Source organism: Camellia sinensis, chromosome 7 (assembly GCF_055761805.1).
Source record: "Camellia sinensis isolate YWXY chromosome 7, ASM5576180v1, whole genome shotgun sequence".
Lineage (NCBI taxonomy): Eukaryota > Viridiplantae > Streptophyta > Magnoliopsida > Ericales > Theaceae > Camellia > Camellia sinensis.
In genome coordinates, this window is record NC_138967.1 from 179,554,174 (window position 1) to 179,626,262 (window position 72,089).

A 72,089-nucleotide genomic window follows, 5' to 3' on the forward strand; every position below is an offset into this window, starting at 1 on the left:
TCGATCGTTGAACACTCCGAATTGTGGTTCAAGGCTTTAAAACAAGGGCTCGAGTCTTGAGGCTGAGAGCGATCCTAAGCTGCACGATCTCAAGAGTGATTCCACACAGGTCTTCGTAGGACCGCGCGAAACATTTTGTTTTTGAAAGTTTTTAAAGAAGTAACAAATTGCTCGCGCTGAAGATAGTGTGGAACCAGTCTGGATCAAGCCAGGGTCCTTCTCAGTACCCATGATGACAAGCATGATTTCAATCATTAAGGGCTTAGCACGCCTCTCTTTCTCTCAATTTGATCAAATTTTTACAAATCCTGAGGAATTCCTTCCTCTTTGTTTTCACCGCAGTGTTCAAAAAGTTTTGAAAAACTTAGGTCAATGCAATGATTTTCAGGGCACAAGAGAACAGGTGGAATGTACTGCCGTTCCATTCAAATCCTCTGGCACAACTAGCTCAAAATAGTAGTAAGCATGGAAACATGATAGCCACAGCTGTTTCATTCAGATTCCCTGGTTGCAATTGGCTCCACGACAGAGACATACTCAATAGAAAGCAAAAGGGAAATTACAAGACAAAACGGTATTCGAGGCAACAGCTCCGGAATCACCCGACATTCTATACAAAGGGGACTGACTCGCTACAACACGACAGACCCATAAGCAAAAGGACTGACTCAAGACAATGAGACAGACTCAAAACAAAACAAAAGACTGACTCGACACCCAAGCCAGAATTTACAAAACTAGCATTCGCAGATGCTCCAAAAAAAAAAGTGCGTGCCAGACGCCACATCTTGAAATAAACCGAGCGCTGGTGGTCCAACCCCTGATCACATACGTGACAGACTTCGCCGAGGTAGGTGGGAGGATGACCTCATTGTCGATCAAATCTTGCACTTCATGACGAAGGCGAAAATAACCATCGGTGCTGTGGCCGGACTGTTGGTGGTACGCGCAATACAAGGTAGCATCATGTGAAAGAGGGAGATTCTTCGGGAGAGGCCGAGGCTCGAGGGGTTTAAGATGCCCCTTTTTAGCCAAAATTTGAAATGCCCTAGACAAAGGCATGTAGAGGGCATGAAAGACTCTGCGCCCTCGAGGCAGGTACTTCGAAGTCTGAGGGTTCTTGCTAGACGCACTAGCGAAAGGGTCGGCTAGCACTGCCTTGGCTTTCTGATCTTTTCCTGGTGCAGGGTTAGGAATGACAGGAATTGTCTTGGCATGACGGGGCCCGTCCCGATTTTCCGCCCGGCTTGAACTACCTTCAGTTGGGGTGGGGAAAGCATCATCCATAGCTTTAGTCATGACTGCGAATACTTGTTGCTTATTCATCCCCCCGGCTTTCAAAGCCTCGACTGCCCACAGCAGTTGTTCAATGGGATCGGTATCTGCCTTCATTTTGTTCTTGCCTCTGGCCTCATCCTGATCGAGGGTTTGGGTTGATGTTGATACGTCATTGTTATAGTTGGAGGCCACCTCGGGTTGGCTAAGTTCGATCACAATCCGTCCCAACAGTGGGGGCTCTTGTGGCACAAAATTCCCGGCATACGGTGCGGTTGGTGGTGAAGCTGACATTCCGTAAGTGAGATCCACCACGGACCTCTGGAGGTCACTTATCATTCCCATCAATTCGAATGTGGTGGGCTCACGAGCCTGATACAACTGGGCCAGACCGAGTGCGCGACAGGCAACCTGGGTGGATGCGGTACATCGACATTGGTCTCGCTTTGCAGAGTGATTCCTTGATCTAATGCGACCGTCATAACCACAATCTCCTTTGAATTCTGCATCATGATAAGTCCGCTGTACTGAACGGTGACTGACGGATCAGATATCTGTCTTGCCTCAGCAAGGAGGAACACTAGCTATTCTGTATCAACTCTCTGAACTAAAAGGAAAAACAAGCAGCGTTTCAGCCCAAATGGATCAAACACAGATGTAGCCGAACAACTATACTCTACTGCTGACCATTGTTGCCCGAAATCACTGCCCCCCAAAATACTGAATCGGATACCCACAGATATAACTGATTCCCCAAAACACTGATACTGATGCCCTCAGGCCTGATACTCAAACTTGCAAACTGATATGTATGTTCCCTGTAGAGATGCACTCTAAAAGCACATAGCAAGTAAAGAGAGCCAAAACACCCCTATGTTGGGGTAGGGTTTCCCTGTCCTATTTTTGTCAAGGGCTAGGGTTTCACTATGCACGCAGCAGTTTTCAAACAACCTAACATCAGATAAGCAACCTGTCCAAGTTTGGAATAGTCACTATGGATTTCGATATGCACTAGGTCGAATGGTCGAAAAGGGTGCCCCGGTAAAATCGGGGTTTGTGTTCCCATACTGTCAGAGCCCACAACCGGTCAGCCTTATGTCATGCTTTGACAAAGTCAAGCCTCCGGCAAACCGTTCAGGAATGGCAGATGGCAAACACGGTGTCCTAGGTGCACAAATGCACATGCAATGCAAACAAACACATAAATGAAATCAAAACAGGATATCACGAGTTCGAGTCAAGCTCTATAAACTCCCCAGCGGAGTCGCCAGAAACTGTAGACGTCCCCGAACGCCCCGGGAGGATGAGGTCCCCCCCCCCCCGATTCTGTTCATATTAGGTTCACTACAGTTCAGACTCTCGAATCGTCACGGTTCTTAATCTTGAACCAAAGAGTCCAAATCCGGCAAATCGTTTTGAGAAAACAGATTTTTAGAAAAGAAGTGCCAAACATGGACTGCTTTGCCATATACAGAGTCGCCACCTAAATATTTTTTATGGGGGATTTAGGAAACCCTGACTCGGTGCCAAAGGCCATGTGTCCATCATCACGAAAGTTGCCTCGGCTCGGGAGCTTGGATACGATTGGGGAAGGTCAGCTATGAACACCCCCTCTTGCCTGATCCGAAGATCAGCCTCTACTAACCGTGATATCCGTTTTTGAAAACGTTATGTGTTCTTATTCCGGTTATTAGCCTAGATTTACTATGTTATGCGCACAGCAAACAAGTATAAACCAAATCGCCTAAATTGGAACAAAACATTGCATATCCGTTTGTTTGGAAAACAAATTTGAAATTTGCTATTCCCAAGTAGGCTAAAATACAGATTTCAATGAGTTGTTCCAACTCAAACAATCCAGCCTTCACCCACAGGCATTCAAGCAGTAATATCATGTAAGCATATAGCCGCATGGCAAGCATACTGTCATGTTAACATTCACGCTCATGCGAGATGCTAAAGCATAAATACTTACATCGTACTCCGTGCCAAAACAAAGAACTCGTTAGCAATCAAATGCATGATCCAAGTCCATGTTTGAATGCCTAATGCAACGCGTACGGAATGTCACTAGAGTAGGCTCGGCTAGTCTATAAATGACATGTGAAAATGCACAAGTAGCATGTATTCAAGTTAGATTTGAAATACTTATCCAGTTAGTATGATGCGCCGAGCCCGGTGCATGCAATACTGATGAATGATGCACGCATGCATAGTATAAGGTATGCTAAAGTAAACGTGCCCTAGTACTAACCATCAAAAGCAGGTAAGTAAAAGGGAGAAAGAAGTGGGGGATTGGAAGACATGCACACACGCACCCACACTTATTACAAATTAGCCCTCACTCGGAGGGACCGAAAGAATAATACAATTTAACTAACTAACAAGCTAATTTAATATTACAGACCACCTAATTGATTAAGCAAATTAATTAATCTAGTTTAAGCAGTAAACAGCCTCGGGAAGAGGGTCCGACACGATGCATGCTCGATTCCGCTCGGAAGTCACTGCCACGCACAAGCTGCCTCTGCTTTGACTGTTCTACTTCTCTAAAGACTGCACAAGTCCCAGGGTTGCTTCTCTGAATGCTGTAGAACACCACCAGCTGAGGGGATTGGTCACCGGCCATGGAGAATGGCCACCGGTCACTAATTGAGATATCGGCCACTGATGGATGGCCGGTCGGCACTGAAGATGGCTGGTCGGCAAAATCTTCCTGCAGAATCTGTTTTTGACAGTAGTAGAGGGCAAAACATAGCATGGCAATGCATTTCAAGCAATGTATGCACCAATCATACTCCTTATCATGTTTATGACTCAAAGGAGTATAGGTCTCGATTCTCGAACCACCAATCGCGCATTTCAATGCATGATGGCCCAAAGGATCAAGTGTGCATTTTGATTTCAAATGCAATGCAAACTAAATAAGCAAACAAAGGGGCTTTCAACCTCTATCATGGCTTAATCAAGAGGTGAAAGATGCATGCAAATGCAATGCAACCTAAATATGTTAACTAGGCATGCAACATGAGCATATAGGAAGCATGCAAGGCATATAACAAGCATGCAAGTTAAATGAGCATACAAGGTACAATGCCGACACACAAACATACAAAACATATGGCATGTTAAGCAACCAAAACAAGGAGGAGAATGCATGCCAAATGCAACACCATTTCAACATGCAACAACATGTCATAAGCTAAGCATGCAACAACATGTGAAGGGGTGGACTTAAACTAAATTAGGCAGGCCTTAAACAAGCCTAAAACAGTGGCCAACATGCTCAATAATGGAGGCTGAAACACATACCAATAGACATGCATGCAAGGTCCAAGACTTAAGCATGTAAAGACAACTTGTAAGCACAAAACATGGACTAATGACATGCAACATAAGCTCTGAAAATCATGCTAAAATGGTGCCAAACCAAGCCAACAAAACAAGCATAAGCATGCAATTAGAGGTCCAAAACTCAAGCCAAGCTAAGGAGGTATTGAACTACCCTTAGCAAAACCAAACATGGCATGAATTAAATGACCAAAAACAGAGTTTTAGCATATTAAAACAAAGCCTAAACACCACTTAGATGGCATCTAAATGACTTAAATTCAAGGGCATGCACAATGACCAAACATGGAGCATAAGGCACAACCTCATAAGGCATCAAAGAGGCATCAAAGGCAAGCATGCAAGCATATCATGAGGATTGAAATGATGCTATAAATGGTGTCAAACCACTGAAATAAATCAAACAATGCATGCTTAACACTTCACACATTTAAAGCCTACAAGCTAAACAATATAAAGGGGCTATGCAATGCATGCCGTGGTCGACCAAAACAACTAAAGGCAGACCTTAAGCATGGAAAAAGAAGTACAAAAGCTTCACAAAGCAGGGCCTAAAACATGCTTGAACAAGGGTCAAAGCCTAGATGCATTTTAAGGCTAAATGATGGCATTACAAGACATGTATGCTAAGCAAGCATGGTGTGTCCAAACCAACTCAACACTATGCTATTTCATGTCAAAATAAGCATAAATATCAGTCAAGGCATGGTCAACACACACTTAAACTAGATGCTCCCTCAAGAGGCAAAAATAGCCCTTTTCAAGGACAACAAGGAGAGGGGGTGGCCCTCTCCTTCCTAGGACCTTAAGGCACCATCCTCACCTCTGAAATCCCTCAAGATTTCAGTGGTGAGGAGACCCAAACACAATGGTCCCGGAGCTCAACCAAAATAGCACCAAAAGGGGCCAAACAAGCCCTAAGAGGGGTCAAACAACCCCAAAGCTTAAAACACCTTTAACAAACTATTTAGAGCACTCAAAAACAGAACTTTTATATATTATATGCTAAGCTCAAAAATAGTTACAATATAGTCTAAAGTACTTTGCAAAAATGGGGTTAAAAGGGACAAAAGTCTTACCCTTGTAGACCCTCTTCACAAACAATGTTCCAGCAGCTCTTTTGGTTCCAAACCAGTCCAAAAGCTTCAAGGAAAGATCTCTGGTACCTCAGCCACTAAGAAAAGGTGTGATGGTGGGTGTTTATGCACAAAAATGAGACCAAAAACACACACTAAAATCAAGAGAGAGAGAGATATAGAGATAGAGGATATATGTAAACCCTAACCCTAAAGCTCAAGCTCTAAAAAAATTGTTGTCTAAGTTCTCTAACCCTTTTTTCTTTTCTCCTCTTTTTCCCCTTTTTTCTTTTGTGAGAGAGCTTTATTGATATAGATATATATCAATCTGCAGCTCCTCAGAACACCCCACGTCCAGGTATGGGCTGGGGTATGGCCTAGAATGACAGCTGCCAGCTGTCTAGAGAAATATCTGTTGAAAATCACACTTGGCCGGCCGGCCATCAAAGTGGCCGACCGTCAATCAAAATGGCCGGCCGGCCATCACATTTGGCCGATGGCAACAAAACACAGCCGGTGGCCTCAAGCCATGGCCGGTGGAATGTGGGGATGGCCCAAAAGCCATTCCCTGCCCTCCAAAGCAGAAACACAAGTGTTTGGTGCAAAACCAGACACAAAATAGTCGAGTCGAGAGATCCTGAGGCAAGGCGCGCAGCCGAGGCCTCCGGGAACTCAAGACGAACACAAACATGGATGATCACCGAGTGTTCAAACGGTGACGTCCATGTCTTGAGGACGGTCAAAAATGGGGTGTCTACAGTGTGTTTGGCTCAAGCTTGTGAAATTGGAAGGTTGGACTCAAGATTCAACTACAATTTGGGTGTTAGAAGATCCTAGCTGAGTAAATTCATGGATTTTAGTTGTAACTTTGGGAATTCAGAGTTGAATGGTGGTCAAGAACATAGCTTGAATTGAATTTGTTGAATTTAGAGCTTGTATAAACATGCATGTGCATAATTGTTGTAATTTTGTATGTTCAAGCATGAAGCATGTTGAATATGAGGAATTAAGCACCAAACTTTACATGCACGAGTAATTTTGTGTAGCTTCATGATTTTGAACACCACTTGCACCATTTGAAATAGAAATGAAGTCAAAAATTGACATGCATGCATGATTGATGAAGTTATAAAATAGGTGTGAAGCTTGAGCACATGAGTTTGGACCATACAAGAGAAATGAGAATTTATTTTAGAATTAAATTATGATTTTGAACAATTCGGTCCCATATACTCATATTCTCGTGTGGCATAATATATTTGCATGTTTTGAACCAAGATTATGGGTTTTGGACCTTTGAAGGTCGAGTTTGAAGCACAAGAACAATTCTGGATTTTCCAGAATTTGGTATGTCCGCTCGAGCAGGGAAAGTGCCGCTGGAGTGGGAAATACGAGCTCCCAGAAGTTTTGCAGACATGGGTCCTGCTCGAGCGGGGAGATTCACGCTCGAGCGGGGAGCCATGTAGTGAGACTTTCAGCTCAAGCGTCTAAATTCAAGCTCGAGTGTAACAATGAGACAACCAGTACTTTTGTAGACCTAATGGGTCCGCTCGAGCGAGGAAGTCAACGCTACCTGTTTCAGAAAATTTGTAAAAGTGTTCTGTGTTCCATTTTCCATTCTCTTTCACTTCTAAGCACTCTTAGGCATGCATTGGGCATTATAAATGAATTAAAAGAATAAGAAAGAAGCCTAAGAGGGATATATGAATTAAGAAATGGATTGAATTGTTTGTGACCCATATGTCTTATGTAATGTGTAGGGTCGAGCTCAAGGGTGAATCCACCGGCAGAACACTGTGAGTAATATCTTAATAAAGGTTTTGAAGTATGTTATTTGTCCAACTGCTTATTTCTTCATAAGTCTTATAAGCTCGTTAATTTGAATTGTGGACAAATGTTTGCTATGCCAAAGGCTAGTCTAATATGAATGAAAGAATGACTGGGCCAAAGGCCAGTCTGACATAAATGAAAGAATGGTTGGGCCAAAGGCCAGTCTGACATGAATGAAAGAATGAATGGGCCAAAGGCCAGTCTGACATGAATAAAAGAATGACTGGGCCAGCCAGTCTGACATGAATAAAAGAATGGTTGGGCCAAAGGCCAGTCTGACATGAGCGAAAGAATGAATGGGCCAAAGGCCAGTCTGCCATGAATGAAAGAATTGTGGGGCCATAGGCTAGTTTGACATGAATGAAAGAATGAATGGGCCAAAGGCTAGCCTGACATGAATAAAAGAATAAATGGGCCAAAGGCTGTTTGACATGCATGAATTGGGCCCGAGGCCGTCTGGTGTGTTTGGAACCACAGTTACTTGATATATATATATATCAGACAGAAATATGAATTGGGCCCAAGGCCGTTAGGTGCATGTCGTTCTAAATACTGTTCATGTATCTTCTTTATTTGATATTATTCACTGGGATTTCACTCACGCTTATTCATGTGTCTGTAGGTGAGCCAAGGGAGGTCCAAACCCAACCTCAGTGAAGTTTGTGTGGAACAACCAAGGTTTTGAAGAGTCAGCCCATACGTTTGACACATGAGACTTGTTTTCGCCCTTTTGCTATTTTGTTATATTTTGTCATGTTGGCGAGAACCTTGGATTACGATTGTGTATGGTTTTGATTGGCTGACCTAGACTTGAATGATCCTGTATGTACATAATTTTTTGCTAGTACATATTTTGATGTGAGTTATTAACATGTATATGTATGAATTGTTATGGCGTGCCATATAAGCACAGCTCTATGGACAAAAGTTTGAAATTGCTTCCGTTTGGCCCCCTTAACTCTGTTAAAACATATCTGGTTTGGTTCAAGGCTGTAGGTAATCTCGTGATTACTGGCCGGTTATGTCCTTAACCCATGGGGGCGGGTTCGTAACATGACAGAGTGGTATCAGAGCACGAGTTAATAACTCACACACTTGTCCAAAAGCACAATAAGCATCTAGATAAGATCTAGGATGCATTCATGTGATAAATATGAATCTGAAAACATCAAGAATGTGTTTTAATGCTTTGAGATAAATGCTTGTACGCTATATGTTTGTGAACTACTTGCATTATGAATTATGTGAATGTGTATGCTCTTTAGTATATGCATACTTGTGAATCTTTTGTATAAAGTATAATGCAAGTCTAATCAGATGGTGAGAACAAGAGGTGATGAAATAGAGGAGTCTTCTACTGCCAGAATGGATAGAATCGAAAGACTAATTCAGGAAATGGCAGAGACATTGAGGCAACAACAACAGTGGCAACAACCACACCCTCCGCCTCCTCCTCCAATGCCACCTGTGCAAGATAATCAGAATGATGACTGAATAATAGCTCTCACCAAAGAGTTTAAGAAAATGAAACTGCCACAGTTCCATGGTGGATTAGATCCGTTGAAAGCCGAAGCATGGGTCCTCGACATCGAAAAGCTATTTGAAGTGTTCCCTTGTTCGGAGACACAGAAAGCACTTTTAGCCACCTTTATACTAGAAGATGAGGCAAGAAGATGGTAGATGTTAATGCGTGAAAATCATAAGGATGTTGATTGGACAAAATTTCTGGAAATTTTCTATGATAAGTATTTCCCTCAATGTGTCCGTGACAGAAAAGTATCGGAATTCATGGAACTAAAGCATGACAACATGACAGTGGCTGAGTATGAGGCCAAATTCACTGAATTGGCCGGGTTCGCACCACATGTGATTGATATTGACTATAAGAAAGTGAGGCATTTTGAAGGTGGGCTTCGAAGCGACATTTTAGAAAGGGTGAATGCCTTGAAGCTGGAAACCTATATTGGGGTGCTAGACCGGGCCATAATATCAGAAGCTAACATAGCTAGACAGGCTAAATCAACAACAGATTGGAAAGGTAATAAGAGACAAGGCTTCTTTTCGAAGAAGAAATTTTTGAAGAAGCAGAAAACGGGCTCCTCGAGTACTTCTAATTCTTCCCGAGATACTTCCCCAATGTGTAATATTTGCAGTAAAAGGCATCGTAGAGTTTGTTACCGTGTGTCAGGTTGTTTTAAATGTGGCAAACAGGGGCATATGACTAGAGATTGAAATCAAAACAGTGGAAGGCTAGCTGCTAGCTCAACTGCATCAATCTGAAAACCAGGAAATACTATGAGATCTACTACCACTGGGGATGCCATGAGGCAAGGGAGAGCTTTTGCGCTTGTTCCGGGTGATACATGGAATGCTAGCGCAGTTGTCTCAGGTATTATTTCTATATGTAATCAGGATGCTTTTGTGTTAATTGACTCCGGATCAACACACTCTTTTGTGACATGTGCATTTGCATCTAGACTGAGTAGACCTCTAGAATTATTGCCATATCTGCTATGTGTATCTGCTTTATCTGGGGAATCTGTATTGTGCGAATCTATATACCGATTTTTTGACATGCGTATTGAGGATGCCATCCTATATGTAGATTTGTTGCCCTTGAACTTTAGACATTTCGATGTAATTTTGGGCATGGATTGGTTAACCAAATATTGTGCCACTATTGATTGTGTGACAAAACGGGTTGTGTTTAAACCATCAGAACATAAAGAAATTGTGTTTGTGGGTAATGGGGTAGTGCCTCCACCTTACTTAATATCTGCAACGAAAGCATGCAAATTAATCAGGAAAGGGTGCCAGGGTTATTTGTGTTATGTGTTGTCTGAACAATCTGTGAATGTTGAATTGAATAGTATTCCCATTGTTAGAGAATTTCCAGATGTGTTTCCAAATGATTACCAGGGGAATTGGTGGACAGGGAGATAGAGTTTACGACTGAAATTATGCCAGGCACCCAGCCTATTTCTAAAACTCCTTACAGAATGGCTACTGCTGAAATGAAAGAATTGAAAGAACAGTTGCAAGACCTGCTTGGCAAAGACTTCATTCGACCTAGCACTTCGCCATGGGGTGCACCAGTGTTGTTTGTGAAAAAGAAAGATGGAACCCTGTGTTTATGTATCGATTATTGAGAATTGAACAAGGTAACAATAAAGAATAAATATCCCCTACCTCGTATTGATGATCTGTTTGACTAGTTGCAGGGATCACAAGTATTTTCCAAAATTGATTTGATATACGGGTATCATCAGTTGAAAGTGAAAGCAGAGGATGTTGAGAAAATCGCGTTTCGAACAAGGTATGACCATTATGAATTTCTTGTTATGCCATTTGGGGTAACTAATGCTCCGGCAGCCTTTATGGACTTAATGAATCAGATTTTTAGAACCTACCTTGATGAATTTATTGTGGTTTTTATTGATGACATTTTGATATACTCCAAGAATAAACTTGAACATGAACAACATTTGAGGACTGTGTTACAGATACTTAGAGAAAAGAAATTATTTGCTAAACTAAAGAAATGTGAATTTTGGTTGGATGAAGTCATATTTTTAGGACATGTGATTAACAAAGAGGGGATTTTAGTGGACCCACAGAAGATAGAGGCAATTGTAAATTGCCCTACACCGACAAATGTGGCAGAGGTCTGCAGTTTCATGGGCTTAGCTAGGTACTACAGGAGATTTGTGAAAGATTTTTCAAAAATAGCTGTACCTCTTACCCAACTGACACGCAAGGGGCAACCGTTTGAATAGGATGACGAAAGGGAGCCTTTCCTGAACTGAAAACGAGATTGACCACTGCACCAGTTTTGACACTACCATCAGGTATGGAAATTTTTTTGATTTTTAGTGACGCATCTTATAAAGGTTTGGGTTGTGTATTAATGCAGAACGAAAAGGTTATTGCTTATGCCTCTCGACAGTTGAGGCCACATAAGAAAAACTACCCAACACATGATTTAGAATTGGCCGCGGTTGTGCTTGCTCTAAAAATCTAGCGGCATTATTTGTATGGGGCAAGATGTGAAGTCTACACAGATCACAAAAGTCTGAAATACTTCTTTACGCAGAAGGAGTTGAACATGCAACAAAGGAGGTGGCTTGAATTGATAAAGGATTATGATATTGAGATTCAGTATCACCCCGGGAAAGCTAATACAGTTGCTGATGCCCTAAGCAGAAAGTCGATGGGGAGTATGGCTTGTTTGCTTACCGAACAGAAAGAGGTCTTGCAAAATTTTGAGAAGTCTGAAATTGAAGTGGTATTGTGTGAACAGGGCGGATTGATAACCGCTATTTCAGCCGAACCTACAATCATTGATGAGATTAAACAGAAACAAAAAGAGGATGAATTCCTCAAGAAAGTGATTGATGAATTTGAGACAAGTCCGAAAACAGAGTTTAGTGTTGAAAATAAAGTGTTAAGGTTTCGAAACCGAATGTGTGTGCCAGATATTCCGGAGCTAAAGAAAAGAATTCTGGATGAAGCTCACAAGTCAGTATTCGCTATGCATCCGGGTAATAACAAAATGTATCGGGATTTGAAACAAAGTTATTGGCGGCCCAAAATGAAGAAAGAAATTGCAGAATATGTGTCCAAGTGCCTTCAATGTCAGCAAGTTAAAGCTGAACATCAGAAACTAGGCGGTTTACTTCAACCTTTTCCTATTCCTAAATGGAAGTGGGAGCATGTGACTATGGATTTTGTTGTTGGTCTACCTCGGACTCCTCGAGGCATGGACTCTACTTGGGTTATAGTTGATAGACTAACGTCTGCACATTTTCTGCTTGTTAGAACTACATTTGATGCTTATAGACTGGCTACCATATATGTTGATGATATTGTCCGTTTACACGGAGTTCCAGTATCTATTGTCTCGGATAGAGATCCGAAATTTGTGTCTAGATTGTGGAAAAGTTTGCAAAGGGCTATGGGGACAGAATTGAGGTTTAGTACCGCATTCCACCCACAGACAGACGGACAATCAGAACGGACAATACATACTTTGGAGGATATGCTAAAGATGTATGCCTTGGATTTTCAGGAGAGTTGGGAAGACTACTTGCCACTAGCAGAGTTTGCATACAATAACAGCTTCCACTCCAGCATCGGTATGGCGCCATACGAGGCTTTGTATGGTAGAAGGTGCAGATCACCAATTTGTTGGACAGAAGTTGGGGATAGAGCTTTACTTGGGCCTGAAATTGTGCATGACACTTCCGAGAAAATTAAAACTATTCAGCAACGGCTCAAAACAGCTCAGGACCGACAAAAGAGTTATGCAGATGTTCGAAAAAGTCCTCTTGAGTATGAGGTTGGTGACCATGTGTTTATCCGGGTGACCCCGATGGAAGGCCAAGTCAGGTTCAGAAAGAAGGGTAAGTTGTCGCCTCGTTACATTGGGCTGTTTCAAATGGTCCAATTGCTTATAGAGTTGCTTTGCCACCGGGATTCGAACAAATTCATAATGTGTTTCATGTATCAATGTTGACGGGTTATCTTTGAGACCCGTTCCATGTAATTGATTATCACCGAGTAGCTCTTGATGAAAATATGGAGTATGCCGAATGGCCGGAACGAATCATTGACCGGCAAGTGAAACAATTGAGAAGCAAGTCCATCCCGATGGTGAAAGTGGAATCGGAAGAACACTATGGGACATATGCCACATGGGAAAAAGAGGATGAAATGCGACTACGCTATCCACATTTGTTTCCCGATGAAGGTAACATAAGTTTGGAAGACCAAACTTCCCAAAGGGGGGGAAAACTGTAGTAACCGTGTTCCGTATTATGCTAATTATATAAATATACGTGGCATTGAATTTCTATCTATTCACCGTAGGAAAATCTGTTTGATATTCTGCTTTGGAATTTAAATTGAAGGCCCTATCGACCACAGAAACCGAAATTGACTACACCATTGTGGTTAGCGTAATTTTTGGAGCCTACGGTGAAATTTAATTGAAATTCAATTTGGATCAAATTAAATAGATTAAATTGATGAGTTAGTGCCCAATTAATTCGTGTTAATGAAATGTGATTAAGAGAGCCTATAAATAGGCCCCACTACACTCATCTTCACTTTTGCTTGAACTCAAAATCTGAATTACACACTAGTGAGAGTGAGGGGCCGGCTCTAGAGAGAGAGAAAGAAGGAGAATTGTGTGTTTGGTTCAAGCTTGTGAAATTGGAAGGTTGGACTCAAGATTCAACTACAATTTGGGTGTTAGAAGCTCCTAGGTAAGTAAATTCATGGATTTTAGTTATAACTTTGGGGATTCAGAGGTGAATGGTGGTCAAGAACATAGCTTGAATTGAATTTGTTGAATTTGGAGTGTAATGACCCAGAAATTTTTTTTTTTTTAAAATAGCCAATGCATAATTTAATTGAGCAAATTTTCGAATTTGAGTGCTGTGTAAATTCTGTGTGAAAACAGTTCGGTTTTGTGTTTTTTAAAAATAGTTACCAATCTCAGAAAATTATGAAATTTTTGTATGTTGTTCACATACGAGTCTATCACGTCAGGTAAACATTTTAGAATTTATTGATGAGTATTTATTTTATGAAAATTCGCGGACTGATCGGTGTTTGGTCAGGTGTATAGCAGAATTTGAAAGTGTGTTTTGGGTGTTTAGTCCTTTTTAATTATATGATTGGTAGTAACCACCTTGGGAGTTGTTATTATTTATTATATACAGTTATAATAAATATTTAAAAGTTAAATTTATGGTGTGTACCATACGGTGAAAAATTATATATTTTATAAAGAATGAAATATGTATGTATTGTGTAATGAGCAAAATATTATATTTTGTGGTGTGCAAAAATGTTATATTTTGTGGTGAGAAAAATTATATCATTTTATAATTTATATTATAAAATTCTGAGTTATTATTACAAAAATTAAATTATAGTTTTTTTGAAAAACCCATCATAAAAAAAAAACAAACCCACATGGGGTTGTTTCCTCACCTTTTTCTTTCCCATCATTTCCTTTCCTTTCACTTTCATTTTGGGGGTTTTTTGACCAGCCGTCTCTCTCTCCTTTTCTCTATCTCTTGGCTCTCTCTTCTCTCTCTCTCCTCCTCCATTGTTGCTCAAGCTTTGAGCTTAGAGTGGGAGTCCATAGAGTGAGATTTTGCAAAAGTGTTGTAAATGAAAATTGGAGAGCTCGTCGTAATCTTCGTAATGGTGTTCTTGGATTCATGATTGGGCGACGTTTGCATTTTCAGATTTGTTTTTCTTCATATTTGAGGTAGGAACTTTCTTCATATTTTTACATTAAAGCTATGTTAGGATTATTTTGAGAAAATATATCATTATAAGAGGTATTGCACATAGGTATATTTTTATATTTTTGTTTGGTAATTTTTGGAAGAAAAATTATGTTGAAATGTTAAGAATGTTGGTATTTTGAGATTGATTTTGGAAAAATCATTTTGTATTGTTAATTTTGTAAAAGAAATCCAAAAATAGAATTTAATAGTTGTATGGATTATATCTACATCATATTATGGTTAGATAATTTATTTTGAGAAACTAATGTTGAAATATTTATCTCATCCTTGAGTTTTGGAATTTATTTTTGAGAAAAATAAATTGATATTGAGGAATAATGTGTAAATTGCTAAGTAGAGATTTTTCCTACACTTCTTTATGCACTTTTGCTTGATTATATGGAGTTTAGAGTTGTATATAATTTAATTAGAATTTTTGAAAAATTTATGTTTTATTTGCTTAAAAGAGAAATTTTGAGAAAAATAAAAAGTTGATGCCCAAATTGTGAAAGTGTAAACTTGGAATATGTTTGTAAGGTTATGAAAGAGTTATATTATTAATTTGAACAAAAACGAACTTCGATTCTATTGGTTTTGAAACTTTTACTGGTTTGTGGCCAAAAGAGCATTTTTAAAGAAAACAAAGGAATTACGTTTAACTTTTGGGGCTTTCGATCAAAATAGGATGTCATAGTTAAATAATGCTTGGAGAATGAGTTTGGAAAGAAAATGATGTTTTCTTGGTCATTAACGGTATTATTTTACTTAATGTATTTGTTGGAATAAAACCGACACGGTTAGAAATGGACCTTAAGAGGTTACCGGACGTGATTGTGATATGAAAACTAGTGTAGTTGTTCGTATTTGATAAAATGTGGAATATGATTTGTTTCTAAATGTTGGGAATCATGGGAGATTCCAAGTTATAGTATTATGTTGGATCGTAAGTCCATGTTGTTATCTTTCAATTAATATGTTAGAGATAACTATTTTGGTTATCGGTGAAAATTTACCATGTTGTATTTAAATGAGGGACTTCTTGGAAGGATGAGAAATGATGGAACTTTGGAAGTTTGATATATAATATGTTGTAAATTTGTCTTGAAATGGCTAAATTGGGAATATTGATTAACATGTGGAGACTATAAGAATATGGATATGGTTATATTATCTCACACCTTTGGAAGTTTTAAATAATTATTTATCTTGAGATTTAATATATGTCTAGAGATAAATGTATTGGGCTGTCGGTGGAGGATAGCCATGATTGTTGTAGAACTGCATGATGATTAGGTAAATTGAAACTAATCAACTGAATTATGTCATTGAATATGACGGCTGGATTAACACATTAAATATGTGCTATAATTGATCATTGTATATGATAATGCGTTTAAATATATTGTATATGTATGTTTATTGGGAGAAGATAGGGGATGTACTCCATATATGATTATGCTTATAAATACATTGCATATGTATATTTGTTTGGGAGGAGAAAAGGGATGAACTCCATGTAAAGCAAGCTGGCCGGAGTGTCCTGGGTGAAAGACCCGAAATCATATATATACATGCGTGTCGAATCCCGCGGACGAAATTTCCGTAAAATGGCATATTTCAGAAAATATACATGGGCGCCGAATCCCGCGGACGAAATTTTCGTAAAATGGCATATTTCAAAAAATATATACATGGGTGCCGAATCCCGTGGACGAAATTTCCGTTAAATGGCATATTTCAGAAAATATACATGGGTGCCGAATCCCACAGACGAAATTTCCGTAAAATGGCATATTTCAGAAAATATACATGGGTGCCGATTCCCGCGGACGAAATATCCGTAAAATGGCTTATTTGAGAAAATATACATGGGTGCCGATTCCTTCGGACGAAATTTCCGTAAAATGGCAGATTTGAAGCGCTTATGTGTGTTTGCATATTTGGGAACCATTGAGTTGTAGTCTCATTTTAGTTGTTGAAAGATAATGAATTTAACTCATGAATTGAGTAGCATATATGAATTGGAAATGAATTGATGGAAAACGAATAAGATTGGTCTTAGTGGCATATGAATATGCAGGCCTTAGTTTTAAGAGATTATGTAATAAAATCATATGGTTTTGGCATGATATGACTTCACGTATATATATACGATTATCTTCGTCCCCGCATATTTTTTTTAATGTTTTAATATGAGATTGTTCGGTGGGCTTTGCTCACCCCCTGCCTGTACATGTGTACAGGGAATGCTTTTCGGATTTGAAGATCAAACCATGGATTTTACCATTTCATAAGTGTAATGTAGTGATGGATTGTACTACTTCATTTGTTGTTTGGCTGAGTGTTATCTTTTTGTAAAGAGTAGTGTCAACTCTTTTATTGTAAGCCTCAGGGCATTTCTTTTTTTTGTATGCAAATGTCATTGTTGTATAACGAGAGGTAATATGTATATTTAATTATTCATCATTTCATCCAAGGATGAAATATTATTTGTAAATGGACTTAATTAATGAATATTGGAAAGGTATCTGAGTAATAAAATACGGGGCGTGACATAGAGCTTGTATAAACATGCATGTGCATAATTGCTGTAATTTTGTATGTTCAAGCATGAAGCATGTTGAATATGAGGAATTGAGCACCAACTTTACATGCATGAGTAATTTTGTGTAGCTTCATGATTTTGAACACCACTTGCACCATTTGAAACAGAAATGAAGTCAAAAATTGACATGCATGCATGATTGATGAAGTTATGAAATAGGTGTGAAGCTTGAGCACATGAGTTTGGACCATATAAGAGAAATAAGAATTTATTTGAGAATTAAATTATGATTTTGAACAATTCGGTCCCATATACTCATATTCTCATGTGGCATAATTTATTTGCATGTTTTGAACCAAGATTATGGGTTTTTCACCTTTGGAGGTTGAGTTTGAAGCTCAAGAACAATTCTGGATTTTCCAGAATTAGGCATGTGCACTCGAGCGGGAAATACGAGCTCCCAGAAGTTTTGCAGACATGGGTTCCCACTCGAGCGGGGAGATTCACGCTCGAGCAGGGAGCCATGTAGTGAGACTTTCAGCTCGAGCGTCCGAATTCACGCTCTAGCATAAAAATGAGACAACCAGTACTTTTGCTGACCTAATGGGTCCGCTCGAGCGGGGAAGTCCATGCTCGAGCGGGGACCCCTGTTTCAAAAAATTTGTAAAAGTGTTCTATGTTCCATTTTCCGTTCTTTTTCACTTCTAAGCACTCTTAGGCATGCATTGGGCATTATGAATGAATTAAAAGAATAAGAAACGGATCGATTGTTTGTGACCCATACGTCTTATGTAATGTGTAGGGTCGAGCTCAAGGGTGAATCCACCGGCAGAGCACTGTGAGTAATATCTTAATAAAGGTTTTGAAGTATGTTATTTGTCCAACTGCTTATTTCTCCATAAGTCTTATAAGCTCGTTAATTTTAATTGTGGACAAATGTTTGCTATGCCAAATGGTTGGGCCAAAGGCTAGTCTGACATGAATGAAAGAATGACTAGGCCAAAGGCCAGTCTGACATGAATGAAAGAATGGTTAAGCCAAAGGCCAGTCTGACATGAACGAAAGAATGAATGGGCTAAAGGCCAGTCTGACATGAATAAAAGAATGGTTGGGCCAAAGGCCAGTTTGACATGAATAAAAGAATGACTGGGCCAAAGGCCAGTCTGACCTGAATAAAACAATGGTTGGGCCAAAGGCCAGTCTGACATGAATGAAAGAATAAATGGGCCAAAGGCCGTTTGACATGCATGAATTGGGCCCGAGGCCGTCTGGTGTTTTTGGAACCATAGTTACTTGATATATATATATATATATACCAGATAGAAATGTGAATTGGGCCCAAGGCCGTTTGGTGCATGTCGTTCTAAATATTGTTCGTGTATCTTCTTTATTTCATATTATTCACTGCGCTTTTGTTCACGCTCATTCATGTGTCTGTAGGTGAGCCAAGGGAGGTCCAAACCCAGCCTCAGTGAAGTTTGTGTGGAACAACCAAGGTTTTGAAGAATCTACCCATACGTCTCACACACGAGACTTGTTTTCTCCCTTTTGCTATTTTGTTATATTTTGTCATGTTGGTGAGAACCTTGGATTACGGTTGTGTATAGTTTTGATTGGTTGACCTAGACTTGAATGATCCTGTATGTACAGAATTTTGTGTTACTACATATTTTGATGTGAGTTATTAACATGTATATGCATAAATTGTTATGACGTGCCATATAAGCACAACTCTATGGATAAAAGTTTGAAATTGCTTCCGTTTGGCTCCCTTAACTCTATTAAAACATATCTGGTTTGGTTCAAGGTCATAGGTAATCTCGTGATTATTGGCCGATTATGTCCGTAACCCATGGGGGCGGGTTCGGGACATGACATGGGCACACCTTGACACAGGGCCAGGGTCTTCCCTACTTTTCCGGGATATCAAAGACCAGGTTTTTCTATTGATCACACTATAACCAAGCTTCATTCCAGGCAAAAGAGTATGTGAAGGGCAGTCAAAGCTTTGCCATAGTAACTCACTATATGTCCTGTCTCTCAAAACAAGATTTCCTGAATCCAAAAGGGTAGCACTAGTGTTACCAGTTGATGATATGTTAGTCAACATGTACAAAAATTTTCCCTTCACTATCGCGAGGTTTCCATCAGCTCTGATGCTAAGAGCCACAGAAGAATCTGTGAGTGGGAAATCTCGGTTGGCTACCTAAACAACAGTTTGTACCGAAACTCTTTTGTACCATATAGCCACATAGTAATTCATTGTAGAGCTCCCGTTCCCAGGACTAGGGAATCCCAACTCGAAGACATTTCCTGGAGATACAAGGGTGTCAGAATCTGTGATTGACTGTCCTGGTAAGATTGTATCTGTTGAGGCATCGGCAAGCCACAAACATGAATAAATTAACAGGAAAACAAAATGAGCATATGTTGTCATCTTTGTATTATTGGTGTTAGCGATTGGATTTTCATGGTCGGCTCCATAATATATAAAGTCCATAGCATAAGCTTGTTAGCTCATTCATATACAATGGTGGACACATTTCCTAATAGATTAAAATTTTTTGGACAATTTTTAAAAGGATTAAGTTTTCGTCAGTACAAGCCAACATCAGAATTAAAAAATGTGGAATAATATATTTAATGTAATTCCAGACATGTTCTGCCTTGTAAATCCTCAAACCCACCCAGGAATCACCTTAACTTTTCTTTGGAATAACATATTTTGTATTGTTGGACCGTCATCGAATAGATACATTCATCCTGACAAGCAATATTTTGCATATATTTCAAAGGTTTAATGAATCAACCACGATTTATTCATAATTGCCAATTTGGGAAGCAAAGCATACATTATATAATCAACATTGAGAGCAAAAGCAACATATATATATTCTCAAAATTTTGGGATATGAATATAGAAAACCTTAACCCTCATCAGAAATTGAGAAAACATGGGCAAATTTCTAACAAAAACATAATTAATTTTAGATCTTTTCTATTACAAAGACTTGAGAAAAGGAAAACAAAGGAAATAGGTAAATAAGTCCAATCAACTAACTCTATTGCAAACAATTTCTAATAATTAGGTGATTTCTGTTCCTCCTCCATTTAGACAAATCAGATTAGGAGTTTTTGTATTCTTTACTTTTTATTTTTTATTTTTTATTTTTTTTTTAGCATCATCAGTATTCTAATCAACCAAAAAGAGTATGATCACAGATTATACATCCAAATTCCAATTGAAATAAAAGCATTATAAAATAATTAAAAAATTCTTGGTTTTATTTGAGGGAATTTTCATTAGATACTAGAAATTTTCTTTTATTTATTGGCCAAACGCAATCTGTCTGGTTTGGAATTTTCTAAAACCGAATTTTCAATCCATATATATATATATATATTTAGTAAATTTTTTTAACATTTTAATAAATTGTTCTTATTTTTTAAATCCACTTAATCTAGATACAATTATATATATATATATATATATAATATTTATGCAAAAATCTTTAAAAAAAAATTCATTACAATACAACAAAATATGAAAATGTACACACACACACACACACAAATGTCATATTCAATGAATTTTTTAAAAGATTTTGACACAAATTTTCTATTTTGATTATAAATAAATAAAAAAATATGAATTGAAAAAAAAAAAAAAAACTCCAAACCAAACAGATTTTAATTCATTTTCTCCCTAAACCCTAAACCCATATAACTATAGAGATAGGGGATTTTTAGCATTTATACAAAAATCCTTAAAAACATTCATTAAAATACAACAAAATATGAAAATGTACCCAAAACAAAAAAATTTGCATTCAATGAATTTTTTGAAATTATTTTATACATATTTTCTATTTTGATTAAAAATAAATAAAAAATACAAATTAAAAAAAAAAATCAAACCAAACAGATTTTAGTTCATTTTCTCGCTAAACCCTAAACCCATATAAATATATAGATAGAGGAAATTCTAGTATACACACCTCCTACCATATGCACCCCTAAATTATGTCTTTTTTATTTTTATTTTTATTTTTAATTATGACCTTATTTTATTTATGAGAGATCTTTGATTATACTTCATGATTGATTAAGGCCGAATTGTGCAACATTGAGGCTATTAATTAGGATCTCTTAACTTTCCTTGCTTGTCCAATTATATATTTTATGTCTGTTTAATGTCAATCAGGTTATACATAGACAGAGCATAAAATGGGCAAAAAATACAAAATTCAGAGAGAAAAGAGCTTCCCGCACGTGCGTTGACTTTTTCAGCGTCTGCGTTGACTTTTCCGAGCGTGCGTTGACTTTCCCGCACGTGCATTGACTTTTCTTGGAAAATAGGCCCAATGTTTTAAACCTGTTTGAAAGACAGCAGAGGTATAAAAAGGCAAGAAAGGGGCTGGATTAGGGTTCTGAAATTTGATTCTAAGGAAAGGGAGGCTAGGGTTCTACAGAAGGTGATTTTCCTTCAAGCTTCAAGGACAACTTCCATAGTCTCTCCCATCTCTTCCATCTCTTCCACCTCTTCCCACTCTTCCATGAGTGGCTAGGTTATTCTTTTCTAGGGTTTTGATAAAACCCTAGCCATGTGATAGGATTTTTCAAAAGCTTTGATTGTGATTCGGTTTGAATCAATGTATGGATATTTTAGAAGTTTATAAAAATTATTCTTTTCATCTCTTCAAGTATTTTACTCTCTGTGATTATTTAATGCTTTCCATACATTAGTTTTCTTTGTGTTTGTGTTCAAAGTACAAGACGAGTCATGCTACGAGAGACGGGTCTGGTTGCTACCATTGTTTAGAGCAAACGCCTCGTGCTACTTGGGATGATTCATGCCTGTATGTTGAATGCGATAACCCTCTTGATCAATATTTCAAACTTGTAGTTGTAAAATATTGGGTGTTTCAAACCAGATTGCAATTGATAGCCAATGGTTAATCTCGTTTATATGGTTAGTGGTGAATTCTTTATCCTAGGATTTTTCCCAAAAATTAATATCTCAAACCCTAATTTTAATTGTCAATTTAATTTCTCAATTTCATTTAATTCCTTTTTAGTCATAAAATCTCTCAATCTTTTTATTGAAAATTAATTTAGGAATTTAGCGATTAAATTAGTCTAATTTCACAATTGTCTCTGTGGATCGATACATGAACTTGCCATTATTCTAAAAGAATTTGGTATAGTTTAGTGTTTAATTTTGGTGTGCGTAATGACCCATCAAATTTTGCACGTACGACAAAACTTTCAGTCGCAAATTTGAGCTTGCTTTAATTACAAGTGCGCGAAGGAGGTGCGGCAACCTAGTCGCACGTACGGCTTGATCCCTGCACATGCGGAATGTCGTTCCCCCCCCCCCCCGAAAAAAAAAATAAAAAATTCCTGCATTGCAGTACTACCCACCGCACATGCAGCAAAACTTTCAGTCCCAAATTTGAGCCTGCTTTAATTACAGGTGCGCATAGGAGGTGCAACAACCTTGCCGCACATGCGGCTTGATCCCCGCATGTGCGAAACGTCGTTCTCAAAAATATAATAAAATAAAATAAAATAAAATAAAAATAAAAATAAAAATTCCCACACGTGTGACAAAACTTTTTGAATCCCATTCGTTGCCTGCTTTATATGCAGGTGCGTTCCATGGGCGAAAGAAAAAAAATAAAAAATAAAAAAAAAACAAAAAATAATCAATAAAAAATAATAATAAACAATCAAAAAAAATCAGATCTCTTTGTTCAATTTATTTTATTGTATTTATTTTATTTTATTTTCATTTTTTTTTAAAAAATATAGAAATATTTATTTTATTTTATTTATTTTATTTTTGTTTTTTTAAAAAAAAAAATGAATATCTAACCTAGACCCACTCACTACAAGAAATTGCACTTTTGGCGACTACTTTTGGCGACGACGTCAATTTTTCATCGCCAAAAGTATATTTTAGGCAACACAGTGATCAATTTCATTGGTAAAAGTATACCTTTACCGACGCAATTTGTTGCCGTCGCTAAAAAGGCATAACATTATTTTAGCGCCAAATTTTTTCGTTGGCGCCAAAATTTCATAACTTTTACCTACGAGGCTTATGTTTTAGCAACACAATGAGCGTTGCTATTAGTGTGCTTACTTTTGGCGACGATGAGTTGGCGTGGGCAAAGAGTTAACCATTTGGCGACGATGACACTATTCGTCGGTAAAAGTTTTGCCAGTGGAATGATGTGATTTAGTGATTTGTGTTTTTTATTACAATTTTTGAAAGAGTTTTAAATATTTTAGTTACTGAATTGTAAAATTAAAATAATCATTGAATTAGATCACAAAATGAACCCATTGAACCCAAACACACTCTTAAGTTGATATGACTAATTTGAGATAATTTAAACTTTTTCAAAGAATATGGTTAGATTATCAATTTCAATATGTTTGTTTTTATTTTCAGAAACTAGTTTCAATTTTTTTTTTCCCTAAAAAAGTAAAAAAAAAAAAAAATTGGTGAAAAAAAAAACTTATTATTTTTGTATATTTTTATCTTTTAGGTCATAAATACTTTTTAAAATTATAAAAATATAAATTTGATTTTTATTGCTTTGAAATTATTTATAATTTTTTCGAAAAAAACAAATCTAAATTTTTTTTTGTTTTTTTTTTAATCTTTTAGGTCATAAATATTTTTTAAAATTTAAAAAATATAATTTTGATTTTTATTGCTCAGAAATTATTTTTAATTTTTTTAAAAAAAAACAAATTTAAAAATTGTTTTGAATATTTTATTTTATTTATTTGTTTGGGTAGAGAAGGTAAAATCAGCAGTGACATTTCCCTCTTCAAATTCCCTCCTTTTTTTTCCCTCATCAAATCTCACCCAAATCAATCTCCACGATTTCACTCTTGCACATCCTTATCTCAGAATTTGTAGTTCTCTCTCCCTCACGATTTCACTCTTGATCGTAGGGTTTGTGCCGTTTGTTGCTGCCGTGCGAGATCGGTGCTTCAGTCTCCCATTACAGGTTTGTTCCCTTTTGCTTTGTATCTCAATGCCCCTGCTTCTCTCTCTCAATTTCTTAAATGAATCTATGTTTGTCTATTTTCACTTCTTCTATTATTTAGATTTTGGGGTTCTCTGAAGGATGCTTTTTCCAAACAAATTCCATGCTTGATTTGGGGAAGATGGGGCCTTTACGGGTTGTCCAGTACAATATCATTTTGAAATGCAAAACTAAAAGGATATGAAATTTTAATGAACACCTAACCTGAATCCACATCAAACGTTTAGGTTAGAACATGGATTTGCCTCTGTATGAGAGGATGCCTGTGCCCATTCACCAGGAATTTATTCATCTTCTCAGTGGGCCTCTTACTTCAAATATTAATAAGAACCCACAATGACTATTTATGTAAGGTAATAAAATAAGAACACTTCTACTGGTGCATATGAATAAGAGAGGCTTTACAATCTGTTCCATCTTAAACCCAATACAAGTCACCAATTCTGAGCCTGTTAGTGCCCCTACTATGAGTTTTGACATTTCATCCTTGCCCCCAGGGCATAGAGGTGGCTTATTTGTCATACCTTAAGTAACCCACTTCCATGCAGAAGCTTACTGGGATTCTCTTTCATGTAGCCTTGCTCACTGAAGCACCTATTCAGGAGTTGAAATTCTGTCTCACAAAGGAAATGGTCTATTGTATCCAGTATAAGAACACTCTGGAGACAATGTAACGTTAGAAATAGAGGATGCAATAAGATATTATACCATAAAGCTTAAGGGTTTTTTTTATGATTTTATACGTGTTTGAATGTGAATATAAAAGCATAAATACAATGTAGTAATTGAAAGCACATGCTTTAGTAGTTCAAATTTGCAACCAACTTAATTTAAAATTTGAGAACACATGCTTTAGTAGTTGTATATAAAAAGGCTGTTTGGTTTCCACTTATTTGCAACTTATTTTGTTTAAATTTTGAAAACACATGCGTTAGTAGTTGTACCTAAAATGGTAGGGTGTTTGGTTCCACTTATTTTGTTTTCAGCTTATTTTCCTTTTCAGCTCAAAAAAAGTTTAAATAGCTTAGTTTTTTAAGTTGGGTTTTAGATGGTTTTTTAAGCTAAGAGAGTGTTTGGGGTGTACTACAAAAGTGCACTTTTTATTTTTGATCTTTTTATCTTGGGCGAATTATACTAACGGTCCCTATAGTTTGAGGTTTGTGTCACTTTGGTTCCCGACTTTTCAATTGGTTCATTAATAGAAAATTTAGAGGCAGTGGCTGGATGTAATTTGTGCTAGGGCTTTTTAGGAGAGCTGAAAATCCCTTTTAGATAAACATAGAAGTTTCATCAAAGAGGGGGTATTGATTGGTGTAGTGGTAAATGCTTGAGTTCCCGTGTATGAAAATATGGGTTGGAATTGAAAAATGTAGTCCCTTCCCACAAATATTACAGAGGTTAGGCCTGTAGCCACCCTTAGTCCTTCCCTATGCCCTTAATTTGTAGGAGCCCATTAGGTAATGTCCTTTAAGAAAGATATTGGAATGAATTGGAATGGTACATTGCCATGCCAACGGCCTTTTACCATTTAACAGACATTAAAAAAAATATATATTTTCTTGTTTTTTTTTTTTTTTTTGATAAATGTAAAAAACACTTAACTTAATACATAATATATGCAGATATAATAGAACTTTAGAGGATTTGTTGGTCGAAACCTTGATACAAAATTAAAAAAGCCTATAGGTAGATGCACCTTTATTGATGATGACGTGTCACTCTACACTTATATTAACTACTTTGTCTTCATGTTTAAAGAATACAAAAATAAAAAATAAAAGGTTGTGTCCTATTGATATTAACTACTATCTTATGATCAGACATGGACAGGAGTTGGATGTTAATTTCTGATAGATTCAGTCAGCCATACGTAGATGGGGTGAACTCATTTATTGAATTTGCAAAGGTTCATTTGGGTGAGGCTAGGGAGATTAAGTGCCCATGCATCAATTGTTGTAACTTTTATAAGTAGAAGTATGATAGTGTGAAAGCTCATTTGCTCATAAGTGGGATGATAGTATCATACACCACTTGGTTAGAACACGGTGAACTTCCAGAACACAATAACCTTGATGAAAGCAATGGTGAGAATGATGAGGATGAAGATGAATATGATGAACTGATAGAGGACTATCAGAGGGGGAATTTTATGGAGGGTGATACTCTAGAAAGAGAGGATGTACGACATTTTGATAAATTGTTAGATGCTTCCCAATGTTTCTTGTACCCAGGTTGCAAAAACTCGGATACTTTGTTATCATTCGTTATTCAGATGCTACATGTGAAGGTAGAAAATAGGTGGAGCAATAAGTCTTTTGACAAGGTTTTGGAGATACAAAGGCGATTCCTACCAGAAGGCCACGTGGTGCCAGGGTCAATTTACGAGTGCAAGAAGTTGCTACGTGACTTGGGCTTGGGGTACGAGCTCATCGATGCATGTAAACATGATTGTGTACTATTCTGGAAGGAGAATGCTCACTTGGAAAAATGTCCCACGTGTCAAGCATCTAGGTACAGAGTAAATGATAGCAAGGGTAAGAAGATCCCTCACAAGATATTGCGTTACTTCCCATTGACACCTAGGTTGAGAAGATTATACATGTCTAGGAAGACGGCAAAAGACATGAGATGGCATAGTGATAAGCGTGTGGATGATGGTGTAGGGAGGCATCCGGCTGATTGTAAAGAGTGGATGGTCTGGTTCATAATCTGTTCTGTTTTAGCATTGTGGGTGAGCAGCCACTGCATTCTGTCTTTGACCTGGTGTATCATCTGCGATGTCCTGGTGAGCAGCAGCAGCATTGGTCTAGCCCTGGTTTTTGCCTTCCTGACTGCTGCTGTTTTGTGGTTTTGTTTTTGCTTTCTTTGGTTGTTCTTGATTGGATATAAACTCCATGCTAGAGCTCAACCAATCATGGCATGGAGACAAAAAAAATCTTCCATTTTCTTTATTGGTTAGTGGTAACTACTAACAAAATGATGTACAAAAGAGATCTCACATTATTGCACACCAATGAGTGAGTGAGTGGTTGTGTGTGAGTGTGAAAGAGATAATATAAAAAGAAAAAGAAAAAGAAAAAGAAAAATAGAGAACAATATATAAGTTCAAAGGTTATCTGTTACTCCCATTTTATGTGACATGGAGTTTTACTTGGGAATACTTTATTGTGCATTGGGAATTTCTTTTGATGGAGGAAATCTAACCTTTATAAATGTCCTTTGAACTCGCTCCAATGGCGTCTCAGAGTGTAATTGGGTTCGTTGGCTTGGACCAACTGAGCTTGCAATTGGCCTCCTCACTCCTTCTCTCTGGCTATGCCGTACAAGCCTTTGAGGTCTGTCTTCATTTCCCATCTCTCTGTTTGTTCATTGAATTTGTTCACGATTGAATTCAGGGCATTTCGCGATTGAATTTTTTATTCCAAAAGCAATGAATTTTGCTGTGTGTTTGAATGACTTTGAATTTTTTATTCCAAAAGCAATGACTTATTCCAAAAGCACTCTGATTGTAATTAATAAACTTTGATTGGTATGAAGGGAGATAAGGGATTAAATGACTTTGATTGGTAAAAGGAATATAAGGGTTCAAAATGACTTCGAATAGTATATTTAGCTACCTAAAGAAACACCTAAAAACTTAGAAGGCACCAAAAACTCAGTACATTTAGCTACCTAAAGAAACACCTAAAAACAATGATATATATATATATATATATACTTTTGGATCATAGTTGACTGAATATGTTCTTCTTTTATTTTCTCTATAAATTGTGACCTTATTTTTTTGAAGAGCTAAAAATTGACTTTCTGATGCTTCCTTCTCTCATTTCTTTGCATGCAGATGTTGCAGCTTTGGTTGTATTGATATCTCATGCAGATCAAATAAATGACCTACTTTTTGGTCATGAGAGTGCTTTAAAAGGTTTTGTGGAGATCCTTAATGTTTTCTGAATTTATAATTAGTCTGCTTGGTTGATGTTCAGAATATACTATTTTCTGGTTTTGTAGGGTTACGCAAAGATGCTGTCATCATTCTCCATTCAACCATACTACCTGCTCATATACAGAAGCTCGAGAAGCGACTCACAGGCAATTTATTTTCTCTAGATAAAAAAAATATTTGTATAGAATTTTCTTTTATACTCTTGGTTAACTTTTCTGTTCTGTCTGGTTTGTTGGTGGATGTCGTCGTAGTTTTGTGCTATTTAGTTTTAGATTTATCGGCAGCTCAACAGTGTGTTATGATACTCTTTCTTTTCTTTTTCTTTTTTTTTCGGTTTCATCATTTTTACTCAAGATTTATCATAGACAGCCATAGTTGTTCTTATCTTTATTTTTCCATTAATGAGATTATAGAGCTTTAGCAACTTTTTAACTCTGCCTAGTGGATCATGCCCTCCATTATTGATATGAAGGTTAATGAGGGCAGGGGAGGTGAGTTGAAATGAAAGGACAAGGGAGAAGGTTCATAGTTAAATCATTTTATTTTTTCTTTTTTTGTTTATATTTTGGGGAAGGTTTAATGTCTATCTTTCTTTTTTTGTTTTGTTTTTTGTTCTTCTGTCTGCAAATCTCTAATGTACAGGGGTGATGACCCTTTGTGTTCTATGAATCTATACTTTATTTACTTATCAAAAAAAGCAAAAAAGAAAAAAAGAAAAGAAAAGGGAAGAGAGTAGAACATTCAATAATAATGTGTTCTTTACTGTTATACCAAATTTATGCCTTAGAAGTCTACTGGTTACTGGTTACATCTAACTTAATGGAAAAGCAAAAGAAAGAATTTGGTGTTTGCTCAGCTTGTGCTAAACTTACATCTACATTGAACATTTTCTAACTCCTCTAATCATTAATCTGTTTCTACTCTAGCAGAGGATTTGGAGAGAGTTTTTGTAGTTGATATATATATCTCTAAGGGAATGTCAGAGGTTTTGAATGGCAAAATAATGGTAAGATTATATATCTCATATCCTATTTCTTCCTCACATACGTAGAGGATCATTTTGCTTTTGTATTGCTATTTTATAGCTGGCTGAAGCTGATATTTCTATAATACGCAGATTATTTCATCAGGACAGTCGGATGCCATTACAAGGGCACGCCCTGTTCTCTCTGGTACAATCTACTTATGTCACTACTCTGCAACACTTGCATAAGGATTCAGTTTTTTGATCACTACTTTTAAATTTTCTATTTCATCTCTAAGACAAACTATTGTGTTTTTCAAACAGCTATGAGTGAGAAACTTTATGTTTTTGAGGGGGCACTTGGTGCTGGAAGGTGGGATTTCTTCACAATCTTACCAATTTCTTTGTCATGTTTAGATTTTAGAACAATTTGAATTGTGTTGTTGAGACAAATTTTCATATAAAATTGGTGACAATTAAATTTAGGGTAAAAGATGAAGACAAGAAGAGAGAGAGAGAGAGAGAGAGAGAAAGAGAGAGAGATAGAGAGAAGAGAGATAAATACAGGAAAAGGCTAATGAGAGACACCAAAAGTAGGCACATGTTCTCTTCTTATACACACATATGTTTGCATTTTGTCTATCATCGACTGAACCAACCCAATTTGCATCACTAAATGCTTTCAATTTTAAGTGATCATGGTTAGAGCACAGGATCCATTTCACAAGAGCTGACTTGAGATACCTCTAAATGAACGATCAGGCACAAAAATTTTGGCATGATCAAGCAACTCAGATTATTATGTTCTTCCTCTTCCATGATTATGTCTTATGTTATTTTATTTTGCAGTATGTAACTCCAAATTAAGTTAATAAAGTTTGATTAAGTAACATGTACTTGTTATTTTGAAATGATAGTTGAAATGGGAGAATAAATGGAGGGAGCAAAGTCATCATTGGAGCAACATTGCTAATATATAGCATTTTGTCTCTTTTTATTGCTAAATTGTAACAATATTCAGCATGTAGCTATTGAACCATTGGAGACTAGAAAATTCACAAGACTGCACCAGGAAACCATAGGAGATTTTTTTTACTTGACAGGAATACAAGAACTGATAGGCTGCTTCTTAGTAGTGATATGGCTTTGATAACATGTAAATATTGGAAACAAAAAGTGGAATTAAAATTTGGTTAAAAAAAAAAAACTAATGGCTTTGCGCAGAAAACAACACCTGACCTAATATTACACAAGTGATTGTGTAAACCAAGTCAAATCTAATTTACTATAAACTTACAACTAAATGATTCTTGAATATTCCAATACAAATTTAAGTAATTTCATATCTCTGAACAATACTTTTCAAATGATAATTTAATTGTGTCTTAGTTGTGCCACTTGATAGTAAATTTGTTTGTGCTAGGTGTTTAACCCAATTTAACAGGGATTGGCACAGGGGAATGGCCCTTCTTCTTTGTTTATTTATGTTAGGTGTTCTAATATCATATTAGATGATGTTATTGTTAATGTCTACTTTTCTTTTTTAAATTGCAGCAAAATTAAAATGGTAATAGAGCTGCTTGAGGGCATTCATTTTGTTTCTTCTGTGGAGGCCATTTCTCTTGGTGCCCAAGCTGGTATTCATCCATGGATAATTTATGACATTATTTCTAATGCTGCTGGAAATTCATGGTAAATTATTGTTCACAATTCTTTACTGAGGACTATGTTGTGTGTTTAAAATTTAAATATTTCTAGTCCTGAAGCATTCCTTATAAGCATTCTGATCTGAAATTGCCAATTCTAGATCAGGCACAACCTTGATACATGAGACTGCTAATAATCTGATTTGCACCATGGGCACCAGTTGAGACCATGGCACTGATTGGCACGTTCTGTTTCTGACAATGAACTGATTTTGTAGAACCCATGCCTTTAAAGAAATTAGCTGCAAAATTTATTGAACACTGAAAGCCCTTCTTGTTATGTGCTTACATGTATACACATACATGGGAACATCTGTTTACTTTCAAAGATCTGTGCATTTTTATACTAACTCAATAGGTATTCAAGGTTTTTGTGGTTGGTGTCAGTATATGTAAATGCCGTAGTTAGTTTTTTTTTTCATGACATTCCTGGAATTTGCTAGCGTTTTCTTAAGCAGATACTGTGTTACCTTGCTACTAGACATCCTTCCATTGGATTCAATTTTACAGGGTTTTCAAGAATCATGTTCCCCAGTTGCTAAGGGATAATCAAACCAAACATCTCCTGAATACTTTTGTTCAAAATTTGGTAAGTCTTCTCATGTTATAAGTTTCTTAGTGTTGTTCAAGTGTATTATAAGTAATTTCTTTTCTTCTTGACTTTGAAGTTAAGTTCAATGGGGGTTTTGGGTGAATTAAATGCTAACTGCAGTTTTATAATTCCATTCAAATTATGCTTCCTTTCTTGTGGTGGATTTAGCATTTAGGACATTTACTTGAGGACCATCTGCTAAATGCATACTAAAATTTTAGACTTGAACACCACTCGGTAATCATTTCTTCATCAATGAATTTGGACACATTGAGACTTTCAATAATGATTTTTAAAAGCTCTACAACATAAGAAAACAGATTTAAGTTCTGAGGTCTAATTTTGTAGAAGAATCTTACGTAAATGTCTCAGGAGCTAAAACTGCCTTCCTATTATTTAACTCTCATGCCTCAAAACTGTTTCCAGTGTTGAGTTTGTCTTGCTTGACCACGTTGCTAGTAACAAATTTTTCCATCTTGTTCTCACAATTGATTTTCAGTGTAATATAGTTGAAATCTCAATTCTTTCATTGAAAACATAAGCCCCAATTATTCACATGAATGTGTGACATTGTGATGCAGAAGCCGTAAGTAGAAGAGGACAAATCCCAAGCAAATAATGTCAAGTTTGTCTAGTTAGTATGAAGTTTGTTTATTTATGAGACTTCATTTTATTCTTGATTAGCATTTGTTAGTCCCCTATTAGGAGCTTCAGAATGTTCTGGATGTATTTTATTTTTTGGGATTTCTTTGCTATAGTTTGTGTGTTGGTTAGTAGACTTCTCTTGGGCTATAATCCAGCCAATTACTTGTTTAGAATTACTTATTTTGGTAGATTTTGAATATTTTACAATCTCTAAATGGGGTAATTTTTAGAAAGTTTATTTCTCATTATGGTTTACTAGTGTCCACATAAAGAGGCCCCTGCTTGATTATGAATTTAGAGTTGGAATTAAAGAGACAGTGTGAAAATTCCCTGTTGACTTGTGTGTGTATCTCAAGCCACCCTTGTGGAGTAGGCTACTCCTTTCATGCTTTTGTTTTCCTATTTGCTAAATTTATGTCTAATTCAAATCTGTCTAACAAGTAACCAGACCTTAATGCAAGAAGCACTAACACTTCTACTCATATGACACTTCTACTCATGTGACACTTTTACTCATTACACTGCCGAGTTGAAATGGTTTTCTGAACTGGTGATGATCTGTGTTGAATCAGTTTGCTGATCTGCTATTCTTCTGGTGCTGCTATGATGTTGCTGCTGTTGCTGAGATGCTGTGGTGATGCTGCTGTGATGGTGTTTGTTACGATGAGGTGCTGCTGTGTTGTTGTTGGATGTTTGCTGGTGTTGTTGATGTTTGGAAGGGTGCAGGACTTTTTGTCCAATTTGTAATAGATCAGGTTTTCATTAATGGGGGTTGTCATTAGGTGTAAGTTCGGGCAACTGCTGGTGTTTTGGCTGGAAGGGTATGGAGGGGGTATGGAGGGGGTATTTTGTGTGATTTCATATCCATGTTATTAGTTTGTTATAGTGGTGCCTGAGGGATGCCTCTTGTAAACCTATAAATCTTTTCAAAAATTATAAATGAGTTTCAATTATTTTTCCCATTGCAAATTTGTTGTTGTTAAAAAGTGAAGCTTTCTCGACAAATAACTTTTCGGTAAATGTGTAGCTAAAAGTTTATTTTTTCCCACTCATATTGTAACGCCCTCAAAATAAACCCATTATATATATATCCTTGACATGCATTATTTAAAGAAAACAATTTATTATTTCATTCATCAGAGTATTACTAAATAAAAGCATTACATGTAACATTGAATAAAATGCCCTACAGGCTTACATCTTTCCAAGCCAACACTTGGATACAAAAATATGAGTTCTAACTCAATACAAGAAAAGCCCTAGGCTTGAATGTTTACATGTACTAATAAATAAAGACAATTAACTAAAGATAGTCTTCTTCAAAATCCAGAAGCCAAACCCTCCCAAGCTAAGTCCTTGGAGGTAGCTTATCACCTGAACCTGAAAATGATGTTCCCATAAAGGGTGAGCCACAACCCAGTAGAAATATACTAAACCAAATATAAGCATTGAATATAGCAATAGCATTCAATAATTGGTTAACCAAGATAATCAGTTATATCTTTATACAGTTTCATGACATTAATGTCCAAGACTCGTTTTACTTTCCAATATATTAATTCAATATGGCTCAGAACCTGACCAAACTTACAACAGTGTACTATATATATCAAATTCACATTCTTCCAATATCGACAAGCAAATGAGACTCAGGCTCAAACCAAAACACTTCATACTTCCAATTTGATACACATTTTAGTGCTGTATCAACAAAACACTTCAATATAAATAAGCACACATAAAAGTGATGCTAATGGAGTCCATCCCCTATCTCCTCGCAAACAAAATCCGATTTAGAGGTCCATCCCCTATCTTCCCCTAAACCGTGGAGTACATCCCCTATCTCCTCCCACACAAAACAAAGTATGTAAACACATAACATATACATCACACAATCAATACACATAATGTCTGTATTAATTCAACAGTCAAAATTAATGACTCAACCAATGTGATTAGTTTCAATTATACCTAATCCACATGCATTGTCTACAACAATCACGACTATCCTCCACCGATAGCCCAAAACAGTTATTTCTAAACAGGAAATAAATGAATCAACTAATATAATTCCAACATTTTCATAGGTGAGTGATTAAACAAATCAACTACACCATTTAATTAATAAATTCCTCAATTTCATGAACTCAACTACATTCCCCAATTTTCCCTAAATTAATTATACAAATTAATTTATTACAACAATTAGAGTTTTTCCCAAAATTACCAAACAACCCCCAACATATCAAAATACCAGAACTTAGGACAAAACCTATAATATGGAGTAGGAAATCCCTACCTCGAAGAAATAGCACCAAAAGAGAAGATGGAGATGAAGACCCAAACTCCAAAGTGCTCCAAACTACCAACAATTCAGATTAAAACGAAGCCCTCGACTCACACACTCTTTTTAATGAAGGATCTAGGGTAGAAACACACCCTAAGTGGATCAAATCTAAGAGAGAAGGTGAGCAGGGTGAGAGAGAAGTCAGACCTTAGGGTTTGGAATCTAAAAAGAGGATGAAAAACTGATTAAAAACCCGCTGCTGTGTAATTAAACTGGACAGGCTCGCTCGAGCGAAGACTTGGTCGCTCGAGCGACCAGACACAAGAAATCCTCGCTCGAGCAAAGAAAATCTCGCTCGAGCCAAGAATGCAATGCTACAGGTCCATACCAGACGCAAACTCTCACTCGAGCTACCAAACCCCGGCTCGAGCTAAGAACCCAAAAACAACTTCTCGCTCGAGCGACCAACTCCTCGCTCGAGCGAGGATCCAAAATTCTGGACAGCAACACTTGGTTTCTAAACCCAACCAACCTGAAACAAACCTGCCCAATGCATCCTATAACTCCAATTGAGAAAATAAGGGACAACACAACAATTATACAATGACAGAATCTACGGAACCTATGTCCGAATACAATAATCAAATGGGAAAAGACCGGGGTCGCTATACGTATTGTGTTGCTAAAAGTGTATTTTTTGCCAATGCCAATTTGTCGTTGCCAAAACTAAAGCTTTATCGACAACCAAATCGTTGGCAAATGGCAACATTTACCGACGTAAATGTGTCGCTAAAAGTTACTTTTCCCCACTCATATTGTGTTGGTAGAAGTGTATTTTTTGCCAATGCCAATTTGTCATTGCCAAAAGTAAAGCTTTAGCGACAACAAATCGTCGGCAAATGGCAACATTTACCGACGTAAATGTGTAGCCAAAAGTTTACTTTTGCCGATGCATATGTTGTTGCTAAAAGTATATTTTTTGCCCATGCAAATTTGTGTCGTGAAAAGTGCCACACAATCATCATATTTGAATGACTTTTACCAACGCAAGGTAAATTGCCGACGATGGATGGAGGCTTTTAGCGACGACTATGTTCGTCGCTAAAGGCATTACTTTTACCAACGCAATCATAATTTCGTCGGCAATAACTTTTGCCAACTCACTTTTGCCTACGGGTTGCCAACGTAGCTTTGTGTGTCGGTAAAACTCTTTGCCAGCGAATTTTCCCTTTTAGCAACATATTTTGTTGCGTTGCGAAAAATGCAATTTCTTGTAGTGACTTTTCTCACCATCACTCTCACAAATTTTGTCTCTATCTCTCTACCTCTCATATTCTCTCTCTCTCTCTCTCTCTCTCTCTCTACCTTATCATCTTCTTCCTCTCTTTCTCTTTCACTCAAGCCCCACCACAACTAACATTCTTCATTCTTCTTTCCACCATCACCAACCTTCACCTTCCTTCTTCCTTACCACCATCTCACCGCCGGCACCCTATTTCCTCTCTGTCCGTCGAATCTCTGGCGACCACCATTTTTTTCGGGCGAATCTCCCTTCTCTCTCTCTCTCTCTCTCTCTCTCTCCCTCTCTCCACTATTTAAAGGTAAATCCTTCCTTTTTCTTTAACACTTTATGTTTCTTCTTTCAATAGTGAGATTTAGGGATAGTTTTATAGTGATCTATTGTTCATCCTAAAAAAAAAAAAAAATTCAACTATGTAGTTTTGTTTTTGTGGGTGTAGGAGTAGATAAGTGGAGTTTTGTTTTTGTTTTTGTTTTTATTCAAATCATCATATATTGTTCATAAATAATAAAAAAAAATTGGGCAACCAAGAAGACGACCGCCGCACGTGCGGTCTCTTTTCCAAATATATATATACTTAGCTTTTCCAATTCATTTTACTTCCTAGGTTGTCCATTTACTTATTTAGCTGTTTAGTTGTTTATTTTTTTTTTTTATTATTTTTATTAAGTATTTCTTTCTTCTTTTTCAGTTTATTTCATTACTTATTAGTGTAGTTTGTTTTCATTTGTTTAATCCATCGTTATTTACACAAAATGTTAATGTGTTTAGTTTATTTTATTTTAGATTTCATATATTGTAAATATATATATATATATATAATAAAAGGAACAATAACTAAACTAGTTACACAATTACTTATTAAACTAAATTTTTTTTCCATCTATTTGTTTAGTTGTTTAGATGTATTCTATTATCTCAATATTACTTGTTAGTTCAATTCAATACTTGTTAAAATGTTAATATGTAAGCTTATATTATTCTATTTTATTTTGTTTTAGGTTTTAAAAAAAAAAAATGATGAGAATTGCATGTGGTACTTTAGTGGCCAGACTTGTGCTTAAATGTCTTATTTGATTCTCATGCTGGTTTCACGGGTATATATGTCTATTGTTGGTGTGTGTAGTACATGAGTCGATGGATATCCGCCCGGGCCTCCAAAAAGGCCAGAGGTTCCACCTCCTCGGCGCCAGCACCGCCACCGTCACCACCATCCTCGCCACCACCACCGGTTGAGTTGCCAGGCCTAGAGTGGGCTTCACGCCCATTTCACAAGCTTACACAGTTTAGCATCACCTATTTTCAGCGTGACCTGGTCACTTCTTGGGCCGTTGAGCAGCTCCAACTCCAACAACAGTTGGGCCTTTGCATTGTGACAGCACCCACTTATCCTTGTCTGGTACGGCTCTTCTACCAGAACATGTATGAGTCATTCACCAACGTAGGAATGTTGTCCACTATTGATGGCTACCTTGTCAGCATTACTACCTCCATGATTGCCCAAGTATTAGGGTTTTTTCCAAGGTGGAACACCAGCCCTTCCCGAAAGTTGAGGACCGACAATTGATACACAGCCTCATCCAAGAGTACTTCCTGGGGGCCCACGGTGACGCAAGTTTCACATGCTTGCGCTGGAGAAAGCTACTTGGCCGCTTGTTATTTATTGACTCTGTCACACATAAGAATGCCCTTCTACTTGGGCATAAAGCTGAGCGTCAATTGGAGTTTGTCCGGGTTCTCCATGGGTACCAACATGGTTATCAGGTACCATTTGCGAATATCATCTGGCTGCATACATTCAAATTTCTATAGGAGGCAATCTGGCCTTAACCTATGCAGAACCTGACTTAGCCTCTGCCATTTGCCAACTTGCTCACACTTGTCTTTGAGCTGAACGGCCTACCCATTGATTCGACTGAGGAGATTGACATAGTTTATTCTATTTTCGGGCAATGGGAATGGCACAATAGCATATCCCACCTCCCGCAGCAAGTTGGTGGCCTGGTGAATGAGGCCCAGGACCCCGTCCACGACCAACCACCTCATCCTGCCTTCCCTGTGCCTCCCCAAAGGGACCCACTATACATGAATCAGGAGGAGTACTTACAGCTTTAGCACTCTATGGATCAGGTCCACAGTACTTTTCGTGATCACCACCAGTTTCATGGGGTTACGCACGGATTTTTAGGCGCATCGAGACTACTTTCATGCGGCTTTCGACCAGCTCAACGCCTACCAGCTCGACATTCAGCAAGCAGTTGCATCACTACAAACTGACTTTTATACATATTGAGAGTCGAGCCAGCAACGCTTTGACCAGCTCAGTGCCCGGGTTCAAGATGAAGCATTTGAGAAGCGGTCATTGATGGCCGCCTTGTTTGCCTAGCATTTCTTGCCACCACTGCCACCAGATTCTCAGTAGTAGCAGCCTATATTTTGCTTTGTCTCTTTTATCTTTTATTTTTTATTTATTTCTTCTTTTGTTAAAAAAAAAAAGAAAAGAAAAAAAAGAGTCACGTTTGTGTGTGTGTGTTACTCTTTGCCTACCTGGATGTGCACCTATAATCTTTGATAATATTCTCTTATTTCAATTTACTTGGCTTTTGCTTCCATTGAGAACAATGTCATATTCAAGTTGGGGGATGAGGGTATTTTCTTTTGTGCATTTCTATTTGGCTCATAATTCATGCTTATACCTACTTCACTTGATTACACCACTGCACTTGATTTTCACTTTGTGCCAATATGGTAGTGATTTGAGCATATGTTAATTGGGGAACATAGTAGGCTTATATGAAAAGGGTTTATTAGGAAGATACTCGCATGTGATGTTTGCACTAGGAGAGTTGTTTGTATTTGTGGTATTAGTACACTTATCATGAGTATGCCTCGATTCACATGAACACACTTTCATAGCAGTGACCTCTCTATTCTAATCCTTGGTGTACATCATTGATAATTACTGGTGTTGCAGAAAAGAATAAATGAGTAGCCAAGAGTCTTTCAAAAAAAAAAAAAAGCACTTGACTTGTTTGAGGTCGTAGCCTCTTTAACTTGAGTTATTAAGCCCGTAGGGGTGTCTTTACACCTAATGCCCTAAAACCGTCTGGTTTGGGAGTCATTGGCTCAATACTTATTACATGGGTTAATTAAAAAGCTTAAGGGTCCTAGACATTGCATAGTTAAGGAAAAGTAAGGAGAATGACTTGTCCGGATTTGTAGCCTTTTCAACTTGAGTTATTAAGCCCGTAGGGGTGTCTTTCCACCTAGTGCCCTAAAACCATCTAGTTTGGGAGTCATTGGCCCGATGCTTGTTACATGGGTTGATTAGAAAGCTTAATGGATCAGAACATTACACAGTCTTTCAAAAAATATATATATGTATTTGAGAATCTTGGTTGCAATAGTTTAGTTTTTTTGTATATGCTGGGTATTATTATGAGTTACACTGGGCTATTATAGTGGACAGTTAACTAGTATGGGGATTGCACTTTACATCGAAGGTACTGATTATGTGTTTACTAGCATTCACAAATACATGAGACTTTACTTTTGTATTAACTGCATTGCGGTCTTTGCTTAATAGATTCCTTCATGTTTGTCTACTGTGTCGTCAATGACTCATAATGTCTTAATATTGCACTGTATTGGCATATAAGTTAATTATTGAGTGGTGTAGTGTGATTGATTGTTGCTAGATAGATGTGAATATGTTAATGTTTGTGGGTATCATTTTTGGAAACCCTTACGAGACTTTACTCGTCCACTTAGGATAACTTTGTGGTTTAAAGGCTTGTTGCATATGCTAAATGCAACCGTTTTCCCACGAAAGAGGAAATAGCTAGATTTTGTTTAATTTAATTTTTTTTTATTTTTATTGCTTGCTTGAGGACTAGCAAGTTGTAAGTTGGGGGATGTGATTAAGGCCGAATTGTGCAACATTGAGGCCGTTAATTAGGATCTCTTAACTTCACTTGCTTGTCCAATTATATATTTTGTGTTTGTTTAATGTCAATCAGGTTATACATAGTCGGAGCATAAAATGGGCAAAAAATACAAAATTCAGAAAGAAAAGAGCTTCCCGCATGTGCGTTGACTTTTTCTGCATGTGCGTTGACTTTTCTTGGAAAATGGGCCCGATGTTTTAAACCTGTTTGAAAGACAGCAGAGGAAGGCAACAAAGGGGCTGGATTAGTGTTCTGAAATTTGATTCTAAGGAAAGGGAGGTTCGGGTTCTATAGCAGGTGATTTTCCCTCAAGCTTCATGGACAACTTCCATAGTCTCTCCCATCTCTTCCACCTCTTCCCACTCCTCAATTAGTGGCTAGCTTATTCTTTTCTAGGGTTTTGATGAAACCCTAGCCATATAATAGGATTTTTCATATAGTGATTCCGGTTTTGACCCGTTACTTATTGCATTTCGGACTTGGGTTGGTTTGGTTTTGAATAGTTATTCATATCTCTTTCCCTTGTCTTCCCCTTTTATTTTGGTTATCGGGTTGTAGTTATGTGTTTGGGACAGGTTGGTTGCTTGTTATTCCAAACCTTTGTTGCCCAAATTTTGGCTCTTCCGCTCGAGCGAGCATTCTTGTGCTTGAGCGGGCTTCACAAATTTTGCTCCTCCGCTTAAGCAGCCATTCTTGCTCTCAAGCGGGATTTGACACTTCTCAGCATTTCTTTTGCAGTTCTGAAATACTAGGAAGGTGCTTTGGATGCTCGAGCATCCAGTCCCACGCTCGAGCGGGGACCTTCATCTGCAAAACTTCTGGAAATGTGTATTTTACACTCGAGCGCCACCTTTCACGCTCGAGTAGTACTTTGTGTCTGACACTCAAGCGGGGCTTTCCATGCTCGAGCGGACTGCGCATATAATAGTCCGAGAAGATGACATTTTGAGTCACTTTTTCATATCTCTCTCTCTCTCTAAAACTTTCCAAAAAGCTTGTTCTTGAGCCTCTCTCTCTAGAGTTAACCTTCTCTCTTAGATTTCATCTAGATCCATTGATCTTTTCACCCTAGTGCCTTTGAGAAAAAGATAGAGCTCGTCAAGATCTACATTTTGATCCGAATAGAAGTGACTTTTGGCGTTCTCAAAATTTCTCTTTTGTTTGACTCATCTTCTTCCTTTGAGGTAGGGATCTTTTCTACACCTTCATATGTTATTTAGCTTAGTTATTTGTATGTTACGTGACAATGATGTGAGTTGAGGGTGTTGTAGGAAAACCTAGGGTTTGGGTGTATATGGAAAGAGGGATTGTTGTGAAACATGAAATACATGAATGTCGGTTGTGAAAATGAAATGATGTTGGGTCACAGTGGTTGGAAATGATATTTGGGTTGATAATTAGAAAAGGGGAAGTTTTGCCCTAAAATGACTATCATGATTATTTTATGGAGATAATTGAAATTGCCATTGAAAATGTGATATTGAGAGAGTATTAATATGAATGGTGGGATAAGTTATGTATTAACTCATTCTTTGAAAATTTGAATAAATTATTTGCCATGAGATTGAATATCTATTTAGAAATAACTATATTGGGCTATCGGTGGAGGATAACTATGATTGTTGTAGAAATTGCATGAGGATTAGGTGAATTGAAACTAATCTCTTGTTGTTTGACATTGGACATGACTATACTTATTTACATTGTACACGTATGATTATGTGAGAGTGGAAAAGGGATGTGCTCCATTGTTTGATGTTGTGTTTAAATACATTGCATATGTATGAATGATTGTTTGGGAAGAGAAAGGGGTTAGACTTCATTATAATTAAGTTAGCCGGAGTGTCCTGGGTGAAAGTCCTGAAATTATACATGGGTGCCTAGCCCGCAGACGAAATATCCGTAAAATGGCAATTGTAGTGCTTGTATAGCCTATGTTTACATGGGTCCCGTTTGACGGCTGCCCGCGAATGAAATTTCCTTGAAAGAAAAGTTTGAAGTGTTCATGTATTATTGATGGGATTGTAGAACTAATGAGTTGAAGTCTCATTTGGATTGTTAAAGAGATAATGAAATTGGTCCATGTAATGAAATGAATGGAAATTGGTACTTTATGATTATATAAACTGTGGATGTCTCTATCACTAACGTTATGTATGTATAGTGTATTTATACCTTTGCTAAGTTTCATATATTGTGCTAGATGATTTCTACTGGGCTGTGGCTCACCCTATTTGGGAATAACATTTTCAGGTGTTGGTAACTTACCTCCACCAAGGCAGTAGCTTGGAGGGATATTTTTGGGGCAACAGCTTCTTTAATTTGAATTGTATATTTTTGTAAAGCCTAGGGCTAAATGTGTATGAGGTAGTCTCTTTTTGTGTAACCAAGTCAACGCTTGGAAAGATGTAAGCCAATAGGGCATTTAATTATGTTAAACTCTTTTGTATAATTAACTTCATGTAATGAAAGGACTATTTACTCTGATTCATGCTATCTTTAATATATGTTTGGGTTGTATTTATTGTATTATTTTTGGGGGGCATTACATTTCATAAGTTTTGATTGTGATTTGGTTTGAATCAATGTATGGATGTTTTAGAAGTTTATAATAATTATTCTTTTCATCTCTTCAAGTATTTTACTTTCTGTGATTGTTTAATGCTTCCATACATTAGTTTTCTTTGTGTTTGTGCTCAAAGTACGAGACGAGTCATGTTACGAGAGACAGGTCGTGTTGCTACCATAGTTTAGAGCAAACGCCTTGTACTACTTGGGATGATTTGTGCCTATACTTTGAATGCGACGACCCTCTTGATCAATATTTCAAACTTGTAGTTGTGAAATATTGGGTATTTCAGACCGGATTACAATTGATAGCCGATGTTTAATCTCATTTATATGATTAGTGGTGAATTTTTTGCCCTAGGATTTTTCCCAAAAATTAATATCTCAAACTTTAATTTTAATTGTCAATTTAATTTCTCAATTTCATTTAATTCCTTTTTAGTCATAAAATCTCTCAATCTTTTTAATGAAAATTAATTTAAGAGCTTAGCGATTAAATTAGTCTAATTTCACAATTTTCCTTGTGGATCGATACCGGGACATGCCATTATTTTAAAAGGATTTGGTATAGTTTAGTGGTTAATTTTGGTATGTGTAACGACCCATCAATGTTGTTTGGTTATAATATATTCTTTAAATTATAACTCAAAAAATATAAAATTATGCCATTTTATAGCACGCATAGAATTGGTTCGGCAGACCTTAATTAAGCAGAAGCTTCTCTCACTCGCACTCGTCGGACTTTCAATAGTTGTTATTGTGTGTCGTGGGTGACACAACATGATTGAATTTGGGAGCCCAATTTACATTTGATAAATATATTTAAAAAGTTTTTTTTATTAATGTAAATATTGAATTTTTTTAGTATTTTTTAACTTTTTTTTTTAAAAAGATGTGGTGAAATATGTTTGTTAATTTTTTTTTTCTTTTTTTATAAACAAACATGCAAAAATTATAATGAATGGGACTTGTAAAGGTGAATGGAAAGAATTTTTTCACTTTTTTTGTATCGATTAATTTTTTTTTTTTTGATTATTTGATAAAATTATTATTTGTCAAATGATTTCTTTCTAAGTTCATATGTTTAGCTCAATTCGTATTTTTAAAACTTACGGAAGAAAAATAAATTGATCTATAATGTTAATTTGAGATTTTGAAATTGTTTATTTTTCAAATAGATTTTGGAATGAGAGTGTCCGTCTCAACCAACTCATTTATAAAATTTTAATTTTAATTTTTTACTATTTAGTTATACAATGAATTAGAAAATATTTAAATATTTCACTTTTACAGGTGTATAAATGTAAAGACTGAAATTCAAATATGTGGTCAAATGTTCAAATTCGAACACTTGTGGTAATACGGATGAAATTTATTTAATAATTCACACGAAAATCCCATTTATATCAAGTTAAGTGGATGAGCTTGAAATTTAACTTTTTTTTCTTAGAGTTAAATTTGGAAGGGTTAAATTAGGCCCAATATTGAGACATATATGTTATTAATATATAATAATTTGTTTGAATTCAGAATTGCTAAGTTTGGTTGATTTTGCATGGTGAAATTTTACTGACTCTATTTGAAGCCAATAGAATTTCTATTTCAGTGCTAAAAATTCTAAAATTGGTGACTAGTTACAAAAATTACCCGTAATTCCAAATTTATCACCAGAAGGTTCAAATTGAGAGCTCCAAAATGATTAATTTTAAGTGAAATTTCACTTACTATCATAGTGAAAAGTCACACTGTGAAAATTCATTGTGAGACAATGCAATCAAATTGTTTTGGAGCGTGAGAATCGAGAGGTTGTGTAGATGAATGGGTTGTAAACAGTCAGCTTTTGTTCTTCACTTTGGTTCTAGTTGTAGTATTCCAAAAGGGCAAATTAAAAGAAAGTTTAAATAAAAAATTGAACTCTAACTCATACAGACATCTACTCAATGACGTATCAAAATTTTAACAAACGAGGCCAAATAATTGTTCTTAAAAAAAAATACATAAAACAACCAAAAAGAAACTTAAACTCTAGTGTTTTATTGATCTTTTGGAATGGATCTTGAAGTTGGTTGACAATTTTTTGTATTGTATCAACAAACCAACTCACTAAACCTATTTGACATTTTAAAAGAGTTGAACGTCCCCTATTCCAGTATAGGCGTTGCAAAGTGTACACATAATAGATAGAGACAGCACTCAGTGTCACTCTCCATTCCCAAATTAACAACTTTTTAGTTCATTTCAGGAAAACTTCTCTTATGAAAAAAAAAAAAAAAAAAAAACAAAAAAATGTAAGTTCAATAAGAAAGAACAAGTAAAGACAATACAATGAATTGACATGGAAGATTGAACTATTACTAGGGTTTCAGAATTAAAACCGTCACATTGGTCAATGAACATCTTTCTCGGTTTTTGCATAAATTCTAATCTGGCACACTTGTAATAGTTGAATATGCAGGTTGTTTTGGAGAGGGTAGAAGCACAAGTTCATTGCTAAGCATCGACACAACAATGGACATGGTAGGCCTATTAGCTGCACTTTCTTGAACACAAAGAAGTCCAATGTTTATGTACCTCAACAGCATATTTGGAGAAGGTATGTCTCCCAACATTGGATCCTTCAGGTTCTGTCCCATGCCACTCTTCCACAAGTCCCATGCCTAAAGAATATAAGACAGTAGAGTATATCTCATTGTGAATCCTTCAAAAACGAAAAAAGTGGAAAGGTAAAATAAGGGCATGATAAATGTAATAGCATTCTGATACTCATATATCCAAGAAGATTAACAGAGTCAGTCAAATAAAAGCCTGTATTCTTTTTGCCACTCAAAATCTCTAACAAGAAGACTCCAAAGCTAAAGACATCAGATTTGATTGAGAATAGGACGTCCAAAGCATACTCAAGTGACATATAGCCACTGGATTCAAGTATTAAATTGAATCGTTTAGTAGCCTTAAAAATATGAATGTATGAAAAAAGAAGATGTTTTGGTGCAAAGGTGCATAAACTACTTTTTACTCACTAAGTGCCAATAATTCGATTTGTTGCTTGTGATCCATTTCCACCGAAAATTCTTGCCATCCCAAAATCAGAAATTTTAGGGTTCATATCTTTGTCCAACAAAATGTTGCTAGCTTTCAAATCTCTATGGATGATTTGTAACCTTGAATATTGATGAAGATAGAGAAGCCCTTGAGCAATTCCTTCAATGAGGTTAACGTGTAACTCCCAATTCAGTGTCCCATGTTTGATTGGATTTGTTGCGATTTCACATCAAATTAATAAATTTAAATGGTAGTACATAAGTATGGATAAGCATACAAACAGAAGCGATCAAATATATTCAAGAATGCGAAGGCACAAACCAAAAAGCAAGAAATCCAAGCTTTTGTTAGGCATATACTCATAGATTAAAATCTTTTCATGTCTTTCAATGCAGCAGCCCAGTAGTCTCACAAGATTATTGTGTTGAAGTTTTACTATGAGCGTAGCCTCGTTTTGTAATTCCTCTAATCCTTGTCCAGATTTTCTTGAAAGCCTTTTCATAGCCACCTCATGTTCTTTTAGCAACTTTTCCTGATATAGAACCTTCTTAGCTTGTTTATGATCTATGGAAAACTAACATCAAACACTATCCGAAAAAAACATATTATTAAGTAAACATGTGAACTCAAAAAATAAAACAAAGCTCTATGCATCAATTGGGACTGATTTCTGCTTAGTGCTCAACATCCCCAAAGAATCGTGGTTAGTGTTGTTAAATGTCACCTTGTAAACAGGTCCCAAAACACACTCTCTGAGCTTATTTGTATTAGAAAAGTTATCAGTTGCAAGAGAAACACTAGCGAAACTGAACAACGGTAAATCATCTTCCTTCTTTCCACCAATAAGACTCTTACTGGCTCCAATGCTTGTATCGATATCACATAGCATCAAATCCTCCTCCGCTTGACAAAAAAAAAAAATATAGGGGCTTATTATTATTATTTTTTTTTTGGAATTATATTTGGACTTTTGGACCTATATAGAAGCATAATGACTAAGCTTGAGTTGCTAAAAAAAAAAAAAAAAACTCCCGTGGATTGGTTTAGTATTCTGTTCCAAGAGTGAAATGCATACCTTTTTTTCTGTAATGTTCTTCTCCATATACAATAAACCAAGGCTGATAGAGTCATAGAATCTGATAGTGCCAGAATTAGCCATTTCCACCACTTGCTTCTTGAATCTGAAAAATGAGTTAGGTGGACTGAATTCATTTTTATCCAAAACAAAGTAATTAATTTTTGTCACCATGCCACCAAAACAATTGCGGCAATTCCATTATTCTTACCTCTACTAAGAAACTCAGAATCAACAAGTTTTTGATAGAAATCTCTCCCATCAGGGTCATCATTTGTCAGCTATTCCACATTAAAGAGATCTTCACTCCATACTAAACACCCATCACTGCCATAAGCGTAAGCAGAGCAAGAGCAGTTATTCAAGCAAACTGACTTGCAATCTGAAGCACCTCTATGTTGCAAAATTATTGGATTAACAAGGAGTCTTACTTTAGACATCCAAAGAAACTGGTCTTTCTTCCCATTGGCTCAACTTTTATTGCTGCACTGCAATGGGGCTTTCCTCGTACACCCTCCTGCCATGTCCTCTGCATTCCAATTTTCTATAGAAAGGGGTTCAAAACCAGGCAAACATTGGCAATATGGAAGGGCCTTTTGACTACAACTGCTGAAAGGCCCACAGTAGGCCTAAACCTCACACTGCTGGCTCGGTTGAGACCACAACAAATTCCATTGATGATTAGTTTCAGACCACGACAACAGCTGAAGTTTCCCTGATACATCCAACACAAATATAATAGTCGCAAAAGCATCAGTAACAGAGTAAGTGAAATAGCCCCCCGACAGGTTGAAACTAAAGGTGATGTTTATATTGTGAGCTGTCATGTCAGGGATCATTGGGAAACTTTTTCCATTCCATACCCCACTAGTCCAATACTTTCGAGATCCCTTTATGATGAAGAACTGGTGCATGCCTAGAGGATCATTTTCCAGAGAGAAAACTCTAGGGCTAGGGTCTTCCCTGCTTTTCCAGGACATCAAAGATGACCAGGGCATCCAATTGATCCAATTATTAAAACAACCAAGCTTCATTCCAGGCAAGAGAGTATGTGAAGGGTAGTCAAAACTCTCCCGTAGTAAGTCACTAGATGTCTCGTCTCTCAAAACAAGATTTCCTGAATCCAAAAGGGTAGCACTAGTGTTACCATTTGATGATATGTGATTGACAGCAGATTCGATGGTATTGGAGGCTGTGATTGACTGTGCGTGTAAGATTCTATCTCTTGAGGCATCAACAAACAGCAAACATGAAGAAATTAATAACATATTCTGTCATATATGTCGACTTCACAAACCCACCTAGGAATCACCATGATTTTTCTTTATAGTAACATATTTTGTACAGCTACATTCATCAAACAGTCCATAGCATATGCTTGTTCACACTCACCGGACTTTTGATTGCACTCACTGTGCATCGCCAATTACGCAACACAATTGAATTTGGGAGCCCAATTTATGTTTGATAAATATTATAAATGTTTTTTTAATTAATGTTAAATTTGAGGATTGTTCGGAACTTTTTTTTCCCAAAAAAAAAGGAAGTTACCATTTATTAGTAAATTATAAAAATTATTACAAATTTATGGTATAATTTTCCATGTTCTACTCGCTAGATGGACCATTAATTTTTTTTTTTGAAAAAAGGTCAAGAAATGACCCAAAAAATAGTGGACTTTTTTTATTTTTTCTTTAATTTTTTTTTAAATTTTTTTGTTACTTTTAAAACTCTTAAGACGAAAAGAAAAGTTTAAAAAAATTGACATAATTTTTAAAAGAAAATCAGAAAAATAGAAAACATTATACATAGATTTGGACCGACAAATGAGATGGAAGAGCAACAAGACGAAGAAAATGTTGTTAGTGTCGAAGGTGAAAAAGGCAGTGTTGGTGACATATCTCATATCTTGATGCCGCTGGCAATGTCTATCTCGATGCTGCTAGCGATGTCGTTGGACAATCGTAAGAGTAGCAATAACACTGGATCGTCCCTAGAATTACTCTTTCTTTAACCCTAGGTTTTGAAATTTTAACCATCTACATTTTTCTCAAAACAAAAACAACACACCAAGTTTTTGTTACCAATTTCAAAGTAAAATGAAAACAAAAACAGAAATTAGAAAATAAAGACAAAAATGTTACCAAACAAGGACAATTGTTTCCCTGAAAAATGAAAATATAAAACAAAAACCAAAAACCAAAAACGCATATGAAACTGAAATGCAGGTGTTTTCTTAATCTTTCATCAGCTTCTTTTTTGGACAGCAATGACAAGATTTGTTGTTTGGTCTTTGAGTCAGGTCTTTCACGAGCATAACCAAGAAACTTGCCCAGTTAGTTGAGCCATTTTCAAAATTTATAATGATTACACAACTTTTCCTAATCAGCAACATTTTCATAGAGTTCACCAATGGTTCCTAATTTTGTCAACAATATTTTGTGTTGTATTTGTTGATACCGCAGTATTGTATCAATAAACCAAGTCACCAAACTTCATTTACAGTCTAAATGAGTTGAATCTCCCTTCTTCTAACATATGGGTTACAAACTTGTCTACAAACTAAATCACACAACCTAATTGTCACTCTTCATTGTTAACACTATTTTAGTACATTTTAGGCACACTTCTTTTATTGGGGAAGAAAAAAGAAAGTAAGTTTACAAAGAAAAAACAAAGACAATAGACGAATTGACATATGGAAGACTGAACTGTTACCGGGGTTCCAGAATTGAATTTGTTACATTGTTCAGTGAACATTTTCTGGGCTTCTACATGAAGTTCGATCAGGCACACTTGTCATTATTAAAAATGCAAGTTTGTTTTGGAGAGAGTAGAAACACAAGTTCATTGCTAAGTAGTGACACAACACTAGACATGGTAGGCCTGTCGGCTGCAATTTCTTGAACACAAAGAAGCCCTATATTTATGCTCAACAACATATGTGTAGAAGATATATCTCCTAGTATTGGGTCCATCGTGTCCTATCCTATGCCACTTTTCCACAAGTCCAATGCCCGAAAAATAAGATAACAAGTATATCTCATTGTGAATCCTTCGAAGACGAATTATACAAGAATTAAGATTTTCAAGGCAGTTCTAGGCTCCCATCACTACAAGGTCTAGGAAGGGTCAGATGCATGCAGTCAGATACTGGTGTGCAAAGAGGTTGTTTCTATGGTATGAAGGTCTATGATTTCAAAAGAAAAAGAGAAAAGGGAAAAAGAAGGGGATAATAAATGTAGTATCATTTTGGTAATCACATATCTAAGAAGATTAAGTGATTCAGTATGATAAACGCCAGTATTCTTTTTGCCAGTCAAAATTTCCAAGAAGAAGACTCCAAAACTGAAAACATCGAATTTGATGGAGAAGAGGCCTTTCAAAGCATACTCAGATGACATGTAGCCACTGAATTCAAGTATTAAATCAAATCAGTATCCTCAAAGATATGAATGTATGCAAAAATAAGATGTTTTGGAGGAAAGGCGCACAAATTATATTTTACTCACTAAGAACCAACAATTCGATTTGTTGCTTGTGATCCATTCCCCCCAAAAATTCTTGCCAACCCAAAATTAGAATTTTGTTGGGTTCATATCTATATCCAACAGAATGTTGCTAGCTTTCAAATCTCTGTGAATAATTCGTAACCTTGAATACTGATGAAGATAGAGAAGCCCTCGAGCAATTCCTTAACAGATATCAACGCATAACTCCCAGTTTAGTATCCCATGTTTGATTACATCTGTCTCATTTCACACCAAATTAATAAATTAAACGGTAGTACATAAGTATGAATAAACATAATAACAGAAAGAATAAAATATATTCAATATGTTCAAGTTTGCTAAGGCACAAACCAAAAAAGAAGAAATCCAAGCTTTTGTTGGGCATATACTCATAGACCAAAATCTTTTCATCTCCTTCAATGCAATAGCCTAGCAGTCTCACAAGATTCGTGTGAGAACCCGATAAATAAATAAATAATAAAAACAATAATAATTTTACAAAACTCAAATATTTTACTGTGAATCTTTAAGTGCAAATTAAATATTACTAGAGGGCATTTTAATTAATTTTAAACTATAAATAAATTTATTATGGAAGTCCACAATTTTACAGATTATTGATGATAATGATAATAATAATAATAATAATAATAATAAGAGAGACCTATTATATAATTGATTTAATAACCCTAAAATCCCATATAGCCCCCTACCAGCAGTAGCCGTGAGATTGAGAGAGAGAGAGAGAGAGGCAATAAAAATTAGTAGCAATTGGCAAGGAGAGGAAGAGGTCTATAGCATCATTGGGTTCTACGTAATCACTATTGTGGGTAAGTCGATTACTTGGTGCTTAGGTGATGGGAGTAATTCTGAGTTTAAAAATTCTGTATATAGCCACAAACTTTAAAAATCAAGGAATCATATCAAACGGATGAATTTTGAACTAAAATTTTTACAATAGATTAATTATGTATTGAATTGTATATCACAATTTTCTTATAATTTTTGGGATTCAAAATCCATATAAACTAATGTATTCAAATCTGTCCAGAAAACTAGTACAAAACAATAACTTCGGAAGTGTCATTTTTTTGGGTATAAATCTGAAAATGATCAAATTAGCTTCATTAGAACCGGTTACGAGTTTAGTTTCTTAAATTTTTAACCTTGCATTGATTGCTCGTGTATACTAACAGAACCATTAATTTCTTTAAAGTGCTGCAAAAAATAACTTGTTTGGATATAATTAATTGTAAATAATTATTTTCATAAGAAAATCAAGTAAAACCAATTGAGTTTGAAATTTAGGATATATTAGTTGATATCTGGAGGTTTTGAAATTTTTCGAATAGCATGGAGTGGGTTTTAAATTTTCAAAGTTAACGAATAGATTAGGAAAACTTGTTTAAAATTCTGTTTTATCTTAAAGTTAATTTTAATTAAGTTGTGATTTGAACTCATATCTTGGGTACTTTTAGGCCATAAAGAACATGAACTTAGATATTATTAAAGAGTAACGGTGAGTGGGGTTAACCTGTGTTAGTGCGCTTTAGTGTGGGGTATGTGTTTGAAATTTCTTCATCAGAAAAGATCTCAAGTGATTTATGCAATCAACGACAGACAAGCAAACAAGGAGACACAAAAAATTGTATGCTCTATGAATTTTGTTATCCAAGATTCCCAATATTTGGCAGACTTACTGCAAGAGGTCTTGAGTCTTCCTTTTTTCTGTTTCTTTTTTATTTATTTATTTATTTATTACATTGCTTATAAAATGAATAAATAATGAAAAAACAAAGGTAGTCCATGAATTGAAGATGAGACTGTTAATGAAAAGCCTTAAAATAAGTTTATTTTTTTCCTCTTTATTTTCCATCCTAATAGTCTCCAATACAGTAGACACCATAACTAAAACTCACTCCACTACAGGCAGCAACACCATAGTGCCTTCTGGTGGAAGCTTTGAGATGGGTTTTTTCAATCCTGGCAGTTCCTGGAATTAGTACTTAGGAATATGGTACAAGAATATTTCTGTTAGGACCGTTGTATGGGTTGCCAATAGAGAAATCCCACTCCTCGATTCGTCAAGCCTCTTAAATATAATCAACTTGGAATTCTTGCCCTTGTCAATGGTACTGGCAGCATCATTTGGTCTCCCAATATGACGGGATCTACACGAGACCCTGTTGCATAACTGATGGAGTCTGGAAATCTTGTTGTGCAAGATGCCAACGATAAGTCTGGGCATTTTCTGTGGCAAAGTTTTGATTATCCATGTGATACTCTTTTGCCAGGCATGAGGCTTGGAAAGAACTTTGTTACGGGCCTAGAGCGCCACCTCTCCTCCTGGAAGAGCAGCGATGATCCAGCTCAAGGTGGGTTTTTTTCTGTTGAACTGTTCCGAGCTGGACCATGGAATGGTATCGGATTCAGCGGGAGACCAAACCTTAAACCTAATACAATCTACAAATATGAAGTGGTTTACACAGAGGAGGAGGTGTATAATTCTGAGTCATAATGGTGTTGTCGAGCTGGACATGGATTGATCCAACACAGGAATGGGTCGGTTACTTGACTGGACCAGCCGATAACTGTGATAGCTATAAACTGTGCGGTTCGAACGGTAACTGTAACGTTGGAAACTCACCGGCCTGTGGTTGTTTGAGTAAATTTGTGGCCAGAACCAAATGGAGATTGGTCTAATGGGTGTGTTCGGAGGACCCCGTTGGATTGCCATAATGGAGATGGATTTATCAAGTATTCGGGGTATAAAGTGCCGGACACACGGAGCTCCTACTTTGATAGGAACATGACACTCGGGAAATGCGAGATGGTATGCTTGAAAAACTACTCTAGTATGGCTGTCGCAAATTTAGACATAAGAAGAGGTGGAAGTGGCTGCTTGTTTTGGTTTGATGAGTTGATTGATATGAAAGAGTTAAATGCAAATATGCAAGACGTTTACATAAGGATGGCTTTCTCTGAGTTAGGTAAGAATTCATACCAAACACATATAGGTAAGAATTCTTCCTTCAAAAATTCCTCACTACATTACTTTTCTACATCTAACTACAATTTAGCAAAAAATAGTTCATTTTGATTTCATCTTGAACCTTATTTTTTGTTGTGGGAATTCAATCTGGTCCGACTCTTATTAGTATTTGAGCCTATTTTGATCCCGGTTTATTATCTTTTGGATTTTTTTATATATTGTGTTATTTCAGAGTTCTAGAGTTATGATGATCTTTGATCTCTATGCTCAAAGTGAAACTGCGTCATTCTTCGCCATGGACGTAAGCTTGGCAATAGAATTGTGTAGGGACGAGAGGGGGCCGTGGCACCCCCCATTTAAAAAATAAAATAATATAATATATTTATATTTTTTCAAAAAAACATAGACCTGTGACCTCCACTTAAAGTTGTGTTTGGATTAAGAATTTGAAGCAGATTTGTGGAGGGGAAGAAAAAGAAAAGTTAAAGTAAAATATTTAGCTTATATTTCATTTATTTTTCCTTATCCATTTACTTTCTCTCCACAAATCTTTTGTCAAATTCTTGATCCAAATACAACCTTAGTCTTTTATTTTACCGAAGACCCTGTGTAATAATCCACTTTCATGTCTTAGTCATGTTCATGTACATTTGCATGATTTTGTCTTGTTAAGCTTGCATTTGCAGACTTTGACTTGTTTTGCCTAAGTAAAGGTCCCTGTCTTGTTTTGTGCTTATGTGATTTGCCTAAGTGTTGTATGCATGTTTTGTTCCTTCCTTGCTGTCTCAAGCCTAGGTCATGCCAAGCCCAGGTCATGTCAGGCCTAGGTCATGCCAAGCCCAGGTCATGTCAAGCCTAGGTCATGCCAAGCCTAAGTTATGTGAAGCCTAGGTCATGTCAAGCCTAGGTCATCTTAAGCCTAGGTCATGCCATGCCTAGGTCATGTTAAGCCTAGGTCATGTCAAGCCTAGGTCATGCCAAGCCTAGGTCATGCCAAGCCTATGTCATGTCAAGCCTAGGTCATGCCAAGCCTAGGTCATGTCAAGCCTAGGTCATACCTTTGAACCTCTTACCCCTAGGACCATCTTGGAAGCACTTTGGTTGACCTCCACCATCACTTAGGCATATTGGCCGAGATGTCATCATCTAGGCCAAGGTGTGCATCACCTAGGCCGAGATGTGCATCATCTAGGCCGAGATTTTATCATCTAGGCGTCCTAGATCCTTGATCTTTGCACCTAGTGATCTTGTTCCGGGACTGGAATGACCTAGACCGAGGTGTGGCACATCTAGGCCGAGATGTGGCACAGCTAGGTCAAGTGTTATCCTTTCTAGCCGAGGTCATTGGAGCCTTACTTGCCGAAGCCTATGTCCTAAGCTGATATCATTACCTGCCGGAATGCCCATGCCACCTTGCTTGTCATACACACTTTGTAATACACTTGTCTTGTCTTTCAATCACCTTTTTTAGGAGAACCAATCCGATAGTGCCACGTGTCCCTGTAGAGGGTTAAATCAGCCGGCAGAGAGAGAAAAACATATCATTTGCTATATCCTTGTCTTAGAAGAGAGAGAAACTCTAGGAAGAGGAAGAGGAAGAGGAAGAGGAATTCTAGAGAGAGGTAGATTTCCAAGCTTGATCTTCACACCTTGAACTATTAGATCCGTGTTTTGAGGTTAGATTCTTGGTCTACTTTTGTTGTTCTTATTGTTCATGTAGCTGCATTGCATGATCTAGCATGTTTCATGAGCCATGCATTGCTTTGAAGTTCGATTTTAGAAAGAGAAAGTGATATTCATGTGTTCTTGAGGAAAAGCCATGTTTTGATTCGAAAGTTTGTATCAAGATCCATGTTTTCATGTTTGTTTTCATATGATCTTCAAGTATGGGTACCAAGGTCCATGTTTTCGAACTCATAGCATGAAATCCCAGATCTTGTAATAACAATGTTTTCGAACTCATAGCATGAAATCCCAGATCTTGTAATAACAAGTTATGATTTTAGCATTCATGTTCTTCATGTTCTTCAAGGAGGAAACCCAGATTTCCAGGCTTCATTTCCTTAGGTGTGATCACCGAGACCACTCTTGCCTAGATCACACACCTAGGCCAAGCATCGTATCTCACCTTGGCCTACCTTGCATGATCACTTGCACGTTAGTTTATCTTGCATGCGCACCTAAGCCAACCTCTGCACACCTAGGCTAACCACTACACACCTAGGCCGACCATGGTACACCCTTGCCAGCACCTTGTAACACATCGGCAGGCAGCTGCACACTGAAGCCTAGGTAACCACACCTCGGCCAAGAGGTGTGGGACCTCGGCCAAGACCTCCCGGGTTCACCCAGCTAAGTCATTTTAGCCTAGATCATCTCTGTGCATCCATTCCAAGACCTGGTTGGTACCCAGCATGTTTTCCCTAGATGAAAAGCAGTGTTTTAACTTCCAGCATGTTTTCCCTAGATGAAAAATAGTGTTTTAACTTCAAGCATGTTTTCCCTAGATCATTTGCATTCATGTAAAGCTTGTTTTCAAGAGTGCATTCAATAGGCTTTGCCATGTATTTGTAGGTCTTAGATCTTTGCTTTAACCCCGACATCCGAAGAGCTATGTGAGTGGTATTTGTAATAAAGCTATGTTATAAAGTTTTGATAAAGCTTTGTTTTGTTTTGTTTTGCCTAAGTAAAGGTCTCTGTCTTGTTTTGTGCTTATGTGATTTGCCTAAGGGTTGTATGCATGTTTTGTTCCTACCTTGCTGTCTCAAGCCTAGGTCATGCCAAGCCTAGGTCATGTCAAGCCTAGGTCATGTCAAGCATAGGTCATGCCAAGCCTAGGTCATGTTAAGCCTAGGTCATGTCAAGCCTAGGTCATGTTAAGCCTAGGTCATGCCAAGTCTAGGTCATGCCAAGTCTAGGTCATGCCAAGCCTAGGTCATGTCAAGCCTAGGTCATGTCAAGCCTAGGTCATGCCAAGCCTAGGTCATGTCAAGCCTAGGTCATACCTTTGAACCTCTTACCCCTAGGACCATCTTGGAACCACTTTGGTTGACCTCCACCATCACCTAGGCATATTGGCCGAGATGTCATCATCTAGGCCGAGGTGTGCGTCACCTAGGCCGAGATGTGCATCATCTAGGCCGAGATTTTATCATCTAGGCATCCTAAATCCTTGATCTTTGCACCTAGTGATCTTGTTCCGGGATTGGAATGACCTAGACCCAGGTGTGGCACATCTAGGCCGAGATGTGGCAAACCTAGGTCAAGTGTTATCCTTTCTAGTCGAGGTCATTGGAACCTTACTTGCCGAAGCCTATGTCCTAAGCCGAGATCATTACCTGCCGGAGTGCCCATGCCACCTTGCTTGTCATACACACTTTGTCATACACTTGTCATGTCTTTCAATCATCTTTTTTAGGAGAACCAATCCGGTAGTGCCACGTGTCCCTGCGAGGGTTAAATCAGCCGGCAGAGAGAGAAAAACATATCATTTGCTATATCCTTGTCTTAGAAGAGAGAGAAGCTCTAGGAAGAGGAAGAGGAATTCTAGAGAGAGGTAGATTTCCAAGCTTGATCTTCACACCTTGAACCGTTAGATCCGTATTTTGAGGTTAGATTCTTGGTCTACTCTTGTTATTCTTATTGTTCATCTAGCTGCATTGCATGATCTAGCATGTTTCATGAGCCATGCATTGCTTTGAAGTTCGATTTTAGAAAGAGAAAGTGATATTCATGTGTTCTTGAGGAAAAGCCATGTTCTGATCCGAAAGTTTGTATCAAGATCCATGTTTTCATGTTTGTTTTCATATGATCTTCAACTATGGGTACCAAGGTCCATGTTTTCGAAGTCATAGCATGAAATCCCAAATCTTGTAATAACAAGTTATGATTTTAGCATTCATGTTCTTCATGTTCTTCATGCTCATGTTCTTCAAGGAGGAAACCCAGATTTCCAGGCTTCATTTCCCTAGGTGTGATCACCGAGACCACTCTTGCCTAGATCACACACCTAGGCCAAGCATCGTATCTCACCTTGGCCTACCTTGCATGATCACTTGCACGTTAGTTTATCTTGCATGCGCAACTAAGCCAACCTCTGCACACCTAGGCTAACCACTACACACCTAGGCCGACCATGGTACACCCTTGCCAGCACCTTGTAACACCTCGGCAGGCAGCTGCACACTAAAGCCTAGGTAACCACACCTCGGCCAAGAGGTGTGGGACCTCGGCCAAGACCTCCCGGGTTCACCCAGCTAAGTCATTTTACCCTAGATCATCTCTGTGCATCCATTCCAAGACATGGTTGGTACCCAGCATGTTTTCCCTAGATGAAAAATAGTGTTTTAACTTCCAGCATGTTTTCCCTAGATGCAAAACAGTGTTTTAACTTCAAGCATGTTTTCCCTAGATCATTTGCATTCATGTAAAGCTTGTTTTTAAGACTGCATTCAATAGGCTTTGCCATGTATTTGTACGTCTTGGATCTTTGCTTTAACCCCGACGTCCGAAGAGCAATGTGAGTGGTATTTTTAATAAAGCTATGTTATAAAGTTTTGATAAAGCTTTGCTTTGTTTTGAAAAGTATTTGATCAAGCATGAATGATTATCCCTAGTTTTTGTATCAAGTATTATCTTGTTTTGATGACATTCTTGGAAAGTCCTCCCATGCTAGGGGACTCTAAGCCCATGTAGCACCATGCTTGAGAGATCTCTGCCATCGACGGTCTGTGAACGGATGGCCCCACAGACGGTCTAGTGTATGGGTGGATTTGTCTAATTGATTCCGGGTCGATTATTTCCTTATTTTGTCCGGAATGTCATCCCCCATGCTGTATGTAGATGTTATTAAACATCCCAAGAAGATTTGAAAGACCATGATTGATGAACTTGATTCATCCCATGTTTTGTTACAAGCTATGTGTAGACACCCCATTTTTGACCGACCTTAAGACTCAGACGTCACCGATTGAGCGCTTGGTGATGTTGCATAGTGTGCTCGTTCAGAAGTTTCAGGGTCGCGGCCGTAAGCCCTGCCTCCGGACTTCCGAACCCTTTTCTGTGCCTTGTCTCGGTTTGCGAACCAGACTCGGTTTTCTCTGTTTCTTTTCCTGAGGGGAGAGAGAGGTCCCGTAGACCATCTCTCAATGTCCGTAGGCTACATTTGGTGGCCGTAGGCCATTTTGCCCATTTCGGAGTCCGGTTCCCGGTTTTCGGAGCCGTCAGGCCGTGTGCCTCGGTTCGGGACCGCTTAACCATCTCCTATTGCTCTGATTTTTGGCATACATCTTATTTCATACATTTTGAGGGACACTGAGGGCTGAGAAACCCACTTCGAGGTCAAATACAATTTTCGGTGCTTAACAGCCCATTTCCGGGACCCCGAACTGCGTGTTTTGGCTCCAGAACATTCGTTTTGCAACGGTTTTCGCTCATTTTTGGCAGGTACCTCTGTTTTATCACAGGGAAGGTCACTGAAGGGTGGGAGGCCAGCAATTGTTGCAGCAACCAATTATTTCTCTTCCGGAGCCTCCCGGCGCCCGTTTTTCGCACTTCCGGGCTAATGTTGAATACCTTAGAGCTAGCGTTGCCAACTTTCAACCACATATCTGTGATCTACACATCAGGGAGGCCACTAAAAGTTGGTGGCCGGCCATTAAGGTCACCTGACCCTTTTGACCCCTTTCTTCCGGGCTAATGTTGAACCCCTTGGACCTTTTTTCTCGAACTTTGAACCACATATCTGTGATGTACACACCTGAGAGGCCCCTAAAAGTTCATGGCCGGCCAGTAAGTCAACTTGACCCTTTTGACCCCCTCTTTCCGAGCCATTGTTGAACCCCTTGGGCCCACTTTCTTGGAATTTCAATTACATGGTTGTGTTGTGCACACATAGGCCTACCTCCCCAATACCTGGCCGGCCAGAAAAGCTGGTTGACCCTTTTGACCCCTAGCTGGCCGGCTAGGGGGTGTGGCCGGCCGGCCACCTCCAGCAAAAGTGAGCGGCCGGCCGTGCTCTCCTCACTGTGCCCCTTCCAGCTGTAGGGCAATATCCCCCAGATATTTTCTGTATCCGGGGGATATTTTGGGAGAGAGAATTCCTCTCCATTTCACCCCCCTTTTACACCCCCTTTCTTGACCTTATAACCAGCTGAGGGTCCTCTTCTTCTAGGTTAGAAAAATTCATCTCCAAGGCTCAACCCTAAACTCCATTGTTATAACTCCCAAAACTTCAAAAAACCCTAACTCCTTAACCTTCATTTCTTCTACACCACCAAGTCCTACCACCACTATCTCATTTCCAGCAACAAAGAAGGGTTCTTGAAGGCCAAAGGAGCAGCAAATCCATCCAAGAAGCAACCAAAGTCTAGATCTTCAAGGGTAAGTTACACTTTTACCCTTTTGACCCTTTTTCTTAATCAATATGTAAGCCATGCATGCTTTTTGTGTTGAGCTTCGGCCCTAACTGAAAAGGGCCATATTTTGAGCTCATCTTCACTTCTGATCAAGGGCTCAACCCTGTTTGAGCCCTCCATAATACACTTGCTTCATTGACCATCTTGTATGTCACAATTTTGCATGCTATTTTTGACCTATGAGCAATTTATTTTCGAGCATGTTGTAAACTGATTTGAGGCATATTTTGAGCCCCTCTTCAACATTGGAGAAGGGCTCAACATTGTTTGGCGTTTCCATATGTCACTTGTAGTTATATCCCCTATTTGGCCCCATTTTTGTATAAATTGATAGCCCTCTTTGCTTCTGTTTTTGGACCTTGGTCCGAACTTAAAGTGGCCTTTTTTTGGCCTATAATTCATGTTTCATTCACACTTTTTTTCTGTTTGGTGATTATTTTGTATACTTCATGTTTTAGCACCTTTTGAGCTTCATTTTACATCACATTTTTAGCATATTTGTATACTGATTTTGAGACTGCCATATACTGTAAATGTTCATATTTTTGGTCCATCTTCAGTGTTGTAGAAGGAAATTTTTCAGTTTGGGTTTTTCTTATACCACTTGCTTCTTTACCCCTCTTTTGGCCCCCATTCTTGCATGCTATGTTTCCCTTATCTATGCTTGCTGTTTGGCCCTGTTCATAACTGTGAAAGTGCATCTATTGGGACTGTCTAGCTTCTGTCTTTGCATTGCATGTCCATATTGTGCATGTATGGCATGGCTATAGGCCATTTCGGGTGCTTAATGTTGCATTTCGGGACTTTTCTTTGTGTTTCATGTCATTTCGCTTCATTTCGGGACTGTTTTCCCCCATATTTCGTTGCTGAAATTCCATTGGCATGCTTGCATATCATTTTGGCCATATTCCATGTCATTTTAGCATCGCCTCGGTTTGCGTGCCCGTGTGCACGCATTTCGAGGCACTCCATTTTTATCCGACGGCATACGATGTGAGTGTGGCTGAGGCTCACTCATGTTGGTATAAGCCCATTTGTCATTGCCATGTCATTTTAGCATCACCTCGGTTTGCGTGCCCGTGTGCACGCATTTCGAGGCACTCCATTTTTATCCGCTGGCATCCCATGTGAGTGTGGCTGAGGCTCACTCATGTTGGTATAAGCCCATTTGTCATTGCCATGTCATTTTAGCATCGCCTCGGTTTGCTTGCCCGTGTGCACGCATTTCGAGGCACTCCTTTTTCATCCGACGGCATCCGATGTGAGTGTGGCTGAGGCTCACTCATGTTGGTATAAGCCCATTTGTCATTGCCATGTCATTTTAGCATCGCCTCGGTTTGCATGCCCGTGTGCACGCATTTCGAGGCACTCCTTTTTTATCCGCTGGCATCCCATGTGAGTGTGGCTGAGGCTCACTCATGTTGGTATAAGCCCATTTGTCATTGCCATGTCATTTTAGCATCGCCTCGGTTTGCGTGCCCGTGTGCACGCATTTCGAGGCACTCCATTTTTATCCGACGGCATCCGATGTGAGTGTGGCTGAGGCTCACTCATGTTGGTATAAGCCCATTTGTCATTGCCATGTCATTTTAGCATCGCCTCGGTTTGCGTGCCCGTGTGCACGCATTTCGAGGCACTCTATTTTTATCCGCTGGCATCCCATGTGAGTGTGGCTGAGGCTCACTCATGTTGGTATAAGCCCATTTGTCATTTCCATGTTATTTTAGCATCGCCTCGGTTTGCGTGCCCGTGTGCACGTACTTCGAGGCACCTCATTTTCATTGCATCTATCATCGCCTCTGTTTGCGTGCCCGTGTGCACGTACTTCGAGGCACTTCATTTTCATCGTATCTATCATCGCCTCGGTTTGCGTGCCCGTGTGCACGTACTTCAAGGCGTCTCATTTTCGGCATTCTGTCATTTTCTCGGTTTGCGTGCCCGTGTGCACGCATTTCGAGGCATGTCTTTTTCGTAGCATTGTGTATGTTAGGATCATATATTAGTTGCATTTCATGCATATCATGCATATTGCATCGTGTCCGGAATAAGAGTTAGCCCGGACACGGGAAACGAGGTACATTTCGTACTCCAAGTGACGGAATGTGTCTCAATTCCCCAATTGCCGACACTCCGGATTATCCATGATGGAGTTAGGTTTTAGTTGTAGTTTCATGTGCATTCATCCTATATTGAGTTGTGCATTTCGACTCTTCGGCCATCATGCCTCGGTATGCGTGATTGGTGGCACGAAGATCGAGACATGCATATATCTGTGCAGATACATTGCTATGCCCCTTTCCTGCTCTCTGTTGCAGCAAAACAAAGAATCAACAACCTTTTGGGACTTGGGCGCATTTCAAGAACAGGTGTAAACAGAGGCTAATTGGGGCATTCCGGTGGATTTCCGCGCAAGACAATCCGGACATGCATCATCCATCAGAAGCAAGGCAGTCCCTGGCTTGCACGCCAGTTTTATTTGCTTTCTTAGCTAATTCATTAATTAATTAGAACTTTGTAATATTTCGGACTGTAATATTCTTTTATTCGGGACTGTAATATTCGGACTGTATATTTATTCGGACCCTCTGAGTGAGGGCACAACTGTAATAAGTGTGGGTGAGTGTGATGTATGTCTTCCAACCCCACGTCTTTCTCCCTTTTATTTATCCGCTTATGATGGTTAGATTAGGGCATATTTAAATTAGCATACAGTATGACAGCATGTTTTGCATTCATTCATCTGTATTGCATGCACCGGGCTCGGCGCACCATACTAACTGCATCGTACTTTCAATTCCGAGTTGAATACATGGTAGTTGCAGCATTTCATATATCATCTTAGAATAGCCGAGCCTGCCATAGTTGCATTTTTGCATGTGTTGCATTAGGCATTTCTGTATACTTAGGATTCATGCATGATTTCTAATGTAATTCTCTGTTTTGGCTTGGAGTACTCGGTAAGCTTTATGCTTTAGCATCCTTGCATGCGTGTAAGTGTTGCCATGAATAGCATGCTTACTATGAGGCTATGTGCTTATCTGATATATCTGCCTGAATGCCTGTGGGTGAAGGTTGGGTTATCTGAATTGGAATGAATCATCAAAATGTTTCAAAGCCTACCTGCGGGTAGCAAACCATTTTCAAAAGCAAGCATAAAATGTTTTGTTCCAATTCGGGCGACCCGGTCTATATTTATATGCTGTGAGCATCACATAGTAACCTAGGCTAATAAACCGGAATAAGAACTCGCAATGTTTTCAAAAATTGATATCATGGTTAGTAGAGGCCGGTCTATGACCGGGCGAGCGGGGGTGCTCACGAAGTGACCTTCCCCAATCGTACCCAAGTTCCCGAGCCGAGACAACTTTGGTGATGACGGACACGTGGCCTTTTGGCACCGAGTCAGGGTTTCCTAAATTTCCCAAAATAAAATATTTAGGTGGCGACTCTGTATCTGGCAAAGCAGTCCATGTTTGGCACTTCTTTCAAAAATCAGTTTTCCTAAAACGATTTGCCGGATTTGGACTCTTTGGTTCAGACTTAGAACCGTGACATTTTGAGAGTCCGAGCTGTAGTGACCCTAAATGAACAGAACGGGACCTAAACCCTCCCGGGGCGTTCGGGGGACGTCTACAGTTTCTGGCGACTCTGCTGGGGATTTAGAGAACTTGACTCGAACTCATGATATCTGTTTTTGACTACACTTGTGTGTTTCTTTGCATTGCATTTGCATTGGTGCGCCTAGGACACCGTGTTTGCCATCTGCTATTCCTGAACGGTTTGCCGGAGGCTTGTCTTGTCAAGGCATGACCATAAGGCTGACCGGTTGTGGGCTCTGCCAGTATGGGAACACAAACCCCGGTTTTACCGGGGCACCCTCTTTGACCATTCGGCCTAGTGCATATTCGGATCCATAGTGACTATTCCAAATTAGGACAGGTTGCTTACCCGTTTATAGGTTGTTTGAAACCGCTGTGTGCATAGTGAAACCCTAGCTCCTGACAAAATAGGACAGGGAAACCTTACCCCAACATAGGGGTGTTTTGGCTCTCACTTATCTGTTATGTGCTTTAGAGTGCGTCTCTACAGGAATGCATATATCAGTATATGAGTTTGGGCATCAGGCCTGCGGGCTTCAGTTCAAGTATTGGCAGTATCAGGCCTGCGGGCATCAGATCAGTATATGAGTTTGAGTATCAGGCCTGCGGGCTTCAGTTCAGTATTAACAGTATCAGGCCTACGGGCATCAGTTCAACATTGTCGACATCAGGCCTGCGGGCATCAGTTTTCTATTACGGGTATCAAGCCTGCGGGCGTCAGCCAGTATTTGAGGAATATTTATCTGCGGATATCAGATTCTGTTTTAGGGAACAATGATACAGGGGTGATAATCAGTATTTGAGGACAGTGTATATTTCAGCTTATTGACTGTGTGTTGATTATGCCCGACTATGTGTCTTGCATTTTGTTTTAAGCTGTTATGCTGCCCGTTTATCTGTTTATTTATTTCCTTTTCGCTTTATTTATCTTTTGCTAGGGTCAGTTTTAGCATGATTGCTTCCGACCCAACAGGCATTCCCCAAGCACCTTGGACACGAGGTCGTCGACTCCACCGATCTGAGGATCTGATAGACGGACAGCCAGTGTTCTATTCTCTACCCCCTGTTATCAGAAGGAAGCCTAAAAGGCGCAGTGTGTCAGAACAGAGGTTGTCAGGGCAGTGGGCTACTCCATCAGAGGACTATAGGACTGAGGTCTCAATTACTGTTGCAGAAATAGACATACCAGTTAGACAGATGGAGCAACAGAATACATCGGGGATAGAGGCTCTAATGCGCCAGATGCAGGAGAGCATGAAACAGATGCACGATGATGCCGCCCGTCAAGCGGAATTCTCCAAACAGCAGGCCACAGTCATGGCCCAACAGGCTGAGTTGATTACCAGATTGCAACAACAGAACACAGCGTCTGCTTCACAACAAATCCCTCCTCCAGCGGGGGTCCCATTACCCGAGAAGGCTCCTGCTATTCAGGACGTTCCTCTGAACACCCAAAATACTGTACCGACTGTCCAAAATTTACAAGAGGACACGAGTCTTCCAACGGGGCCGACACCGCCCCCGATTCCATTACAACTGTCCAAGGCTCATACATCCAATCGCCCGGACTCTCCATCCGAGGACGAGGTTGATCCTACGGCTCTGAAATTGAACAAATTGGAGAAACTCTTTAAGAAATCCCAAGGGGCTAAGGCTATGCCGGATATCGGAGATGGATATACCGAGGAGGCCGTGACACTCCCCGATAGGTTCAAAATGCCACAAATAGACCGTTTTGACGGGACTGGTGACCCCATGGTCCATATCCGACTGTTTGCGGATGTCTTACGGCCAATGGGCCTAACGCGACAGCAAAAGCTCTCACTATTCGGCCGAACCCTGTCGGGTGTGGCCTCCCATTGGTACGCAAGATTATCGGATGAGGTGAAGAAGAATTGGGACGAGATGGCTGAAGCCTTTGTCACACAATATTCATATAACACGCAGATCGAGATCACAACCCGTGATCTTGAAACGACGAGGCAAGAGCCCAAGGAATCTTTCTCGAACTTTGTGATCCGATGGAGGGCAAAGGCGTCGACGATGACTTTAAGGCCCACTGACAGAGATCAAATTCGGATGATTGTGCGCAATCTCCACCCCAAGTTAATGCAAAGAATGATTGTGGTCCCCTTCCCTACTTTCGCAGATTTACATGATATGGGGGTGCAAATAGAAGATGCTATGAGGCAAGGACTGCTTGACCAGGACAGAGAACAACCGAGGAGGACCTTCAATCGCAATAACAATGCAAGCCCGAGTGGCGCTGCTAATACAAGAGCCTCGGAAGTTGGTATGGTCACCACCACTCCCCCTCCCTCTCCAAGGCCCATGACTGCCACACCATTCTCTGGCGCGTCCGGAAGTAACTCACAAAACAACCGATTCCAACCCCGAGGCCAAAGAACCTTTACTCCACTATATATGCCTCTAACCAAAGTTCTAGGAATACTGATCAGAAAGAATCATCTAAAACCCCTAGAACCAAAGCCATTACCAAATCCACTTCCCCCCTCATATGACTCGTCAAAATACTGTGCATACCACCAACAACACGGTCATGACACCGACCGTTGTTACAGACTGCGTCATGAGATCCAAGATCTTATTGACAAACAGGTGATCGCACCTCCCGACCGGCCCAATGTTACGACCAACCCTCTCCCATCACATAACCAAGCTCCTCCTCCCAAAAGAATTAACTTTATCCAGACTGGGGTCGCATCTTACGATCCTAGCGTCTACATTACCCCCACCCACCTACCCAAGCCGGAGGTGCTCCTCCCTGATTGCACTGACTTCTTGTGCATGGTAGACACCTCCAAAACCCAACCAGAACCGATGGTGGTGACTGTCGAAGGCAGGGCGGGGCAGATTTTGGGAGAGACCGAGTCTGTTGAATCTGGAACTGAGCAGAATTTTGCTGAGAGGGCTTATGATCCAAGCGAGTACATCCTATCAACGAGCCGAACTGGGCTAAGTGTAAAATTTCCCGAGACAGGAGAACTATGCATGATCCGAGGGGAGGGATCTGAGTTATGGGCAGATGAGCTGACAACCGTAGAAGAGGACTTTGCTAACTTGCAATTTCTCGATGATCAGGAGCTGGAGGATGCGTCCATTAACTGGAATGATTATGAGGGATCAGAGGAGGCCACGGGATGGCTCGAAGACCAACCGGATGCAGTGGGGGAAACGCAACCAAAACAGAGCCCGGCAGGGGCAGAAATATCAGTTGTGGCCGGAACGGCCGAAAATCAAGTTGTACCACCGGAGAGCGCCGGTGTTAAGAATTCCGCTCAGGACATGGGCATTACGGATGTGGGAACTGTTGAACAAGCAACTGTACTGACGCAGTTGGAACAAGGAAAGTTTGAGGAAGCTGAGAGAGCCAGAAAGGCGAAGGGCCCTGAGGGGACCGAAAGTTCTGTGTGCACAAAGACAAGCAATGCTGCGAGCATATGGACAGAGAGCACTGAAAGTGCGAGTGGACCGGAGCCAGACAGGTGCCTGTTGGCTGCCAGTGGAATGTGGTGGGAAGATGACGATTTGTGTCTTGCCCACACCGATGAGGACTGGGGGAATAACCAACCGGATGATACTTGGTATCTGGATGAAGTGGACCATATGACAAGAAGTGGGCGGTACTTCAAGCCCCCACACCTAGACCAACCCGAAGCATCCGGGAAAGGCAGAGAAGTAGAGAGACAGAAGGAGAAGCAGATTGAAGACGAGGCTGTGTTGAAACAATTAAAGAAAATACAAGCAGACATCTCCATCTGGGGACTGCTAATGGCATCACGAGTGCACAGGGAAGCTGTCCTATCTGCCATGGACAAGTCGAAACTTTCTATAGACACCACGCCTGAACAGCTGGTTGGGCTGGTTTTTCCGGGAGGAGGTTCCCCGGCATTAACTTTTTCAGACAAGGAGCTACCGCCTGAGGGCGCAAATCATAATAAGCCTCTCTACATCTCTGTGGAATGTAGAGATAAGTGGATACCGGTGGTACTTGTTGATACCGGGTCTGCGATTAACGTCTGCCCGACCAGAACGGCATATGCAATCGGGTTGAAGCCCGTAGATTTCGTCCCAACCACCCAAGTGATCAGGGCATATGACAATACCAGCAGAGAGGTGATGGGGACTGTTAAAATTCAAACTAAGGTTGGTCCAGGACAACACAGTATCGAATTCCATATCTTGGACGTTCCCGCAACCTTTAACTTACTTTTGGGGCGACCGTGGTTGCACCAGGTCAAAGCAGTCTCTTCCACCCTTCATCAAATGCTGAAATACCCTCATGGGAAAGGGGTAGCAATCATTTTTGGAAATTCATCGATCCATCCCCCGCCGGAGGTGTCTACACCCGTCTTGGAGATCGAGCACGGCACGGAGGATGTGTTTTTGTCGGGGTTCACTTTGGCCGAGGCTCAAGTAGTGCAGAATGTCATGGCTGCGAATGAGGGCATGTATGTTAGTGCACAATCCATATACCTCATGAACAAGCTGAAGCATACCCCTGGGATGGGATTAGGGAGAAGCGGCCGGAAGGGCGTCTCAGTGTTGGCCGAAGTGCCACACAACCCCCACGCCTTTGGACTGGGTTATCTGCCCACCAAGGAAGATTGGGTAAGGAAAGGGAAAGAAATGGCCGGAAGGGCCAGAGCAAAGAAGGCCGGGAAGCCATTTGATTTAATGCACAGGCCCATCTGGGGTACCCTAAACGGACGTTTCGTCCGGGAGGGGGAAGATTTTCCATTCTGCGGCTTCCCGGAGCCATGGCAAAACGCGGAGGGGAAGCGCGTGCCTGGTTTTGAAATCTTCTTCGACATACAATTCTCTGGGGATGACGTTGCCGAAGCGCAGACAGACCCACCAACTGAGGTTGAGCAATGTGAAGCAGTGGATCCCGAGAGTACAGAGCTGGAAATGGGGGTAGCACTGGCGAGTCTACTATCAGATCCTCCGATCAGCCAAGAGTGCTTGGGGGATAACTCTTCGGTTTCTGTGATTGGAGATGAAATAGCTGCAGACTTTCCAGCGCCGATCTTGGATGCATCTATCGCACCTTCTCTCATCTGGCAATATGAAGAAGGCTTTTTATCTAGCAGTTCCGGGTCAGGTAGTGAGCCGGAATCTGATTCTGCCGAATCTTCTGCGTCGGAATCAGATTCCAGCTCGACTGAGTCTGAGTCCGGTATTCCTGGGAGTGATAACCCGGATACCACAGTCCTGTCTAGGTCGTCTTTTTCATTTTCTTTTGAGTCTGTTGTAACAGAGGAATCTGACGGCATGGAAGTATTTAATGAGAATGATGTGGATGTGGTTTCCGAGTATTTTTCTGTGCCTTTGATTTATTGCTTAAATCAGGATTTTCAAAATTTTGATGAAAATAGTGAGGAAGAAATTCCTCCAGTTTTGCAACGATTAATTGATCAAGAGCAGGAAAGATTTGTTAAACCGTTAATCGATGAAATCACTTCCGTGAATATTGGTACTGAGAAGGACCCGCGGCTGGTCCAGATCGGGTCCACGTTGTCTTCAGAGGAGCGCGAGCGCTTAGTCGCTTTATTAAAAGATTTCAAAGATGTTTTCGCGTGGTCCTATGAAGACATGCCTGGAATCGATCCTGAGATTGTACAGCACCGGATCCCTCTTGATCCAGAGGCCCGCCCTGTCAAACAAAAACTCAGAAGGATTCGCCCGGACTGGGCCCTCAAGATTAAGGAAGAGGTCACCAAACAAATTGACGCAGGGTTCCTGCTGGTATCCGAATATCCAACTTGGTTGGCCAACATAGTCCCGGTGCCAAAGAAGGACGGCAGAATTCGGGTCTGTGTAGACTTCAGGGATTTGAACAAGGCCAGTCCGAAGGACGACTTCCCCTTGCCGCACATCGATGAATTGGTGGATTTCACGGCAGGACACGCCTTGCTTTCGTTTATGGATGGTTTCTCAGGCTATAATCAGATAGTGATGGCACCCGAAGACCGGGAGAAGACTGCGTTCACTACCCCGTGGGGTACATATTGTTATCGAGTGATGCCATTCGGTTTGAAAAATGCTGGAGCTACGTATCAACGGGCAGCAACTACAATATTACATGATATGATCCATAAGGAGGTCGAAGTGTACGTGGACGACATGATTGTCAAGTCCAAAGATAGAGAGGGCCACTACACCGCCTTACAAAAATTCTTTCAGAGGATCAAAGAGTTTCGGCTGCGACTGAACCCCCAGAAATGCACGTTTGGTGTTACAGCGGGGAAGATGCTAGGGTTTCTGATCACACAAAGGGGCATCGAGGTCGACCCTTCTAAAATCAAGGCCATCTTAGAAATGCCACCACCAAGGACTGAAAAGGAGGTGCGAGGCTTTCTGGGTAAAGTGCAATTCATAAGGCGGTTTATTTCTAAACTAACCTTGACTTGTGAACCACTTTTTGGTCTCCTGAAGAAAGGAAAGAAATTCCAATGGGACGGCCGATGTCAAGCAGCTTTTGAGCAGATCAAAGAGTATCTACAGAACCCACCCGTGTTGTCACCGCCAGAGTCAGGGAGACCGTTGATACTGTACCTTTCGGTAACTGAGACCACCATGGGCTGCATGCTCGCGCAGGAGTCAGAAGACAAAGTGGAAAGGGCCATATACTATCTGAGCAAAAAGATGCTAGATTACGAAACCCGCTATACACCGCTGGAAAAGGCTTGTTTGGCCTTGGTATGGGCAACCAGGAAGCTGCGGCACTACCTGTTAGCTCACTCTGTAATGTTGGTTTCGCGATTGGATCCCATCAAATATCTTTTCGAGAAACCAGCACTTACGGGTAGGCTAGCTCGATGGCTGCTATTGCTCTCCGAATTTGATTTGAAGTATGTAACGCGCAAGTCAGTAAAAGGTAGAGCGGTAGCGGAGTTCCTTGCCGACCACCCGGTTGAGGGGGATGAAGCGGTTGAGTATCTATTCCCAGATGAAGCCATTCTGCACGTTGAAGATGAAACCTGGACAATGTACTTTGACGGAGCGTCAAACCAGTATGGGTATGGGATAGGGGTGTTGCTGATAGCGCCTGATGATTCCCGTATTCCTTTAGCATTCAAGCTCCGGTTCAAAGTTTCCAACAATGAAGCAGAGTATGAGGCATGTATTGCTGGCCTGGAAGCAGCCCTGGAACTAGGGGCAAGACGAGTGGACGTCATTGGGGACTCGAACCTTGTTGTGTCTCAAGCAAAAGGAGATTGGAAGGTCAAAGAAGAAAGGATGATAATCTACCACCAAACCTTGGATTTGTTAATTCCTCGGTTTGAGAAGCTAAATTTCACCCACCTCGTAAGAGAGAACAACAGGTTTGCAGATTCATTAGCAACTCTATCTTCTATGATAGACATCCCGTCCGGAGTCCAGATGCGTCCAGTCATTATTGATCAGAAGTTTGCGCCGGCATATGAGTCGATTTCCGCCATAGATGAGGTTCAAGACGGCAACCCCTGGTATTACGACATCTGGAACTTCTTGGAAAAGGAGACATACCCACTAGGGGCAAATGCCAAGGATAAGAGGGCTGTCCGAAGAATGGCTGCTCAGTTCATTATCTGCGGGGGAAATTTGTACAAAAGGGGCCATCTGGGAATGCATAAGCTCTGTGTAGAAGCGGAAGAGTCAAAACGCCTGATGGAAGCCATCCATGGGGGGGAGTGCGGTGCACACATGAATGGAGTAATGCTGGCCAGAAAGATCCTCAGACAGGGCTACTACTGGTCAACCATGGAGGAAGATTGCATTGGTTTTGTTCGGCGATGCCACAAATGTCAAATTCATGCAAATCGCATGAACATCCCACCGTCAAAACTATACAACATGACTTCGCCGTGGCCTTTTTCAGTTTGGGGAATTGATGTGATCGGAGCTGTTACCCCGAAGGGGTCAAACGGGCATGAGTTTATCCTGGTAGCGATAGATTACTTTACAAAGTGGGTCGAGGCCCAATCATACGCAGTGTTGAAGGCGTCGCATGTCGCAAAGTTCATCAGGAACAACATCATCTGTCGCTACGGGGTGCCAAACGAAATAATTTCAGACAATGGTTCCCACTTCAAGAAAGAAGTGATAGACTTGTTGGAGAAATACAATGTGGCTTTCCATAAGTCCTCTACATACAGGCCGCAGACCAACGGAGCGGTTGAGGCCGCCAACAAGAATATCAAGCATATACTACAGAAGATGGTGGAAACCTATCGAGATTGGCCAGACAAGCTGCCATTTGCTTTGTGGGGTTACAGGACTTCAATCAGAACTTCTATTGGAGCAACTCCATATTCATTGGTCTATGGAATGGAGGCTGTTCTACCCATTGAGATTGAGGTTCCATCGTTACGAGTATTGGCTGAATGCCAGATAGCCGAAGCAGATTGGCAGCAAAGCAGATTCGAAGAACTCATGCTCTTTGATGAAAGAAGACTGAAAGCACTGTACCACATCCAAGGCTATCAACGCAGAATCGCCCGGGCTTTCAACAAGAAGGTTAGGTCCAGGAATCTGAATGAGGGAGATTTGGTGCTCAAAGACAACCGAGCTCCCATCCACGACCCAAGGGGCAAGTTCAAACCTAATTGGACTGGTCCTTACATTATCAAAGCTATCTGGTCAGGTGGGGCTGTGGTTCTGATGGATCTAGATGGCTTGGAGTTTTCACAACCGATCAATATGGACAAGTTGAAGAAATACTATCCTTGAGAGGCTCGCTAGGCTGAAAACCCGAAAGGGCGACCTAGGCAAGATTCAGAGCACAAAAAAAAAATAGAAAATATAAAAACTGAGCTCGCAAGGTTGAAAACCCGCAAAGGGCGGCCTTGGCAAAAGTTAGAGCGCAAAAGGAGAGTGAAAATACTCGAGCGAACCTAAGCCTGAACTACGTAAGACTTGATTCCCATCTTTGGGATACGTAGGCAGCTTCGTCTTGAAGTTCAGTCATAAACTTTTCCCCGATCAACTTTGTCCATTTCGATCATCTCAGTCATCTTTATCTATCAGCATTTACCGTGATCTCCGGT

At 39.2% G+C, this 72,089-nt stretch overlaps 2 protein-coding genes and 1 long non-coding RNA gene across 3 annotated transcripts; 2 read left to right on the forward strand and 1 right to left on the reverse strand.

The window, feature by feature from the left end:
* Nucleotides 1-26,270: 26,270 nt before the first annotated feature.
* On the forward strand, nt 26,271-27,337 carry LOC145796332 (uncharacterized). Its single transcript, XM_082881417.1, has 3 exons — nt 26,271-26,354; nt 26,421-27,143; nt 27,188-27,337. The coding sequence occupies exons 1-3, from the start codon at nt 26,271-26,273 to the stop codon at nt 27,335-27,337; spliced, it is 957 nt and encodes a 318-aa protein (XP_082737543.1).
* A 900-nt stretch (nt 27,338-28,237) lies between these two features.
* Nucleotides 28,238-29,397, forward strand: LOC114314799 (uncharacterized). The gene is made up of 3 exons (XR_014334819.1): nt 28,238-28,370; nt 28,457-28,537; nt 29,321-29,397. It is a non-coding gene; the product is annotated as an uncharacterized LOC114314799 (long non-coding RNA).
* A 15,423-nt stretch (nt 29,398-44,820) lies between these two features.
* Nucleotides 44,821-47,785, reverse strand: LOC114276531 (receptor-like serine/threonine-protein kinase SD1-8). The gene is made up of 7 exons (XM_082881418.1): nt 47,153-47,785; nt 46,729-46,798; nt 46,167-46,345; nt 45,764-45,974; nt 45,421-45,655; nt 45,168-45,315; nt 44,821-45,057 (listed from the first exon to the last, which is right to left on the reverse strand). Exons 1-7 carry the CDS (start codon nt 47,783-47,785, stop codon nt 44,821-44,823), a joined length of 1,713 nt encoding a protein of 570 aa, XP_082737544.1.
* Between the last annotated feature and the right edge of the window lie 24,304 nt (nt 47,786-72,089).

Excerpts from the sequence above, each read along its gene's own strand:
- LOC145796332 (XM_082881417.1), top strand. The coding sequence starts at position 26,271 with ATGGACAGGAGTTGGATGTTAATTTCTGATAGATTCAGTCAGCCATAC. Across the intron at positions 26,355-26,420 it reads CATTTATTGAATTTGCAAAG|AAGTATGATAGTGTGAAAGC; the intron begins GTTCATTTGGGT and ends TTTTATAAGTAG. Across the intron at positions 27,144-27,187 it reads CTGATTGTAAAGAGTGGATG|CCACTGCATTCTGTCTTTGA; the intron begins GTCTGGTTCATA and ends GTGGGTGAGCAG.
- LOC114276531 (XM_082881418.1), bottom strand. The coding sequence starts at position 47,785 with ATGTTATTAATTTCTTCATGTTTGCTGTTTGTTGATGCCTCAAGAGAT. Across the intron at positions 46,799-47,152 it reads AACCGAGCCAGCAGTGTGAG|CTGACAAATGATGACCCTGA; the intron begins GTTTAGGCCTAC and ends AATGTGGAATAG. Across the intron at positions 45,058-45,167 it reads CTGTTAATCTTCTTGGATAT|GCATGGGACTTGTGGAAGAG; the intron begins ATGAGTATCAGA and ends TATATTCTTTAG.